The sequence below is a fragment of the Gigantopelta aegis genome, chromosome 15, assembly GCF_016097555.1.
Source record: "Gigantopelta aegis isolate Gae_Host chromosome 15, Gae_host_genome, whole genome shotgun sequence".
Lineage (NCBI taxonomy): Eukaryota > Metazoa > Mollusca > Gastropoda > Neomphalida > Peltospiridae > Gigantopelta > Gigantopelta aegis.
In genome coordinates this window covers 9,527,458-9,590,770 of record NC_054713.1, presented here as the reverse complement: position 1 = coordinate 9,590,770, position 63,313 = coordinate 9,527,458, and the positions used below count along the sequence as shown (strand labels likewise).

The 63,313-nt window shown below is 39.1% G+C and overlaps 1 protein-coding gene across 1 annotated transcript; it reads right to left on the bottom strand.

The window, feature by feature from the left end:
- Positions 1-27,191: 27,191 nt before the first annotated feature.
- Positions 27,192-40,770, bottom strand: LOC121390336 (dimethylaniline monooxygenase [N-oxide-forming] 2-like). Its single transcript, XM_041522129.1, has 5 exons — positions 40,653-40,770; positions 38,030-38,485; positions 36,715-36,770; positions 29,333-29,632; positions 27,192-27,797 (listed from the first exon to the last, which is right to left on the bottom strand). Exons 1-5 carry the CDS (start codon positions 40,768-40,770, stop codon positions 27,489-27,491), a joined length of 1,239 nt encoding a protein of 412 aa, XP_041378063.1. The 3' UTR covers positions 27,192-27,488.
- Positions 40,771-63,313: the final 22,543 nt, after the last annotated feature.

The window sequence follows — 63,313 nt, the reverse complement described above, 5'->3', positions numbered from 1 at the left end:
CTGAAGAAAATGGTACCTTCAATGGCTCATTTTCAGTATAACCAGATGTTTTTACATCACCCCTAGTTTCGCACAAAATTTGAGTAATTTTTATTACAGGTACCCCATACATGTTCCAAGCACAAGGCTACTTGACACAGTGGTACTAGATGAAATAACATTACACACATTTTTTACTATTGTTATGGTTTTTTTTTAAAACTAACAATAATAAAATGATAACAAAAATTAATAATAAGAAAACAATATATAAAGTATATATAATACGTTATGTGGGTATACAATAAAAAAACCCAAAACCCCCCAACGAAAAACAACAAAAAACCCCGAAAACAAACAACACAAAACCAAACACCCAAGATTGCCCAAATGGCAAAACTACCTCCACCAGAAGATGGTTTGAACACTATTTACTCCGTGATTTTTATGGCATTGAGATTGGTCGACAGCCTTAAGCCTATATTAGGACCTCTCCCCTCAAATTGAAAACTGATACATTCATATATTGCAAGATGATGGGCAGTAATAACATACACAAAACTGTAATAATAATAATAATAATAATAATAGTATAATAATAATAATAATAATAATAGTATAGTAGTAAGTAGTAGTAGTAATAATAATAAGTAGTAGTATAATAATAATAATAATAATAGTATAGTAGTATAGTAGTAGTAATAATAATAATAATAATAGTAATAGTAGTAACAATTATAATAATAACAATAATAATAATAATAATAATAATAATAGTAATAGTAAATAATAAAATAATAATAATAATAGTAGTAATAATAATAGAAATAATAATAATAAATAATAGTATAATAAGTAGTAGTAGTAGTAGTAGTAGTAGTAGTAGTAGTAGTAGTAGTAATAATAGAAATAATAATAAATAATAATAGTAATAAATAATAATAATAATAATGACACATGATAATGATAAATGTGGCAATTATTTTTCATGAAATAAACTTATGAAAAATGTAGTTAATTATGATGCAAAATTGAGTTGAGGACAAAAAAAAAAAACAAACAAACAAACAACCCTAAAAAAACCCCAACAAAAACAAAAACAATTAAAGAGAACAGGACATTACACATTCTGTGTACAATAATAAAGAATAGATACTGTAAATATACGATGTATTGCGTCATGAAAGTATTTCGTGTGATAAACACGGCCCAAAACAGTGTGTAAAACGTACAGTGACCCTAGCTAGCAAGCTGTAAACAGGTTTTGAATTTCTTTATTTTCGTTTTGCGTGCATGTCTCGTCAGCACACCAAAACACAAACAAATATACATTTAAAATGGAGTCGAATACACGCAGCCATTGGCGAAATATATAGATATTAATAATAATAGTAGTAAAAGAAAACACTGGAAACCGAGAAGTCAGTGGGCTGGGAAAATATGGCAAAAGCATGTGAAAAACATTGAGATAATACCCCGATTACATCCGTATTCGAGACCTCCCCCCAAAATACCCTTCATAGTACAGTTATCATATTTGGTTCTTAATTATTAAATATCCAGTATACAATATACAGTATACAGTTATGTGTTCTTCTTGTTTCGCTGTTCTTATCTGTATATAAATATTTATATTTTGACAGGTTAAATATACAATAGGTTTACCTTTTTCATCATTAAATACACATCTTGTACTTTCCAAAATGTCCACATTGACCAGCTAATATTTCAGTTGTGTAATGCAGGGAAAGGTCTTAATATAGGCTATGCCTGACAGTTGACCAATCCCATCTGTTAATATAAACAGAAATTAATATTGTTTAAACCAGTTATTTGTTTCCAGAAGTTTAAATTAAAGGGACATTCCTGTGTTTGCTCCATTGTAAGATGTTTCCGACTAATAATTATTTCTCGATTAAACTTGCATATTAAATATATTTTCTTGTTTAGAATATCAGTGTCTATATATTCAATGTATTTCTGGTCATTTAATATTTATAAGAAGCCCAAACTGGATTTTGTCTTCAAATAATTTCGTACGTACGAAAAAACAATATTTTAGGAAATAAAATGAAATTTAACCTAGTACAAATATTAGAACGATCAGAAACACGTTTGTTATACAGCCACTAATATTTTATGCAAAAAAATATACTTAATATGTAATTACATTCGTTGAAAAGTCTCTGTTAGATGATAACATCTTAAAGATTGCAACAAACTCAGGAATGTCCTTTTAAGTTGATATCATGTTAATCATAACATTTTATTATTTTGCGATCTACTCTCAACTAATCAGGAACATATAGTCGTTTTTAAACGTTTTGAATCTTCTTTTTTTTTCTTTTTCTTTTTTTTTTTTTAAATAAAGTTTATTGACCCCAGAAAACAAATATAGTAATGCCAGGGTTGGGGCCCTGGTATCGCTACTTTACAATCATATAATATGTTAAACATTGTACATATATATATAGCACATTAATCAAACAGTAATAATGGACATAGATACATGTAAAACATAGTTCATAGTTCTATGGGGTTAACAGAGAAGCTAGAAATAATAGAAATAAAGAGAAGGAAGGAGAGAAAGAAAGAAGATTGAAAGATTGAAAGAAAGGAAAATTAAATTAATTTAAAGAATAAATTGCAATAGAAAATAGTACGTATCATTATTATTATTACCATCACCACTACCGTCATTACTATTACCATTACTACTACTGTATTATTATTTCACACGTATAGGGATAATGTATAAGATGTAATTTAACTTAAAATCAAAACAGAATAGTAAAAGAGGATGGAAAAAAGAGTTTTGAATCTTAATAGCACTGTTACGTTTCTCTACCTGTGTTATTTCTATGTATGTACCTTTCCTTTCTGTAGCTCACTTTTATGTTATTCATCTACCATTATGTTTTATTATAGTTATTAATTGTACTTTGTCTCTCATCTTGTTAGTTTGTTTGTAAAAGAAATGTAGGGAAGGGTCCTAACATAGGCTTGTAGCCTGTCGACCTATCCCACCAGTAAATGGAACAAAATACTGTTTAAACTATTTTTAGATCCGTTCGTGACTTTATTGTAAGCACTAAACGCTTTGAAACTTAATAGCACACTTCACTGGTTCGCCATGTCTAAAAGATTTTCTGTCGTAAAAGAGTAGCCTATGTGGCGACAGCGGGTTTCCTCTACTGTGTATGTCTGACGCCATATAACGAAATAAAATGTGTTGAGTGCGTCGTTAATTGAAACCACTAAACGCTTTGAAACTTAATAGCACACTTCTCCGCCTGTCTTATTTCTCTGTACGTACTTTTCCTTTCTGTAGCTCACTTTTATGTTAATTATCTACTACTAATAATTATGTTTTATCATTGTTAGTTATTATATGTACTTAGTCTGTCATCTTGTCACAGCTTGTTTGTACAAAATGTAGGGAAAGGTCCTAATATAGGTTTGTAGCCTGTCGACCAATACCACCAGAAAACAAAATGGAATAACTATTGCTGAAACCAAGTTGATACCATGACATATTACACTTATAGAGAGAAAACAATACAATACAATACAATATTTATTACAATCACGGTATGTTTACACTCATTAAGGAGACATATTCCCATTCAAACAACCAAAACATTAACTAGTTATAACAGCAATAAACAACAGAAATCAATGGTGCCCATTATTACGATTTATATTATCAAATCATAATCTTATAATTGAAACAGGCAAATGGTAAAAAAGATCACTACAAAATAGCATATATCCATTGTTTAATAATTATGACATCGGAAATGTTAAAGTTTATTTTGTTTAACAACACCACTAGAGCAGATTGATTTATTAATCAGCGGCTATTGGATGTGAAACATTTGACATATAGTCTTAGAGTGAAAACCCGCTACATTTGTTTTCCATTAGCAGCAAGGGATCTTTTATATGCACTATACCACAGACTGCCCGCGCACCAAGCGAGCGCTTTACCACTGAGCTACGTCTCGCCACTACATCGGAACTGAGTTTCATTATAGATTTACATGTACTGTCCAAACCAAATTGTTAACATCTACCAAAATTTACTCTCCTATCTTTAATTACCGTTACATTTCCCCAAAATTTTGTCCACACACAAGATGTGAAAAAAACATTACAGTGACACAGCTTCCACATATGAGACTGTAACGATGTCGCCAGTATCGACTTTGCTGAGACAGCATAGGGCAAAACACATGCAGTTTTCAGCCGTCTGCCATTTTGCTTTTTTTATGGAATATTCTTCAAGAGGGGTGAAAGCCTCCAAAGTACGTGACATAATTAATATAAAATCAATGATCTTTAGTGGTATATTTAAACAAACAAAAAATAATTTAAAACATTAATATGACGTCATCACGTTTGCTTTTATATCATAACATGTTATGACGTTGTTAGATTAAGTCATATCCTTTCACCCCTCTTGGAAAATATTCCATAAAAAGTCAAAATGGCAGCCGGCGCAAAATGACATGCTTTTTGCCCTATGCGATCTCAGCGAAGTCGATATTGGTGACATGGTTATCATCTAGTACGTGGAATTTGTGTCATTGCAATGGTTTTTCCTAGATTTCTGTCTGGACAAAATGTGAGTAAAATCTAACGAAAAATAAAGGTAGGAGAGCAATTTTTGGTAGTTGTTAACATTTTGGTTCGGACAATAAGTTTTTTTTAAAGAATAAAATAAATCCACCATCTTGTTACAAGTATATTGATTATTGCATGTACATATCCTCATAAGCCGTAGGCTATGGTCTGGGATCCCTGTCCCGAGTCAGACCCCCGATCCTATCGGAGGCCGGACTCGGGATAGGCGTGTTCGAAACGTAGTACATCTCGACCCGATCTCGCCCAGTCGATCTATCGAGATAGCCGTAAACCCTATTTCCTACTGGGCGAAATCGGTATTTTATAAAGGCACTGTTTAGAAATATTATTAAAATTAATTAATGTATAGACCTTATTCAGTAGTGGTGTGGGGTTTTTAAAAATATTGATGATTGTGTTACACCTTGGCGAGATTGGGCGAGAACTCCGACATGTTTTTCTTCTGTGTAGAAGCTGGTTATGATGTAACTAGATTGTATTAATAATGTTTCGCGGGACATACCACTGTTACAAGTTCTATGCTGCCACAAGGAATAATCATCGCATAGAAATTTTCTAACGAACGAAATGCGTTTAACTGAAATATCTAGCAATATTCGAATGCGAATGAGGTCTGCCTATTTTGGGGCATTATTTTATACCCGTTTGATATCTCTAATGTGTTAACACATTTCATATTATAACAACAATGTGCATGGTAGCCAATTAGCTATTGGACTGTATTAACGGAATAACAGAAGAGTTGTTACAGGCGAATGACCGTTAACGTTAATCCGTAAATTATAAAAAACATTAACTGTTGTAATGACTATATTTGAATGCCAAAGGACCGTTAACTTTAATCAGTAAATTATAATTCAATCTGTATTTATCTTTGAGCTGTAAGCCCACCAGCAGTGCATTATAAAGGTGAACAGTATTAGGCCTAAATGACATGTGTATAATTGTACACAATAATAACGAAATTTATATTTGATTTATTAATATTATAATATGTACCATTCTATAGTTAAAATGTATGATAATCAACGATATTTGTTAAGCTATTTGTTGATTATCTATAACACTCAAAATCCTAACATAGTTAATTAATGTTTGACATAACATTAAGCGAACAAAAAAATTTCATTGCAAAATTAGACACATTCATATGGCCTAAGTGAAGATGGCATCTTTTCAACATAAGCTTACAATTATGTATGTTTTAAAACATTGACTGTTGTAATGTCTCTGGAATACAAAAAACACAAAAACAATTTAATGTAATGTAAATAATATTTTTATTAGCGTAAAATACGTAAAATATAACAACCAAAAATAATACAATCAATCAATCAATCAATAATTTATTTCTATATATGAATCACATAGAAATTTTTACATAATAGGAGACAAAATATGTATAAAGAACAATAATATTAAGTATAAAAGTATACTATCTGAAACAAATGAGGGCAATTTTTATGTATGGGCATAATCATACAAAGTGTAAACAAACAAAAAAAGTTTTTCCTGTTCCCCGAAACACAAATAAAAAAATATATTTGGCCTTTAATAAATGTTTTATCGACATCATATCCTGGTAGAGAATGTTAACAAAGCAGACTTTCTTTAAAATTAGTGGCTATTTTTGGAAGCGGACATTTTGGTATTAGTGAAAAGTGGTAAAATTCCAAGTTAATAATTCATTATGTTATTATTAAAATTTTTGTGGCATAGTTTATATCCTAATCGGTTCCTCAAAATAAAATGACATTTATCTTTTATTTTGACAGATGCAAATCTCGCGCAGCGCGTGAGCACGCTAAATATCATCATTTCCTGTTAGGGCACGACATGACATGACGCACGAATATTGAGTACACTAAATGAGAATAAGTCTATACATTAATTAATTTTAGTCATATAAACAGTTTAAGCATTGTTTATCCTTTCCATTTAAATATAACATGTACGGCGACTTCGCCCAATAGGAAATGGGATTTACGGCTATCTCGCCACGGGCGAGATCGACGTTGGGCGAGATCGACGGGCTCCTTCGAAACCCTAGTGGCCTGGTGCTTATAAAGCTTTTATAGTCCAGACTCGAGACTCTAATAGAGTCCGAGACACTAATGTCATGACAACGCCATACAAATTGTATGTGTGTGACGTCATTAGAGATTGAGTCTAGACTCGAGACTCTAATAGAGTCCGGGACACTAATGTCATGACAACGCCATACAAATTGTATGTGTGTGACGTCATTAGAGATTGAGTCTAGACTCGAGACTCTAATAGAGTCCGGGACGTCATTAGAGATTGAGTCTAGACTCGAGACTCTAATAGAGTCCGGGACACTAATGTCATGACAACGCCATACAAATTGTATGTGTGTGACGTCATTAGAGATTGAGTCTGGACTCTAACAGTTTTATAAGCACGGGCCCATGGTCTGGGTGTAAATAACGTTCATATCCGTCGTTTTAATTAATTGAGAAGCTGGGGTTCAGCGTTAAGTGAGCACACATCACCAGCAAACACTAAGACCACTGCCAGTTGACGCTGATAAACACAATGGATACATTAGTTCTGTACAAGAATTAAGAGAAAGTAAAGACATTCCTGTTGAGATTGTGATTATTGCTAGGCTCCTACTACCAACTGCCAGCAGAAAGGTGGTCAACTCGACGGTTGCGTTGTAATTTCCCCAACTCCCGACTTACGACGCGTGCGCTCAGATTAACAACTAATGGGTTGTACGGCGAGAATCTAGTTGTAAGAGCGCTCGGACTAGCAACTGGACAGTCGTAGAAGTCGTGAGAATAGTTAGTTGGCCACCTTTGTGTTGACAGTTGGTATCCTGATGCTAGTATAACTTTGACCAGACCCTAGATTCACTCTGCACATTGCCAAATTGGTCAACTGCTAATATTTACAAAGTGGCTACAACATTTAATAGTTGGAGTATACTTTTTAATAATTTCCAAACAAATACCCACATCTGAAAATTGGTTCACAAACATTTCTTCCAAGTGTGACCCCTAGAGACCAGAGTAAAAGGGGGCCATTAGGGCAGAAAGGTGTAACTAGTCATATAAAAAAAATATCACTTATTGGTTATTGGTTATTAACTAAAAAAATAATTATTACGACTGAATGACTTACGAGAGAGAGAGAGAGAGAGAGAGAGAGAGAGAGAGAGAGAGAGAGAGAGAGAGAGAGAGAGAGAGAGTGGAGAGTACGGGAAATTAAAAAAGATTTATTTTTACACTAGCCGCCCCTCCACATTTACACCCCACACATGCTGTTTCTCACTCATATTTAATAACAATATTTCAGTTGTCACAAACCTTGGCTTACTTCATGCCTAGCCCCTCTCTCTCCGTTTCACAAAAGCACGTGTCATTTCAGTGAACTAACACGCTATAAGTCATTGGTCTTACCTGGACACTACCTTCCGACGACGTCGAATTTCCCATTCCAACTGGCGTTTGATTTCACCAAGAACACACACACAAAAACACACGAACTAGCAGCACGTGTTTTCAACAGCCTTTTACACTGTCAATAAATTGATCGTATAGACGTAAACACGGGTAATACTATCTGGGCCTATACCCGATTAACCCCGTCCTGCAACAAGTCCCTGGTCAGAAGGTCACGGGTTTTTGATAAACAATAACCGCTTGGACGTTTTATCTTTATGTGGGTTTGCAAATATAGCCCACGAGCTCGAGAGAGCAATCATATGCATAGACATGTGTATTTATCTACACAGACTGAACACTCGTGATCAAGAAAAAGAAAAAAAAGCGGCGACGCATTAATTGTTGTTCTGGATGAAACAGCAATTTTCGTGTTGTGAGACGGGTGTATCACGTGACGCAAGTGTCACGTGGTATAGTTTAAAACGGTCGTGTTGGCTGTGTGTATTAATACATGTTCTAATGCCTTCCAGGGTCAAGGGTATCAACCTAGTTTAGCACGCACCAGTAGCTAGCTATATCAGTTTACAACATTGAAACACGCGTTCGTATTATGTTTTTAGGTCGCGTATTGATAAGTAATTGACCTTAAAGGGACCGACCCTAGTTTTTAAACACCAAGGCATATTTTTCACCACCAGAGCCGTTTATTATCATTGAAATAAAACGTTACTTGTATTTTATTGTTTAGATTATCCATTTCCGTACAATCGAAGTGTTTCTGGTCATCCTGGTGTTTCTAATACCACAAAATGCATTTTTATATTTTAAAAAAAACGTACGAGCGTCTGAGAAGTAACGGTTATGTAGTCGCGTTTTAGTCTATTCCTAAGGGTATTTCAACGTCACAGACTCTTGTTTCACTATGTTGTATCCAAATGTGTAACAGGTTTGTAAATTAACCAAACTTAGTGTCCATTTTTACGGGTTGAAACTAGGGTCTAGGTGAAAAATATGGCTTAGTGTTTAAAAACTAGGGCATGTCCCTTTAAGATTGGTTGGTACTGGGTTCACCCCCCGGGATCGGCTTCTCCCATGAGCAAGACTAATGACTCAATGGGCAGGTGTAAGGCCAGTACATCGACTTCTCCCTGACTAACCCACTGTCTTGGACAGACAGCCCAGATAGCTGAGGTGTGTGCCCAAAACAGCGTGCTTGGACCTTAATTGGATATAAGCACGAAAATAAATTGATATAAAGTTCATCGATATTAGACTGGCTATAGCATAGTTATTATGTCAGTCTATCCAAATGTTTTTGTTTTCTAGATTTGAGTCAGTTGAACAAGAAAGGGGAGGAGCTCCCACCCCCACCTCGAACCCAAGACATTTCATGTGGGGGTTTTGAAATGCATGTATAGATGGACGTTAGATATATGAACATCAATATATTGTATATATGTCGCTGGGTGACTGAGTACATACATAGACAGCTATAGTATCTGAACTTTTAATACTTTTATTCCAGCCAGTGGGCAGGACGTAGCCCAGTGGTAGAGCGCTCGCATGATGCGCGGTCGGTTTGTGATCGGTCCCCGTCAGTGGGCCCACTGGGCTATTTTTCGCTCTAGCCAGTGCACCACGGCTGGTACATCAAATACCGTGGTATGTGCAATCCTGTCTATGGGATGGTGCATATAAAAAAAATCCCTTGTTGTTAATCGAAAAGAGTAGCCCATGAAGTGACGACAGCGAGTTTCCTCCCTTAATATCCGCGTGGTCCTTAACCATATGTCCGACGACATATAACCGTAAATAAAATGTGTTGAGTGCGCCATTAAATAAACCATATCCTCCATTTCCTTTATTACAGCCACGATTTTCCTTCTATTGTTTTTTTAATTACTTTTTTCGAATATAAAGAAATCATTAAAATAAAAAATAAAATGTCGACCCACTGTCATAATGATGTTCCGACAAAGCAAGCTAGCATTCTTTGTAATGACCTTGAAGTAACGAGACAAAAAGTTCACAATATTATTTTAAAATAACAACAACAATAACAACAACAAAAATACGAAAAAGCCCCGACCCTACACTCAAACGTACAGCAACCACAAAGAAACTAAACAGATATGGAATTTGCTGATAACAGCCAAGTGGAGACACGATATGATGTTAATATGTGGACTATTTCTTTATCCTCCCATATCCAGTACAGCGCCGGTCGTTTTCTAACCATTGTTTTCGGAACAAGTAAATCTGATTACGATATAAGTGAAGAATGTGGTTTCCGTACTCTTAAATGAACAGGACGTGACTGAGTGTGAGTTACAATCTCCCGAGTTCACTTTTCCGCGTCAGTGAGTGAAATGAGAGACAAAAGGGGACATTGTTCTTATCACACGTGCGCACTATACCGGCTTTTTAAAATATAAAATTAAATGAAATTACAGACATTGTTTTTATAATCATACGTGCATAATAGACCGGCTTTTTGAAATATAAAATTAAGTGAAATAACAGACACGTGGAGACATTGTTTTTATAATCATACGTGCATAATAGACCGGCTTTTCGAAATATAAAATTAAGTGAAATAACAGACACGTGGAGATATTGTTTTTATCATCATACGAGTATACTCTGCCGGGTTTTCAAAATATAACTTGGAATGAAATAAGAGACACGTGGAGACATTGTTTTTAGTACACGTGCACAATAGACCGACTTTTTAAAAATATAAAATTAAATAGTAATAAGCAGTCTTGGTGGCGTGTCACGGGGATTCTATAATTCCCGTAACTGAATAAAACACGATTATCAAAATATCTCTCCTAACTGTATATCTATTAGATCTCTCTGTAACAGGCGGTTACCCTAGTATGGCTCGTCTCTAGGTATGATCAGAGATACGATCTTATATACAGTATATATTTATAGCACGTTTAGCTCACTAGAAACACAACAAAAACACAATACACTTTGGAATCTGTATTAATTTACGCTGACAAATGTACAGCCGTAGTAGTTAATTAATAACAACAATAATAACAACCCAGAACTGCTCACTTAATTAGTTAATCTCTAGGTGTCTAGTTACACAATATGCGAATCACTTTCCCGTTACACCACACCCACACGTGTGATAATTGAGAAACGCTTCCAGGAGAAGTTAATTAATAAAGGAATTACAACACCATTCCTAACTGGTTAATTTTTAGTTAACCCTTACTACTCGTTCAGTAACGTGTGATAATTGAGAAACGCTTCTTGGGGAACTTAATTAATAAAGGAATTACAGCTCTATTCCTAACGGGTTAATTTTTAATTACCCCTAACTACTCATTCAGTAACCTTGTAACACAGAATTAATACTGGAACCTATCACAATAAAGACAATAACCTACAGTGTACCTAGGTTTTCTAGGATGACTGGCTAAGCTTTATATTACCAAATACTCGTATAATGTTAGAACAAAAAGTCTACGATTTACTTCGTCAGATGACCGAAGACACTGTCTAAAGAATATTGGTATAATACAGTATTAAAATATTTAAAGTCACATCAATCACATCAAGGTTATACACAGAGCAGAAATGATATTTACCAAAGTCCAAACGGACTAACGTTCCCTCGGAGCCTTCCTAATTCGTTCTCCCGATATCTCTAAAAACTAGCTATTTATTATAAATCAGAATTCGCCTGGGGGTACAAGGCGGTACCTCCCCCTATCATCTGATATCTCACCTCTACTAGCGTAGGTATATTTCCCTCTGATCGTCAGACTTACTGACGCCAGTCGTCGCCAAATCACGGTTGTAAAAACCGCACTCGCAGAGGTATTACGTAACTACTCGCCACATGGCCTCCACAGCTGGACTAAGTGCATATTGGAATGCCCGATCGCGCGAAGTATTACGTAACAAGTTGCCCACCTGGGCTACGGGAAATGAAACTGCACACGGCCCTCTAACACAATTAAAATCGCCACAGGCGAAACAAATTTAAGAGCATGTACCGTCACACACCCCCACCTCAAAAAGGATATTTCCTCTACTCTAGGAATAGGGAAATATACTACATTAAAACAAAAAGGTGCGTTAACCGACGCATACGGACATTTATAACACATGTAATAATAAGGTGACTACCAGTAATCACACTGAGTCTCTGAGTCCCTGGTATACAAATAAAATATATATAAACAAAACAGAAATCAAAAATGTCAACACATTATCATAACGTTCAACTTCGGGACAGGGCATCAGCGGTTACATTGGATGTGCCCTGGATATGTCCAATGGTAAATAGGTATTCTTGCAGAGGAAGACTCCATCTCAAAACTCTCTGGTTGGAGGCTTTCATTAGGATGGTCCAGTCCGTCTTCGTCTTCTGGGAACAGCACAGCTCCAGCACCCACGTCACTGGCTCTCGCAGCTAGCTTGAAAGGCACTCGGTAGTCTGGTGCTGCCATCACGGGAGACGAGTAGCGCATCTGCTTGATACGGTTGAATGACTTCTCGCATTCACCTGACCAATGGAACTTCGTTTCCTTCTTTTTCAGCGTCGCACGTTTTCCCGGTTTTCTCCGATAGGCATGATGTCGAATCGGTGTAGCGTTGGGTTCCAAGCGCACATCTTGGCTTAAGGTATTGGCAACCGTTGGAAGGTTCTGACAAATGTAAACATTGTCTTGTTTCAACGTAGTCAACTTTGCTCGCTGGGGGTTCAAGTCTGCTAGAATCTGGCCGTTGGCCAACTTGACCTCTGCAGTCTTGACGTCATCACAGGAAATTGAGTGTCTCTCAATTTGGACCGGTCTCTCTGGAACTATCGGCAGTCTGTCAAAATAACCTTTTAGCAAATTGATGTGACAATACCTACTTTTCCTAACCCTATCAGGAGTGTTTATCACATATCCTGTCTCATTAACCCGTTTGTGCACAACATAGGGCCCGAAATACCGGTTCTGCACAGAACCCCGTTTAATGGGAAGGTACAGCAGCACCTTATCCCCTGGTTTAAATTCCCGACTCTTAGCCTTCCTATCAAACACTGATTTTATTTTGCTCTGAGCATGGCTCAGTTGCTTCATAGCTAGTTCGGTCGCCGGCAACCTCCTATCCCTAACTCTTTTATTCATCAATACTCTCTCAGTTAACAATGTAGTGCGAGCTGCCAACAAATTCGGATCAGCCCCCTGCTCTAGTACTAACTCTTGTCTATTACAAGGTAAATCCCCTCTATCAAACACAACTGGTTCAATTCCCCTCTGCGGGAGATCAACAGGTTCCACCACATTTAATTTGTCAGTTGACTTATCTACCATTTTACTGATAACCTCATCCACTCCAATTTCATGGCTCACACACGTATCAGACAAATCAGAAATATCCTCCGCGTCTTGTGCTAACCTACTGGCCATAGCCCTAGTCTTTACACACGCAGGATATTTAATCTCATCAACCTCACACTCTTCTATTGGTAACGTGCTGCCTTTAATTAACAGTTGGTCACATTTCGGCTGACAAGACTGACTAGTCAAATCATTTCCCAACAAAACTCCTATGTTTTCAACAGGCAAGTCCTTCACAACACCCATAATGACTGGTCCCGTCACAAACTTCGAACACAAGAAAACCTTATGTAACCGGACAACCATTTTTTCTCCAGTAACCGAGGTTAAGGCCAAACTACGTCCTATGTCTGAATTTTCAATACCAGCTAAACGCTCTTGCGTGATCAAACTCTGACTACACCCGGTATCTCTATAGACTGATATTGCCTTAGGACACAACTCTTGTTTCACATCACAAACCATACCAGTGGACACATACGGGTTTACTTTCTCTGCCATGGGACTAACCATTAACTCTCTCGCTAACGGAGCTGACCTCACTAAACCGACCACTTGCGCATTATCGCGTTTCCTTTTAAAACAGTCCCCGACAAGATGGTTATCCTTTTTACAGTAACTGCAATGTGGACGAAAAGTTCGTGCATTGGCTGATAATGCAGGCCTATCCTTACTTTGCCCACCAGGTACATTCCTTGCCTGACTAGCTGACCAACTAGATGACTCCCCCCGATAGTTACTTTCCCGGGAAAAACCTGGCTGAAATTTCTTCTTATCACCCTGTTGTAAAGAGCTACCCGGTACTGCCTGAGCTTTGTGTATTAACACGTAATCATCTGCCACTATGCCTGCCTCCTCTATCTTTTTGACTTCACGATCCTCTAAGTGAATACGTAAGCTAACTGGTAATCCATTTTTAATGTCCTGTAAGATCAACAACTCCCGTAACTCGGTATATGACTCTAACTGATGAGAAACAACCCATTTATCAAACATCCCTGCCTTCTTAGCCACAAACTCACTATAAGACTGACCCTGCGTTTTTCTCAACTCGCTATACCGTAAACGATAATCCTCAGGTCGTAATTCATAAGCCCTCAACACTGCAGTCTTAACTAGGTCGTACTGACTTGCTCGCTCATCACTCATTGAATTACAAGCTATACTAGCCTTCCCCTTAAACTTAGACACGGCTAACAATGTCCACTTAGACTGCGGCCAATTTAGCTGCTTAGCGGCCCGTTCAAAAAGTTGAAAGAACATGTCTACCTCCTGATCGTCAAATACAGGCACTGATCTATAAGCCTCCGACATGTTAAAACCATTTCCTGCCTCACATCTAACTTCTTCAGTATTCAACTTTAACTCATGTTCCACTTTTAATTTTTCTAACTGGAATTCTCTATTCCTTTCTTCTTTCTCTCTATCCCTATCGTCTCTTTCTCTCTCTTTCTCTCTATCCCTATCTTCTCTTTCTTTCTCTCTCTCTCTCTCTCTCTATCCCTCTCTTCTCTCTCTCTCCCTTTCTCTATCCCTCTCTCTATCTTCCCTATCTCTATCTCTCTCTTCTCTATCCCTCTCTTCTCTTTCTCTCTCTCTCTCTCTATCTAATGCATGTTCTTCTCTTTCTCTCTCTTTCTCTTCTGTTTCGTACTCAAGCTTTTTAAAAGCTAATTGTTGTTCCACACTTAACTCATTTATCTCTATCTCTGGAACAATCTCACTGTCTTCCATAACAGGCCTATCACCAAAAACTTCCTGGATAATAATTGTCTTTATATCACCTAAGGTTTTAGCTGATGTTAAATCAATTTCTCGCTCACCCGCGATTTCAACTAACTCGGCCTTACGTGCTCGCTTAATCTCCACTACACTGAGCGTAGGCCTATCTAGCAAATTCTTATCCATGTTTAGATATGACGCACTTAATATTAATTAATTTTCTAGTGAACAACGTGCTACTTCTGGTTAATTTGTAAAATTAATTTATAAAGCCCCCATTTACAAACAATACTTTTTTAAATATGCATGTCCCGTTTCAGATCCGGGACGAGCGCCCCAATTTTCTACTCCTGTCACGGGGATTCTATAATTCCCGTAACTGAATAAAACACGATTATCAAAATATCTCTCCTAACTGTATATCTATTAGATCTCTCTGTAACAGGCGGTTACCCTAGTATGGCTCGTCTCTAGGTATGATCAGAGATACGATCTTATATACAGTATATATTTATAGCACGTTTAGCTCACTAGAAACACAACAAAAACACAATACACTTTGGAATCTGTATTAATTTACGCTGACAAATGTACAGCCGTAGTAGTTAATTAATAACAACAATAATAACAACCCAGAACTGATCACTTAATTAGTTAATCTCTAGGTGTCTAGTTACACAATATGCGAATCACTTCCCCGTTACACCACACCCACACGTGTGATAATTGAGAAACGCTTCCAGGAGAAGTTAATTAATAAAGGAATTACAACACCATTCCTAACTGGTTAATTTTTAGTTAACCCTTACTACTCGTTCAGTAACGTGTGATAATTGAGAAACGCTTCTTGGGGAACTTAATTAATAAAGGAATTACAGCTCTATTCCTAACGGGTTAATTTTTAATTACCCCTAACTACTCATTCAGTAACCTTGTAACACAGAATTAATACTGGAACCTATCACAATAAAGACAATAACCTACAGTGTACCTAGGTTTTCTAGGATGACTGGCTAAGCTTTATATTACCAAATACTCGTATAATGTTAGAATAAAAAGTCTACGATTTACTTCGTCAGATGACCGAAGACACTGTCTAAAGAATATTGGTATAATACAGTATTAAAATATTTAAAGTCACATCAATCACATCAAGGTTATACACAGAGCAGAAATGATATTTACCAAAGTCCAAACGGACTAACGTTCCCTCGGAGCCTTCCTAATTCGTTCTCCCGATATCTCTAAAAACTAGCTATTTATTATAAATCAGAATTCGCCTAGGGGTACAAGGCGGTACCTCCCCCTATCATCTAATATCTCACCTCTACTAGCGTAGATATATTTCTCTCTGATCGTCAAACTTACTGACGCCAGTCGTCGCCAAATCACGGTTGTAAAAACCGCACTCGCAGAGGTATTACGTAACTACTCGCCACATGGCCTCCACAGCTGGACTAAGTGCATATTGGAATGCCCGATCGCGCGAAGTATTACGTAACAAGTTGCCCACCTGGGCTACGGGAAATGAAACTGCAACGGCCCTCTAACACAATTAAAATCGCCACAGGCGAAACAAATTTAAGAGCATGTACCGTCACATGGCGCTATAGGTAGTACTAAACCACATAACTTCCGGCTGGGTCAAAGTTCGAGGGGCACCGAACATTTAATAGATGTGTTAACACCACAAGTCCTGTGATTGGTAATAAGTGTGAGTGTGTTGGTTGTAAAAAAAAAAAGGTTTCATCTGGGCAAAAAATGTATGCAATTTTATTTTATCTAGTCCCACTGTGTCAAGTAGCCTTGTGCTTGAAACATGTATGGGGTACCTGTAAAAAAACCCAGTACTCGAATTTTGTGAAGAACTAGGGTAGTCATAGACACTACCCGTTATCTCAGAAATGAGCCGTTGACCTCAGTTTTTTTCAAATTCACTTTAATGGTGAGGAGTTGTAGTATTTATATCCGTGGTGTTTATATCCGTGGCGTTTATTTCAATTGATTCAGTAGAAGTTTTAGCCACATATATTACTATTGTCATCATTGGGATTTGATTTGTTAGTATACACCCTAATAGTAATGTGGTATTATAGGACCGGCTGCAACCAGGGCCGAACGCATTACGAAACAACTAGAAGGTGGGGGGAGTACTGGCAAAAAACAGAAAGAAAAACTGTTCACAAAAAAAGAAAAGAAAAAAAGAAAAGAAAAAAAGAAAAGAAACAAGTAGCAGTAATACAGGGTCTTCTTAGGCGCCTGTTTAGGAAATTATTCCGGGGTGGGGGGGGGGGAGTCTAGATAGTGACGAGCAAAGTGTCTAGCGTGTTCGAGTGACGAACCTCCAGAAAAATAGACAAAAAAGAGGTAAATTCGCTTTCATGTGTGTGGTTGTGGGGGGGGGGGGGGGGGGGGGGGGGGGGGGGGGGGGTAAGGTTCACTTGGTAGCGATAAAGATCACTCTTAAACTAAAAAAGAAAATTGTTCGTGTTTTATTCAGGCTGGGGTGGAGGGGAGGGGGTTGCCGTCAACACTCCCTGCTCAAATATTTTTTTTTATGTTTTACAAATATTTTTTTCCGGGAGAGCATGACCCAAATCCCTGTAAAACATTCGCTCGCCACAGCCTAGACCCCCCCCCCCCCCCCCCCCCCCCTCCACTGCACAAATTCATGCACACGCGACTGAAATTTCAAGAGCCTGTGCCCGCCATTTGGGATCTTTGACCTTCTACGTCGTAATCTGTGTTATCTGCGAGTTTCAAAGTGGTTACTATTGTAGTAGTTATTGTGGACAAAATATATTTGACACCACTTCCGGATTTTTCAGATAGCACAGGCTAGTAGGATTGACACGTTGTGTGTGAGAGAGAGAGAGAGAGAGAGAGAGAGAGAGAGAGAGAGAGAGAGAGAGAGAGAGAGAGAGAGAGAGAGAGAGAGAGGTCAGGCATTGTAGCAGATTTAGAGTGAATAGTGAATTGATTTTTAATACCACCCCAACACAAAAACTTACATGGGTATATACTACGCCACGTAATACGGTATTGGAGGTCAAAGAAAGATATATGCCGATCAACACCAATAGAAAAGTTTTTAAATTGTCAATCAAATGAAAATGTACATAGCTGTGAAAGAGATACAGTCGTGAAAGGCACAATGACACATACTAAACGAAACATGACATGTCAAAAAACACAACAAAATCTGTAACTAGAACAATGTTTATAGCTGTGATATATCTTGCACCATATTACCAACGCGAAACGAGAAAACACATTTGAAAACATTATCACTCATAACTATAGCACTAATTAAAACAAGAGAGGTATTAAATATTTATAGAGTTAAAGCCGCACACCCTAGTTCCATCCAGCGAAAATAAATTATAATTTGGTTAATCTACAAACCTGTAACACACTTAGATCACGTTTTTATCAAATGGAGTGAAAAAGCAGGTTTTATATCGATAAATACCATGGGAATACCCATGTCCCAATTGCTTGAAATAATTTTGAAAGTTTGTATTCTGATGTCACCGGTAGATGTCGCTCGAAGCACAACAATGCCTACGTCACGACAAATTTCACATACTTGGGGTGCGTTCTTTTCACCTCTCCTGGACATGTTCCAACTGTTCTGTCCTGGTTGTATCCCCTCTCCAGATATCGTAGGACTTATTGGTTTTAAGGGTTTGTAACGTTTTGTATTGAGATACTTACTTGTCTGAACTTTATTGTTACTGAAAATGTTCACGAACTGTGAAGAAAAAACTCAAAAATGAACAACAACAAATCGGATGTTGATTGCGCGAACCGTGCATGAGAAAACAAACCGAACCAAAATGATAAGGGTCACGTGGTATACCAACGTCTGTGACATTGAACTGGAAATATCCCCTCTAAAAATAGATTAGACCTTGTCTGCTCAACGGTTTTTTCTCAGACGCGCGTGAGTTTTTCAGAAATACGAAAAATGCATTTTGTGGTATTACAAACACCAGGATTACCAGGATTACCAAAAAACACTTCAGGTGAATGGAAATGTATATTCTAAATAATAAACGGTAAGTAAAGTGCAATTTTATTTGTGAAAAAAAATGGGTTTAATAGCGAAAAACTACGCCGTAATGGTAACAACTGGAGGTGGGATTCAGCTCAGTAGGTTGAGTGCTCGCTTGAGTGTATTTCTGTGGCGTAGCGACGGTGGGGGTGGGGACGGGGCAATGGCCTTCCATTTTTAAAAATCATACATACATACATTCATAATGTGGGTTGCCCAATGGTGTATTGTGTTTGTGTATGTGTGTAATGTATGGGTATGTATGTGGATTTGGTTGTAAGTGTACAAGTATCTCTCTCTCTCTCTCTCTCTCTCTCTCTCTCTCTCCCTCTCTCTCTCTCTCTCTCTCTCTCTCTCTCTCTATATATATATATATATATATATATATATATATATATATAATCTGCGCGTGTGTGTGTTTCACAATCTATTGTTGATGGGAAAGGAAGAAATGTTTTATTTAACGACGCACTCAACACATTGTATTTACGGTTATATGGCGTCAGACATATGGTTAAGGACCACACAGATATTGAGAGAGAAAACCCGCTGTCGCCACTTCATGGGCTACCCTTTTCGATTTGCAGCAAGGGATCTTTTATTTGCACCATCCCACCGAAAGCGTAGTACATAGCACGGCCTTTGATATACCAGTCGTGGTGCACTGGCTGGAACGAGCAATAGCCCAATGGGCCCACCGACGGGGGTCGATCCCACACCGACCGCGTATCGAACGAGCGCTGTATCACTGGCCTACGTCTCGCCCCCTCGTTGGTGGGGAACATGTATATTTTAAAACATTTATGTAGTATGAACAGAAAGAAAGAGTAAATGTTTTGGGTGTGAAGTGATGGCCCAAATTGTGCATCCGATCCCAGATTTCTATACGAATGTATTCAGAATTCCATGGGCATTAGGCCCGTAGCCAATGGGGGGTCGGGTCAATATTCATCAACGCATAATTGCAACTCGTGTGAAGCACCATAACCCTAAACGACCCCCCCCCCCCCCCCCCCCCGCCCGCTCTCAAAATCCTGGCTACGGGCCTGTATAATACTTCTTTGTATGTAAATATGAAAGCAGTAACAATAAAACAAAAAACAAAAACAAAACAAAGTTGTATATTTTAACTTTAACATTTATTTATTTCAAGTATTTTACTTACAAAACTGAACATTTAAAAGAAAGCATGCAAACAAAAACAATACACTTGCAATAATTTTAATTATATATATATATATATATATATATATATATATATATATATATATATATATATATGTATAGATATATATCTATATCTATATATATACGCCAATAATTTAAAAATTTATTATAAATATTTTTCCTTTCTCTGGGAAAGAGCATATAAAATGTTTGCTGCTATAATCGATAAGATTAACCACGAGGCAGAAACATGTTTGTTATGTCAATCTGTGAACAAAGAATTGCATACAAAACATATCATTGTAATTAAATATCAAATATAGCCCAGTGGTAAAGCATATTACATGGCTGATGCGCGGTCGGTCTAGGATCGATACCCGTACGGTGGGCCCACAGGGCAAATATTTCTCGTTCCAGTCACTGTATTCAAACAAGAATATATATATAACATATAAGTATCAAAGAAATATTTTATTAGGTAAACATCTGCTATCCAGGAATGTCTGTGGGAAGGTGCATATATACAGACACCCATATCGCTCCATAACACGTATTGAATCCTGGCTACGTCAATGACGGATTATAAATAATAAAAAAATTGATTATAAATATTTGTATATTTTCTGGAAAAGATATACAGACAACCACAATTATCGCTCCATAATACGACTCCCATAACAACGTGGCCCCCTCTCCGCATGGCATCCTGGCTACGCCAATGACAGAGTATAAATAATTTAAAAATCGATTATAAATAGTTGTCTTTTCTCAGGGAAAGAGCATACACAAGAATATTTGCTGCTATTTGATAATATTAACCACGAGGCAGCAACATGTTTTTTTCTGTCAATTTGTGAACACAGTATTGTATATAACACATATCACAATTATTGGCGTTGATTATTTGAACATTTTATCATTTCCTTTGCTAAATATATCTCAGTTAAATGTTTAACGGGATACCAAAAAAGTATAATACACTACACTATAATGATTCTATCTACGGAATAATATAATGATAGTAAAAATATACAACAGATATGAAAAACAAAACAATTGTATTGCCTCTGTACCCATCACAAACTTCCATGGTTTGAAGAACAGGCTTTAAACTAACACACAGGTTGTGAACTTGGATAACGGGTTCTTGGTATTTGTGTCTGTGTGTTATACAATAATATAATACTTTGAATCATTCAAACAAAAACAAAAATGTAAATATTTTAAATCGGATCCATTATTAACGTTCAGTGGTCGATACTCAACATACAATGGGCTCAGCAATGTGCACAAAACAAAACACAAATATCTATTTCTTTTTCTTTTTATTTATTTACATAATTCAGCGTGAATCCCATACCTTTTTTGTTTTTATTAATCTGATTAAAATCAGCTCTATTGATCTACCAGGGGAACTGATTTTAATCAGACTGATTATTTTTTGTGCTTATTGTGAACATTTCAGGTCCATTTCGACAGTCCATTCACCGAGTAGGCTGGTAGGTACTGGATTCGCAGCCCGGTACCGGCTCCCATCCAGAACGAGTTTTAACGACTCAATGGGTAAGTGTACGACCACTACACCCTCTTCTCTCTCACTAAATACTAACAAATAACCCACTGTCCTGGACAGACAGCCCAGATAGCTGAGGTGTGTGCCCAGGACAGCGTGCATGAACCTTAGTTGGATACAAGCACGAACATAAGTTCACCGAGTTAATTGTCTCATCTTCGCGTTTGTTTTGTTGATCAGTATATGCATATATATATATATATATATATATATATATATATATATATATATATATATATATATATATATACATAATCATATATTTACAACATTTATTGATGTAATTGAAGTATTATAACTCTCTACATTGGATATGAATACTAACATGTACAGCAACGGAGTTTGCCCCGGAACCCAAACCGCATGTGGGGGCTTTGACCTTTAGAAGTGGGTCCGAAATCCAATAGCTAAGTTTAACATTGACCCGTTTAAATAAAACTCATATCTCACATGTAGTATTCTAGCCCTGCATCCGAGTTAGCTTTCTATGGGCATTATTACAGGAATGATCGAACGGTAAGGCATGGTGACATGGTGACTAATGCATGGTCGTACTGCAACTAAGGCAGGCTCGTACAGTGATGAAGGTAGAATCACACTGAAATTAAGGCATGGTCGCACTGTAATCAAGGCATGGTCACACTGTAATTATGACCTGGTCTCACAAACATTAAGACATAGTCACACGAAATATTAAGGCATGATCGCACGGTAATGAAGGTAGAGTCACACGGCAGTTAAGGCATGGTCGCACTGTAATTAAGGCATGGTCACATGTAATTAAGGCATGGTCACATGTAATTAAGGCATGGTCGCACTGTAATTAAGGCATGGTCGCACTGTAATTAAGGCAAGTCACACTGTAATTAAGGCATGGTCGCACTGTAATTAAGGCATGGTCGCACTGTAATTAAGGCATGGTCCGTTCAAATTGCGCCAATTTCCTCAACAAAACTGCGCACGGCAATTAAGGCATGGTCGCACTGTAATTAAGGCATGGTCACACTGTAATTAAGGCATGGTCGCACTGTAATTAAGGCATGGTCGCATGGTAATTAAGGCATGGTTACACGGTAATTAAGACATGGTCTGACGAAAATTAAGGCATGGTCACCCAGTAATTAAGGCATGGTCTGACAATAATTAAGGCATGGTCTGACGATAATTAAGACATGGTCGCACTGTAATTAAGGCATGGTCTGACGATAATCAAGGTATGGTCACACGGTAATTAAGGCATGGTCTGACGTAATGAAGGCATGGTCACACGGTAATTAAGGCATAGTCTGACGAAAATTAAGGCATGGTCGCACTATAATTAAGGCATGGTCACACAGTAATTAAGGCATGGTACCACTGCATTAAGGCATGGTCACTGAAAATTAAGGCATGATCATGGTAAATGAAGGCATTTCGCACTGTAATAAAGGCATGGTCTGACTGTATATTAAGGCATGGTCGCACTGTAATTAAGGCATGGTTTGCAATAAATTTTAGACATGGTCGCATGGTAATTAAGGCATGGTTACACTCTAATTAAGGCATGGTCTGACGAGTAATTAAGGCATGATCTGACGACTAAGGCATCGTCACCCACTGTAATTAAGGCATGGTCTGACTGTAATTAAGGCATGGTCTCACTGTAAATAAGGCATGGTCGCACTGTAATTAAGGCAGGTCTGACGATAATTAAGGTATGATCACACGGGTAATTAAGGCATGGTCACCATAATTAAGGTATGGTTGCACTGTAATTAAGGCATTGGTCTTACGATAAATAACGCATGGTCGCACGGTAATATAAATTCATGTGATTGAGTCTTTAAGTTTTTACAACTTATCAGCATTATACAAACACATAAAATAAATAAAGACTGTACAGGATAATGGTGGAAGTGATTAACCTTATTGAATACATAATATATACTTATATAATACATACATTGACGCTACATTCATTCATTCATACATAACATACATACATACATAGCATTGTAGCACGGTAATAAAGACATATTTCCTTTTATTATTGATATTTATACAGTTCGGTCTTGGCAACGTAGTCATACCTCAAAAGAACATTTAGTTTTCATGTTTAGCTAACACAGGCGCGTGTGCAGACATTTACGCGGGCCCCGGTCCCCAGACAGTGGCGAGCAAAATGTCGAGTCATTCTGCCGTGGAAAATTGGAAACAAAAAGAGAAGATAATCTACTTTTGCACGGCGTAGACCCTACCACCCCCCCATCAACCTCGTTACGCTAATGTATTTGTTTACGTATATGAACGATTTTATAATGTTATTTTGACCTTCCTTTTACTTGTTCATTCCCCTTGGGATATAATTTTAATTTTATTCTATGCTAATAGTAGTAGCAGGAGCAGCAAACAACAATAATAAATAAATAAATAAATAAACAAAGTACATACCCCTTCTTAAACAAAGAACTAGCAATTGTCAGGGACGTACCTGTTGCAATTTTAGTCAGGCTCTGGGGGGGGGGGGGGGCAGATTTCGGGCTGAGATCCCGACTTTTGTGGGTATTTTAACTCCATATACATAGGAGACACGTCAGGGTTTAATTTGTATAATGTTTCATTTGTTTATAAAAAGTAGTTCCTCCCAACAAAGATGTTGATCTAAAGTCCGGCTATGATCAATCCGTTTTAGTTCGAGAAAGAAGGTTGTTTGCAATTTTAGTACATTGTACTGCTTATCGACCAAGTGTTGGCTCTATAGTTTCCTTTACCTGTGACGGGATATTAATGAATTAATATTTACTCGACTAATGGATAAATCACTTTGCCCGGGACCCGGTTACGCGACTGGGTACTCTATCAGCGACCCATATTATGTTTGTTAATCCCCCCAACTTAATCGAGCACACATTCAACAACCTTTCGATGAACATCAGACTTGAGATGAGAGAGAGATAGAGACGCGAGTATACTTGACGGACGAGAGGAATCTGATTAAGAACACAAGGTATTATGTCAACAATATTGAACGTTAAAGTTGCACCTACGTACAGTCTTTTGGATTTATTTTAACCCCCGAGTAAGGTCGAACTTTGGATTTAGCGTCTAGCTATGACGTCTATGAGCAGATTACTAAGGTGTACAATTTGGACATGTTTACTTGGTATGGTTTATAATATATTTAAAGATGGCGAAACTGTTTACAAAAGTTGCACTATTTGAGTTAAAGCTATTTCTTCCCTGTAGTTTCCTATTTATTTACCAAGACATTTCATTGTATTTATTATACATGTTAGTCAAACATATTTTTAAAATGTATAAGTGAACTAATTGTGTCATCAGTTACTAGAAGGAAATGTTTTATTTAACGACGCACTCAACACATTTTATTTTACGGTTATTTGGCGTCAGACATTTGGTTAAGGACCACATTACGGACGAGAGAGGAAACCCGCTATCGCCACTTCATGGGCTACTCTTTTCGATTAGCAACTAGAGATCTTTTATATGCACCATCCAACAGACAGTGTAGTACATACCACGGCCTTTGATATACCAGTCGTGATGCACTGGCTGGAACGAGAAATAGCCCAATGACGGAGGTCGATCCCAGATCGACCGCGCATCGAGCGGGCGCTTTACCACTGAGCCACTAGGAATTACGGGGTAGGGCGGTGGGGAGACGGCTGTGCCTCTCACTGGGAGAAGAAAAATGTACGTTTTTGTCCTACTTATATAAATAAAGAAAAATTCGGCTTTTGTGACCCCACCCAAGCTAATAGAGACTGTGGCCCCATTAACAGAGGTTATGCCCCACTCCCCACTCCAGATACGAGTCCCATCCGCTTGGTTTTAGAAGGGTACTTACGAAAATGCATTATATATTATGGCAATCTTCCACAGAAATACCAGTCCGATCAACATATCTCGTTTTAAACAAACCACAAATAAACTTCTTGTAGTATCGGAGCACTTCAAAAATCCGGGGTGTGATTAATTGAAAACATTTTATTGCATATATGTGTATGTATGCATGTATAACATGACCAGCTGTCTATGGCGGCCACTTCCAGGTCCACCCAACTCAATTTACAGTATATTTTACCTCTATATGACAACCACCTGCTCAACGCGGTCAGTGGCCATTTTTTTTTAAAACCAAAAAGGTAAATGGACCCGTCTATGGCGGCCAAAAAATATAATTGGAAACCTGGCCGCAAAATTTAGAGACAGATTTCTTTGCTCTTTCGGTCACTTTGTTTCTTCATTTTATTATATAGGTGTGCATAAACACGTACGTTAGATGTTTAGTGAATTAATCTTTATATGTGAGCAATATCTTAATCTTCTGAGTACCGAAGTTAACAAGTCGGAAAACATAAAGCAAGTGTTTGCTTAGATGTACTTAGCGGCAAACGGTAGATCAGTGAAGTTAGTGGTGTGTGCTATTACTCCTAATTACCCTTATCCAATAACATCGGTGGTATCACCAAACACAGTTGTTCAGACAGATTGTCGCCTAAAACAACTGGAGATAAACATGCCAACTCAGGCCGGACTCGGGGTAGGCGAGTTCGAAACCATAGAGGTATAGGAGCACGTTAAAACCGTATATAAGTCTAAGTAGCATGGTGGACATTATTGGGGGGAGGGGGCATTGTTTGTTTCGGTTATTATTATTATTATTATTATTAGTAGTAGTAGTAGTAGTAGTAGTATTAGTATGTTACATCTTATGCTACTTCTATATGACGGCCACCTGCCTATGACAGCCATTTTTCAGTGGTCCCGTGAGTGGCCGCCATAGACAGGTTGGACTGTATACACACACACACACACACACACACACACACACACACACACACAAAAGGATTGGGCACACGTTATCCAATGTTCGAGGCCCTCCCCTAATTACAAACATTAAATTGTACAATAATGGCGACTGCAATTTTCAATAAATAAATAAATAAATCATAATAATAGGTCAACTACCACGTTATCATACATTTAATAGGTCAACTAATGTGCATGCACGACTTTAATAGGTCAACAACTGTGCAACCATGCCTTTAAAGGGACATTCCTGAGTTTGCTGCATTGTAAGATGTTTCCGACTAATAAAATATTTATACGATTAAACTTACATGTTATATATATATATATTCTTGTTTAGAATATCAGTGTCTGTATATTCAATGTGTTTCTGATCGTCTTAATATTTGTAAGAAGCCCAATTCGGAACATTAAATTTAACCTAGTACAAATATTAGAACGATCAGAAACACGTTTAATATACAGCCACTAATATTTTATGCAGAAAAATATATTTGATATGTAATTACAACCGTTAAAAAGTCTCTGATAGTCAATAAGATCTTAAAAATTGCAGCAAACTCAGGAATGTCCCTTTAATATGTCAACTACCGCGCGACCAAGCCTTTAATAGATCAAGTATCGCGCGGCCATGCCTTTAATAGGTCAATTACCACACGACCATGCCTGTCTTGGGTGCACTGCCGCGCGACCATGCCTTCAATAGGACAACTACCGCGACACCATGCCTTTAATATACCAACTAACTACGGCAACCCATGCCCTTAAATCCAACGTAAAAACAAGACAGCGACTATCAAAGTTAAAACAAACAAAATAACGACAATGTGCGAACCGCTGACGTTATTGGATTTCAACTTTCTAAGTTGTTTCGCAAAGGTGTCTTTTCTCGCCAGATCACAAATACTCATGGCGTTTGTCAACGCCCCCGCCCCAACAAGTCTGTGGTGCACCGGAAATGCTGGGTCGACGTAGTAGGTCCACGCCATCTTTGGATTACGCAAGAAATCCGCAAAAGTTGGCTTTATGCCAAGTTCCTCTGCCAGTTGGTCTCGGTACTCGAGGTTCTGGAACTGAAAATAAGAATTACATAATGATACATAGAGAGCGAGCGAGCGAGAGAGAGAGAGAGAGAGAGAGAGAGAGAGAGAGAGAGAGAGAGAGAGAGAGAGAGAGAGAGAGAGAGAATTAGACAATGATACACTGATTTGGGTTCCATACAATATGCATCACATCGCAGACCGTCGCAGATCAACAGAGTCGCAAACAGTCCGATTCTGCGTCAATCTTCGTTCGTGTCCGTCGATCGACGACCAGCTTCATATTTTATGAAAACCAGACTTTAAAGATGAAATGTCGCGGAGACAGTACAGATAGCTGAAGTGTGTGTCCAAGACAGCGTGCTAGAACTTTAATTGAATATGGGGAGTGAACAGCCACTAAAACACTCGCCTGAGAGCATTTAGTCGCAGAGACGTACATGTACCTCCTTCGTGGAACCGTTCTGTTTTTTCCCCACCATAATAAATACCCTAAGACTGGTGTATCAAAGGTCATGGTATGTGCTGTCTTGGCTGTGGGGAATTTCTACTCTACCTAATAACTCACAATACATATAAATGCTAAAACAAAACAGTCTTTACAGGTACGTACCTTGGAAACTAAGGATGGTGACTTCAGGCCTCTAAGAATTAAAACTTTGCGTAATCCATTTATGAATTATTACACAAAAACAAATTCAGTTAACCCATTTCTTTTTTACGTAAACCCGCCATTACCATGTAAATGATGTCAAAAATTCAGAGCGTGATTGAAAAATGATTATGCAAAACTACTAAAACTATACAAAAATGGGTTATGCAAAACTATACTAAAACTATACAAAACTGGGTTATACAAAACTATACTAAAACTATACAAAACTGGGTTATGCAAAACTATACTAAAACTATACAAAAATGGGTTATGCAAAACTATACTAAAACTATACAAAAATGGGTTATACAAAACTATACTAAAACTATACAAAAATGGGTTATGCAAAACTATACTAAAACTATACAAAACTGGGTTATGCAAAACTATACTAAAACTATATAAAAATGGGTTATGCAAAACGAAACTGTAGCTCTCACAGTTTTTAGAACCATGTGACTTTAAATGTGCAAAAATACAACAACAACAACAACAGTAGTAGTAGTAGTAGTAGTAGTAGTAGTAGTAGTAGTAGTAGTAGTAGTAGTAGTAGTAGTAGTAGTAGTTGTTGTTGTTGTTGTAGTAGTAGCTGTAATTGTGGTGGTGGTGGTAGTAGTAGTAGTTGTAATAGTGGTGGTGGTGGTAGTAGTAGTGTTAGTAGTACTACTACTATTAGTACTAGTAGAAGTAGTAGTAGAAGTAGTAGTACTAGTAGAAGTAGTAGTAGTAAAATAAGTAGTAGTATTAGAAGAAGTAGTAACTGAAATAGTAGTAATAGAAGTAGTAGTACTAGTAGTACTAGTAGAAGTAGTAGCAGAAGTAGTAGTAGTAGAAGTAGCAGTACTAGTAGAAGTAGTAGTAGAAGTATTACCCTTTTTTAACCAACAAAAAGAAAACTCCCAAAACGATCTACCTTGTAATTGTATCGTCCAAACTTGCGAATAATCATGTCATTACATTCGTCAACTTCGTCAGCCATTTTGCTTCTGGCGGGAAGTTGGTGTTTTCCGGCAAACACCCGAGAGGCGAATCTAGCCTGCAGTTCGTAGACTGGTGGCGCAGGTCCTACCGTCTTCAAGATTGAGCCAATCAGAGCCAGCGTGTCATGAGAGTGTTCGAGAGGAAAAATCATCTTGTAGCAACGAAGTCGGCCATTGGCTAGAGGTAAAAACGTAAAACGTTTAAATGGCCACAAACAACAATTTTGCCCTAGTCAGTCCCTCCTGCCCCGAAATTGGTCACTGGCAAAGTCAGAGGCTAAATCCGAGGTGGGCGTGCATGAACCTCTGTGGATATGGGCACGTAAATAGAGTTCCCATCCCATCCTAGTCAGAAATCGTGCTCGCAACGAGCGTACTTGAACATTAAATTGATATAAGCACGTTAATTCTCGACATCTGACCTGACAGTCATTTGTGGGCATACGCTTTACGCTTTGTGATCCCCATTGAGGTGCAGAACGACACATTTACATGGTTACTCTCTCTCTCTCTCTCTCTCTCTCTCTCTCTCTCTCTCTCTCTCTCTCTCTCTCTCTCTCTCTCTCTCTGTGTTATTTTCACATTTATTTGTAAGAAATAACTACAAATTAATCGATCCCACGCATGATGTTTCCATGTTTATTTGAAGAAAAATAATTTCTAAAAGTCTTGTACTTGACGACAAAAGGGGTTTCCCGAATAGTTTGTGGCTAAATATAGGATCTTTGTTTCTTTGTCAGATTATGGAGAAAAAAAACCCCTTAGTATTTTGAATGTGTACGCATAAAACAGTGACGTCACAAGTTAATGTGTGTGGCACACTCTCACGATTCCACCCTAAAATACGTTTTTTTTCCTACTTGTAAATGGAATTATTTGGTTGTAATTTTTATAATCATATAGCTGAAGTTATAAACTTTATGTTTCAACGAAAGGAAGAAAGAAATGTTTTATTTAACGTCGCACTCAACACATTTTATTTTCGGTTATATGGCGTCAAACATATGGTTAAAGACCACACAGATAATGAGAGAGGAAACCCGCTGTCGCTACTTCATGGGCTACTCTTTTCGATTAGCAGCAAGGGATCTTTTATATGCACCATCCCACAGACAGGGTAGTACATACCATGGCCTTTTATATACCAGTCGTGGTGCATTGGCTGGAACGAGAAATAGTCCAATGGGCCCACCGACGGGGATCGATCCCAGACCGACCGCACAGCGAGCGAGCGCTGTACTACTGGCTACATCCCGCCCCATGTTTCCCCTTCTATCTGTCTCTCTCTATCACTCTACCTCCCTCCCTCTCTCTCTCTCTCTCTCTCTCTCTCTCTCTCTCTCTCTCTCTCTCTCTCTCTCCCTCCAATGTCGAAAAAACCCAACGCCCCCAAAAAACTACACAAAAACAACAACAACGTATTTGAATAACGTGCTCAGGTTATGATTAAACAAATATTCCTTTCCTTTCAATCGTAAATTGCTAAGTCACTATATCTATCTATCACGCCCCACCGCTCCTACCTTATTGACAGTGCAGAACACAGTGACCTTCGGCACCGTGCCACTAGACGACGCTTGTTATTATAATCTAACAAATATCTAGTACGCAAAGGTTACCTGATGCAATTTTCAGCTGTACCCAATTACTAGACAGAACGATGTATATATATATATATATATATATAATTATATAATATATATATATATTTACTATATATATATATATATATATATATATATATATATATAAGAAGCCGAAACTGGATATATATATATTTTACGGTTATATGGCGTCAGACATATGGTTAAAGGGACATTCCTGAGTCCCTTTAAGGATGCTGCATTGTAAGATGTTTCCAACTAATAAAATATTTCTACGATTAAACTTGCATATTAAATATATTTTCTTGTTTAGAATATCAGTGTCTGTATATTCAATGTGTTTCTGAAGCCGTCTTATAATATACGAAAAGAAAATTGTAAGAAGCCGAAAAACACTTTTAATATACAGCCACTAATATTTTATGTCTTCAAATAGGTTCGTACGTACGAAAAAATTTATATAATTTAGGATCAATAAAATAAAATTTAACCTAGTACAAATAGTATCTGGGCTACCAGGATGACCAAATTCAATTAAGGATCAAACACGTTTAATATACAGCCTCTAATATAAACATTATGCAGATTTTGAAATATATTTCCATATTGTAATTACAATCGTTAAAAAATTCCCATCGTCTCTGTACATAGTCGATAACATCTATAAAAATTGTACCAAACTCAGGAATGTCCCGTTAAGGATGAAGGACGGAATGCAACTCACTGTAGATCTAATTTAAAGGGACATTCCCGAGTTTGCTGCATTGTAAGATGTTTCCGACTAATAAAATATTTTGATACGATTAAACTTGCATATTAAATATAGTTTTAACAACAACAAATTGTTTAGACTATCAGTGTCTGTACGTGGTATACCAACGTCTGTGACATTGAAATGGAAATATCCCGTCTAAAAATAGATTAGACATTGTCTGCTCAACGGTTTTTTTTCTCAGAGGCCCGTGCCTTTTTATGAAATACGAAAAATGCATTTTGTGGTATTACAAACACCAGGATTACCAGGATTATCAAAAAACACTTCAGGTGAATGGAATTGTATATTCTAAATAATAAACGGTAAGTAAAGTGCAATTTTATTTGTGAAAAAAATGGGTTTAATAGTGAAAAACAACGCCGTAATGGTTAACAACTAGCCGTAACTAGGGTGTGTCCTGTCGCTCGTGTCCGTCTCGCCATACCCTTGCGGTTAGGAATGAAGAAAATGTTTTATTTAACGACGCACTCAGCAACTTTAATTTACGGTTATATGGCGTCGGACATATGGTTAAGGACCTCAGCTAGGGGTGTGTGTGTGTGTGTGTGTGGGGGGGGGGGGGGGTCAATGGGGAGCCCCCAGAGAAAATCGGAAAAAAATTATAGACACTTTAAGAAAATCCTCTTCTTAACCGTTTAAGGAGTTTTAGACTATTAACTACTCAGTTTCCCCCACAAAAAACCCCCGAAAAAACAACTAGCTACGGCCCTGGAGCTAAGAGATATTGAAAGAGGAAACCCGCTGTCGCCACTTTATGTGCTACTCTTTTCGATTAGCAGCAAAGGGATCTTTTATATGCACTATCTCACATACATGATAGTACATACCAAGACCTTTGTTACACCAGTTGTGGAGCACTGGCTGGAACGAGAAATAGCCCAACGACGGGAATCGATCCTAGATCGATCGCGCATCAGGCGAGCGCTGTACCACTGAGCTACGTCCCGCTCCCCGCGTTTGGCACCCAATAGCCGATGTATTTTTCGTGCTGGGGTGTCGTTAAACATTCATTCATTCATTCATTCATTCCCGCTCCCCGCGTGCGGCTAGGATGCAATTGAAATCAATGGTTTATAAACAAATCGCTCGGGTTGCCCGCGTCATTTTAGGATACGTGTTCAATTAGGAGGCAAAAACCTCTTACCATCTTCAATGTGAGGCTCTATAAAGGACACATCTCTGTCGTAACCAGTGGCAAAGACAACAGCATCCAACCCACCAATCACAGTCCCGTCATCACACCTAGCCTCGTTTTCGCCGAGAGAGACTACTCTTCCGGTTATGACGATTTTACCGCACACTACTCTCGTGGGTACGTCATCGTTGACCATGATAACGCCCTCTAGCGGGGACAGTCGGGTCGAATCCCATAATCCGTATGGTTGATATTGTTGTTACAGCACATCTCCATAAACCTGTTCAGTAAAAAGGGTGGCAGGGAATGGATTATTCGTCTACGGGTGTGGTAGTCGAATCCGGTCCGCGGGGCTAACCAGCAGCCAACACCGATACTTAAATAAACCTGAATTAAAACACTATTGAGAATAATATCTGTGAACGAGAGAGAGAGAGAGAGAGAGAGAGAGAGAGAGAGAGAGAGAGAGAGAGAGAGAGAGAGAGAGAGAGAATAAAATATTAGTGGCTGTATAGTAAACGTCTTTCTGGTCGTTCTAAAATTTGTACTAGGTTAAATTTCATTTTATTTCCTAAAATATATTTTTTTCGTACGTACGAAATTATTTGAAGACAAAATCCGGATTGGGCTTCTTACAAATATTAAGACAACCAGAAACACATTGAATATACAGACACTGATATTCTAAACAAGAAAATATATTTAATATGTAAGTTTAATCGTAGAAATATCGTATTAGTCGGAATGCAGCAAACTCGTCGTAACGAATCCTCTATGTATGTGTGTTTTAACTAAATACAGTGTATCCAGGCGCTTGTGCATACATTTTAGAAGAGTGTGGGGGCTAAACATTGGCTAGCGAAATGTATGAGGGGTTAAGACATGCTTCCCCGGAAAATATTGAAAACAAGAGAACATTTGCTTGATCAAAGGGAGCGTTCGACTGCCGTAATTTTTCTGTTACAACAGCATTTACAGAAATGAATATTTTGAGCGTGAAATCCGGACCACAAAACTGTAATACATGACGATCCGTATATCTGCACAATGCTGAGCTGAATGGGTATTTGGTAAAATAGTGGATGATTCCACGAATCTCTATCTAGTGCTTCATCTATAAGAGGACAGCCACTCCCGAGGAGATCCTTTACTGGAGATTTTCACCACTATTGCATAGCCGCAAAGAGGACTGCCACTCGCAGGCTCGGTTTACTAAATCAAAATTAGCACCGGATAGAACTCATTAGAATACGTACAGCTGTGATGACTGATGAAGGAAGGAAGAAAATGATTTATTTAACGACGCACTCAACACATTTAATTACGGTTATATGGTGTCGGACATATGGTTAAGGATCACACAGATATTAAGAGAAGAAACCCGCTGTCGCCACTTCATGCGCTACTCTTTCCGGTTAGCAGCAAGTGATGTTTTATATGCACCATCCCAAAGACAGGGTGGTAGATACCACGGCCTTTGATACACCAGTCGGTGTACACTGGCTGGAACGAGAAATAGCCCAATGAGAGCACCGACGGGGATCGATCCCACACTTACGCGCGTGAAGCGAGCGCTTTACCACTGGGTTACGTCCTGTCCTTAACAGTGATGATGTCAGGTGTTGGCTTTGTTCCCGTTATCATTTTGCAACGAGAGTTACCGTACAATATTAACAGTTGAAAATTTAAATTTCCCAAAGCGAGAACCAAACGATTTAAAAAATAATGTTTACCTTTCAATAACAGTCCTTTAAACAAACAATGCCATAATCACAGTGTTTTTACTATCATTATTGTTTTGGTTAACTTCCTCCTTTCCTAGAACTTGCCCTATGATAGTGTCTGACTGTTCTTAAAATTATCCATTATTCATTAAAAAGGAGGATTTACCTATTGTTGTGTGTATGCGTGATCCTGTATGTAGTGTTTTTATATATTACGGTGTATACGAGTATCGTGTGCATTTGTTGAAGTATGACAATGGGGACTTTTTTTTAAGGTAATATAGTATGTATGTGTATTTTATTTCATTACATATCCATTGAATCTTACTATATTTTAGAAGAGACATTTTGAAACCGTGTGATAAATTTATGTATGTGTATCACAACATATTACGGTGTATCGATCTTGGACCATTTTAAAGAGGAGGATGGGGACTGCATTTAGCGAAATTTTTGACTTACTGACGTCATATATGATTTACAAATGACGTCACATCGTATTTTAGAAACATTACACAAGGCTGCCGCAGAGTATGATTCTTAACGTAATATCCAAGAAAGGAGTTTTGATCATAGATTAAACAAAGTGTTGTTATGACGTTAAATTAAAATACGTGTGATGACTGTAAAACAAGGAAAAAATGAAGGTAACGCAATAAACACATTTAATTACACATATTGGTGTCGGATATTTATTAAGGACCATATGGTCTACAGATAAACGGTTACATAATTCACGGATTTTCCCCTGATTAGCACTATCTTTCATATGCAAAACTGTTTGTACACGTCTAACGTACCACGAGCTGCTACAGCTGCTGCATGCTTGCAACAGTCGCAATAAGTGAAATTGATATAATTCCGCGTCATTGTAACTGGCATCTCTGAATGTTATTGATATCGATTGTGAAGCTATTACAATCATATTTAATGTTTGTTATAAATCACAGTTTGTGGATCATAAATACATTATAACATTCGCGGAAGTTTTCGCTCGGGGAATAAAAAAATTCCCAAACTCGTTTCATAAATTCTGTATGTTACCTCCGCTTATGTAATAATCTATATTGTATTGCATTGTATTGTATTGTACCTTTAATGTTTGAGTATGTAAATACTGACTTTTGCACAGATAGCACAGTGGTAAAGCGTTCGCTTGATACACGGTCATTCTGGGATCGACCCCCGTCAGTGGGACTATCAGCAGACTATTTCTCGACACAGCCAGTGAACCACGACTGGTATATCAAAAGCATTGGTATGTTCTATCCTGTCTGTGGGATTGTGCATATAAATATCCCTTTCTACTTATGTAAACATGAAGCAGGTTTCCTCTCTAAGACTGACTACATGTCAAAATTACCAAATGTTTGACACCCAATAGTCGATGATTAATGTATCAATGTGCTCTAGTGGTATCGTTAAACAAAATGAACTTTATTCGCGGATTATACAAAAGTGTGGGCAATCTGATTAAAATTAGCTCTACTGGTCTCACCAGTAGATCCAACAGCAATGCATGGACTCCCATGTCCAGGTGACATTTCATCTATAAATAGAAATTTAAATATCGACCAATTACACGTCGCCTTTAATAACGTTATTCGGGAGCATACAAATTCTAAAAATATCGGTCGAGACTATTTATGCAATAGGCGAACTTGGTATATTTCAACATTGAAAAAACAGGGGGGAAAGTGCAGTAATAAACTCTGGATTGTATACTAGTATAAACAGATTTTATGGCTATATCATCACATTTGTTTGCTCGTCTTGAAACGAATTTTATATAAAATTTTATATTGAAATTAGTTTCCGGCATACTTCGTAATTCACCCGAATCATTTCGTATACCCTCTGCATAATCCCGAATGTTTTCAAATTCTTTTCAAATCACTGGCATGATTTTGCAAGTAAGGTTTTGGTTGGTCGAATGAAAGGTCAACTGGACATGAGCTCCAACGGGCTGCTGTTAGATCCACATGTAATAGTGGAGCTAATTTTAATTAGATTGAAGTGTGAGTTGTGTTGTAGGGCAAAGGTTATCATTGCTTTGCTTGAGAAAATATATACATACCTGCTTTGCTACATGACTAATGTCTGCGGCGATATCTCCTGCTGAATTCCCATTGCCTAAAACGTAAGATAAACAACATAAACGACAGGTGTTGCTAGAAGGCCAACATAAATAGATATTGTAAAGGGAAACAACTCTGAATGTTCTGAATGCTAAAAAATTAAAGGCCAGGGATGTTCGCCTTATGAAAGAAAGAAAGAAATGTTTTGTTTAACGACGCACTCAACACATTTTATTTACGGTTATCTGGCGTTGAACATATGGTTAAGGACCACACATATAATGAGGGAGCAAACCCGCTGTCACCACTTCATGGGCTACAGTTTTTCGATTAGCAGCAAGGAATCTTTTATATGCATCATCCTATAGACAGGATAGCACATACCACGGGCTTTGATGTACCAATCATGGTGCACTGGCTGGACCGAGAAATAGCCCAATGGGCCCACCGACGGGTATCGATCCCAAAGCGACCGCGCATCAAGCGAGCGCTTTACCACTGGGCTACGTCCCGCCCCCCAAAAAGAAAGGCGATGCTTGGTTTATTTGACGACACCACTAGAGCACATTGATTAATTAATCATCAACTGTTGGATGTCAAACATTTGGTAATTTTCACATATAGTCATCAGAATGAATGAATGAATGCATGGTTAACGACACCCCAGCACGAAAAATACATCGGCTATTGGGTGTCAAACTATGGTAAATGCAAACAAATAAGGTGATGATCAACATCAATATAAAAGTTCAAGATTTAAATAAAAACAGTGTAAAGAACTGTGCAAAAATACAAATATCACAGATAGATACTGACTTTTACTCAAAATTTCAATTTTGTGCTGTATTGGCCATACAGCATGTTAGAGAATGTTAGACCCCTGCACCACGGTGAGGTTACAGCACGCGCAGGGGTCTCAGAGAGAATGTTAGACCCCTGCACCACGGTGAGGTTACAGCAAGCGCAGGGGTGGCAATGTCAGAGACTAAGCCCGCAGGGGTATAGTCATCAGAGAAAACCAACTACATTTAATTTTGTTTAATGCAGAAAGGGATCTTTTATATGCACTTTCGCACAGACAGGATAGCACATACCACGGCCTTTGATATACCGGTCGTGAGCATGCAATACTGGATTAATGTTAATGGCACGGAATTTGGCGTAGGAAGCGGGGGGGGGGGGGGGTGCATGTGCCTCCACTTTTTAGCAGCAGGGATTATATATATGTATATGTATATGTATATGTATATGTATATGTATATGTATGTATGTATGTATTGGTCGGATAATGACGGAAATGTGATGTTGTCTCACCTATTATAAGAACGCTTTTATTTTTGTACTTCAGGTTACTTCTGTACGTCTGCGAATGTTCCGAGCTCCCGCCAAATTTCTCCACTCCATTTATCTTGGGCATGCGCGCAGTCTTGCAGAATCCGGAACACACCATGACGTAATCGAATACGTCCGATCGAACAGACTCATGATTTTCAGTTTCGACAATCCATCTTCCGGTGACGTCATAGTCGGTCGCCATGGATACAGAGAGTACTTTTGTGTCGAACTGAATGTGTTTTGTCACGTCGAAGTGGTTGGCGTAATTTCTGAGGTAACTAAAGAACACGCCGTACGAAAACAGGGGCGGACAATCTTCCGGAAAGGGGAAGTCGCTGAAAGGGGTGGTCCATTTACTGGTGTTGGTGATCAGACATTCGTAGGGACGGGCCCCGTCGTCAGGGTAACAGTGGTCAGAATAGTTCCACAACCCACCTAAAGTAAAGACATATTCAATCAACCATTTCAATTAACTAAATATCGAATAAATACACACAGAAAGCATGCAAACAAAAGAAAACAAAAATAATAATCAAATCAAATCAAATCTAAATCTGTAGACTAAACACTACAAAACACACACACACGCACGCACGCACGCACGCACGCACACAAACACACGCGCATATATATATATATATATATATATATATATATATATATATATATATATTGACATAAACATAAAATAAAAGATAAAATAATAAAATAAAACAATAAATAAACACAAATAGTAATAAAACTAAATAAATCAATAAAGAAAACGAGAGCGAAAACAATAATTAAAACAATAAAAAACAATAAATAAATGAAATAAATAAAATAAATAAAGAACTAATTTATATAACTATTATCAGTTATAAAAATTTGCTATGGACTTTTATTTACTTCACTGGCGTTGGATCAGCAGAGATTTTAATTAATTAATTTTAGTTCAAACAAAATTAAACATTAGTAGAAACAGTAGCAAATAATCAAATTAGAGCAAGTCACCACGATGACTCAGCCTTGTCCATATATGTGTAATGTTGTTTAGGAAAGAAATACAATAACTGAGAGAGAGAGAGAGAGAGAGAGAGAGAGAGAGAGAGAGAGAGAGAGAGAGAGAGAGAGAGAGAGAGAGAGAGAGAGAGAGAGAGAGAGAGAGAGAGACAGACAGACAGACAGACAGCAGAGGAAGAAAGACAGAGGAAGAGAGATAGAGAGAGATTTTGAGGTAAGGCGATGTAGCAGGGTTAGAATGAATAGTGAATGTTTAATACCACCCCAGCACAACCATGTACATGGTTATAATACGCCGCGTAATACGGCATACTATTGCGTGTCAAAGAATGATATATGCCGATCAACATCAATAGAAAAGTTATTTAATTATCAATAAAATGACAATTTCACAGCTGTGTAAGACACAATGGCGCATATTGAACGACACATGACATGTTCAAAAACATGACATGTTCAAAAACACAACAACATTTGTGGCAAGATCATGAAAAAGTGTTTAGAGCTGTAGTATATATTGCTCAAAATTAACAACGCGAAACGAGAAAAGACATTTGAAAAAATTATCACCCATAACTATAGAACTAATTAAAACAAGATAGATCGAAAGTATTAAATATTTACAGAGTTAAAGAGACATTCCTGAGTTTGCTACATTGCAATAAAATATTTCTACGATTAAACTTACATATTAAATATATTTTCTTGTTTAGAATGTGAATGTCTGTATATTCAATATGTTTCTGGTCGTCTTAATATTTCTAAGAAGCCCAAACTGGATTTTGTCTTCAAATAATTTCGTACGTACGAAAAACCCCAACATATTTTAGGAAATAAAATGAAATTTAACCTAGTACAAGTATTAGAACGATCAGAAACACGTTTAATATACAGCTACTAATATATTATGCAGAAAAATATATTTGATATGTAATTACAATCGTTAAAATGTCTCTGTTAGTCGATAACATCTTACAAATTGCAGCAAACTCAGGAATGTCCCTTTAAGGCCAAATGCCGTTTGACTTTCATGAGAAGTGGAGGCGAGATTTAGATTAGTCGGTTGAGTTCTCGCTTGAAGTGCTTGCGTCGCAGGATCGAATCACATCGGTGGATCCATTCAGCTGATTCCAACCAGTGATTCTTTTGTCTAACTAATATATATATATATATATATATATATATATATATATATATATATATATATATATATATATATATATATAGTCGTCTTTTACCACCATTGAAAGAGGACACATAGGCTCCCATTTGTGTATGTGGGACAGGCTGAGGTTTGCCCACCTTAAACGAAAATGCCCTAATCTGAATAACATTTATTTATATTAGCATTGCTATCAAACAGCTATATAGTGTTGCAAACAAATCGCCATGCATATTCATGTGGATTACAACCAATTTTGAGGGTAGAATGATGAAAAATTCATGGTAAAAAGGTCCATCGCACATTTTTCCCGAATATCTGTATCATTTTTGCCCGAATTGGAGGTCAAGCTCTCCCCGTCTCGTACGCTTATAACAGGGCGTGTGTAGTTCCCAGCCAACTCTGCATCAACCTCTGACTTACTTTTAAGTTACTAACCTATATCGCTACGAAGCTCAAAGCACACGGGTTCGAGTCCCTCATCCAGACATGACTTGATCGCCGTTAGTCCCGCCACTCCGGCGCCTACCACGGCAACGCGACGGTTTGACGTCATTACCTGCAACATACACGTAGAATACTGTAGTGAAAACGAATGTGATATTTTATTTATTACCCACCTTCAAATATTTTAAAATCTAACAATTACTTCATAATATAACATAACTCAACGAGACGTTTCTTGTGCGCAAAATTTATATTACTCGACCGCTATGCGATCTCGTGGTGTAATTATCTTGCGCACTATAAATGACTGAATGAATTACTCTTTAACGACACCCCAGCACGAAAAACATTTCAGCTATTGGGTGTCAAACTATGGTAAATGCAAAAATAATGTGATGAGAAACATCAATATAAAAATTCAACAGTAAAATTAAAGAACTGTGCAAAAAATACAAAAATCACAGATAAGTAATATTAAAATTAGGAATAAAAGTCAGTATCACGTACAAATTGTAATAACAGTTATGAATGGAATCGATAAGCGCACTATAAACGAATACAATAAATAACATGACAAACAACTCGTATGTGGTTTTGTCTGTACCACACACCCAGATGTTCACCAGGTGGGTAATAAAACAGTTTAAGAGTCATAGCTGTTGTCCGTAGATGTCGGGGGGAAGGGTGGGAGGGGAGGGTTGTTGGGTCACACAACCGGGGTGCGGTAGGTTACTTGCTAAATAATAATTTTCGGCTAAAGCAACATCACTAGTACTATACAGAGGATAATAAATGCTACATAGATAATACTACATGAGTGGTTGTTAGATATCATTTATCTCTAGCCCCCCTACAACATATCAACAAGGGGGGGGGGGGGGGGGGGGGGGGCTAGAGGTGACACGAGTTAGTTCGTGACACACTTCCTTGGCCACAGTGACACTGACAGCCAAAGTTCATCGCTATCATTCAGATGTTTAAAGGGAACATATACACATATAACTCGCATATTTATAACCAGTTTAGTCAATAATCAACTACGTTAAATATAATGCACATGAGATGACTTACATATCGACGCTGACATTGATCACCTGCAAGCAGATCGTAATAGTAGGTTAGTTCTGACCCTACCACTGTAGCCTCGGTTTGGAAACGGCAAGGGTGACTGACCGGGCGTTTAGTTACGAATATCTCCATATGTGTAGTGATAGTAAACCAGTGCTCTACGACTACCATATTATGTCGACTTGTTGGGAAATACATTAAGAAATCCTCTTGCTGTTATTTGTAGTGAAAACGTGTTGCGGTACCAGATTTCTTCTCTAAATTGACCAAATATCGCAATAATCATTTGTTAGATATTAATACAGACCACTCAGACACGTAGGAACGATATCTGGTTTTTGTGTGTGTGTGTTTGAGAGAGAGAGAGAGAGAGAGAGAGAGAGAGAGAGAGAGGGAGAGAGAGAGAGAGAGAGAGAGAGAGAGAGAGAGAGAGAGAGAGAGAGAGAGAGAGAGAGAGTGTATGTGTGTGTGTCAGTGTGTGTGTATATGTGTGTATGTGTGTGTGTTTGTGTGTTTGTGTATGTGTTATGTGTGTGTGTTATGTGTGTGTATGTGTGTTTGTGTGTGTGTGCGTATGCGAGTGTGTGTATATGTGTGTTTGTGTTTGTGTGTGTGTGAGTATGTGTGTGTGTGTGTTTCTGTGTGTATGTGTCTGTGTGTGTGTGTGTGTGCGCGTTTGTGTGTGCGTTTGTGTGTGTGAGTGTGTCTGTGTGTGTCTGTGTGCATGTGTGTGTGTGTGTGTGTATGTTTGTGTGTGTGTGTGCGGAGGGTATCACAATTTCTAGGGTGGGGTGGGGCACAAGCCGTATTTTACTTTTATTTATATAGTGTAGGATAGACAACCGTACATTTTCCTCCCCCCCCCACCCCCCTCGGTTTCTACGGACCAGCCACTTGATATTATACGAGAAATAAACTGATACATACAAAATAACACTGACATTTCATTCTAACATACGTAACACTTAATGCCGATTAAACGAAAGGAAATAAATAGCCCGTATGGCCATTTTGAATTCCGTGGAAATATTTTAATTGATGGAATTTGTTCGTTGACATTTTATTATTGCATTATTTTGATTTATCCCTTAAAATGTCTCTGAAACCTTTAAAGTCTAATATTACGACAAATATGAGCAAACTGATGCATTTGAAATGAAAATACCGTTTATTTCCAGCATAAATAACACTTAATGTTGATTATTCGAAAGTCTGGTATTTTAATTTTTGTAATTTGTTGATATTTTAGGGGCGGGACGTAGCCCAGTGGTAAAGCGCTCGCTTGATGCGCGGTCGGTCTGGGATAGATGCCGTTCGGTTGGCCCTTTTGGCTATTTCTCGCTCCAACCAGTGCACCACGACTGGTATATCAAAGGCCGTGGTATGTACTATCCTGTGTGGGATGGTGCATATAAAAAAATCACTTGCTGCTAATCGACAAGAGTAGCCCATGAAGTGGCGACAGCGGGTTTCCTCTCTCAATATCTGTGTGTTCCATAACCATATGTCCGACACCATGTAACCGTAAATAAAATGTGTTGAGTGCGTCGTTAAATAAAACATTTTCTTCTTTTAATATCCGTATGGTCCTTAACCATATGTCCGACGCCATGTAACCGTAAACAAAATGTGTTGAGTGCGTCGTTAAATGAAACATGTCCTTCCTTCCTTCCGTTGTCAATTTATTATGAACATAAGCATATTTCATTATTTGGATTTATTTTCATGTTTCAATCTAGTCTGGGCACCCATGCTAGCTTCAAACCTTTAACAACCACACATTGTCATCGTCATCTGAACGACAAACTGGCCTCGGTGGCGTCGTGGTTAGGCCATCGGTATACAGGCTGGTAGGTACTGGGTTCGGATCCCAGTCGAGGCATGGGATTTTTAATCCAGATACCGACTCCAAACCCTGAGTGAGTGCTCCGCAAGGCTCAATGGGTAGGTGTAAACCACTTGCACCGACCAGTGATCCATAACTGGTTCAACAAAGGCCATGGTTTGTGCTTTCCTGCCTGTGGGAAGCGCAAATAAAAGATCCCTTGCTGCTAATTGGAAAGAGTAGCCCATGTAGTGGCGACAGCGGGTTTCCTCTCAAAATCTGTGTGGTCCTTATCCATATGTCTGACGCCATATAACCGTAAATAAAATGTGTTGAGTGCGTCGTTAAATAAAACATTTCTTTCTTTTTCTTTCTGAACGACAAAACCGTTATCCATGATTGAAACCGTATCTCTGCACAATAATGAGCATTTGACAAAATAGTGGTTGATTCCATGAATCTTTATCTAGTGCCTCGTCTATAGGAGGACAGCCACTCCCGAGGACCCTGCCCCTCCCCCATCTTGTCCCAAACCGGCCCCTGGCGATGTCAGATGTCGGCTCCGGGATGGGCGTGCCTGAACCTACTTCTGGATAGAGACATGTAAAACGAGTTTCCATGCCCATACACTCCCGAGGACTCCGCCCCTCCACCATCTTGTCCCAAACCCTCTCCTGGCGATGTCAGATGTCGGATCCAGGATGGGCGTGCCTGAACCTACTTCTGGCTAGAGACATGTAAAACGAGTTTCCATGCCCATACACTCCCGAGGAGATCCTTTACTGGGCCCCGTTCCACAAAGCGATCTTAGCATTACTATCGCCGTAAATACCTACTATCGCCTCCTTAACTTAGTTCTACGATCGCCAGCCTGTACGTTCCACGAAGCGATCTTAGCACTACTATCGCCGTAAATACCTACTATCGCCTCCTTAACTTTGTTCTACGATCGCCAGCCCGTTCCACGAAGCGATCTTAGCACTACTATCGCCGTAAATACCTACTATCGCCTCCTTAACTTTGTTCTACGATCGCCAGCCTGTACATTCTACGAAGCGATCTTAGCACTACTTTAGCCGTAAATACCTACTATCGCCTCCTTAACTTTGTTCTACGATCGCCAGTCCGTTCCACGAAGCGATCTTAGCACTACTATCGCCGTACATATCTACTATCGCCTCCTTAACTTAGTTCTACAATCGCCAGCCTGTACGTTCCACGAAGCGATCTTAGCACTACTATCGCCGTAAATACCTACTATCGCCTCCTTAACTTTGTTCTACGATCGCCAGCCTGTACGTTCCACGAAGCGATCTTAGCACTACTATCGCCGTAAATACCTACTATCGCCTCCTTAACTTTGTTCTACGATCGCCAGTCCGTTCCACGAAGCGATCTTAGCACTACTATCGCCGTAAATATCTACTATCGCCTCCTTAACTTTGTTCTACGATCGCCAGCCTGTACGTTCTACGAAGCGATCTTAGCACTACTATCGCCGTAAATACCTACTATCTCCTCCTTAACTTTGTTCTACGATCGCCAGCCCGTTCCGCGAAGCGATATTAGCACTACTATCGCCGTAAATACCTACTATCGCCTCCTTATATTTGTTCTACGATCGCCAGTCCGTTCCACGAAGCGATCTTAGCACTACTATCGCCGTAAATATCTACTATCGCCTCCTTAACTTTGTTCTACGATCGCCAGCCCGTTCCACGAAGCGATCTTAGCACTACTATCGCCGTAAATACCTACTATCTCCTCCTTAACTTTGTTCTACGATCGCCAGCCCGTTCCACGAAGCGATCTTAGCACTACTATCGCCGTAAATACCTACTATCGCCTTCTTAACTTTGTTCTACGATCGTCAGCCCGTTCCACAACACAGTGTAGCTTACTATCGTCGTAAATTACTGTGAAAATTTACAATAGGTACGAGACAGTTGTAAGCCACTAACGTAGCAGTCAAATGGCAGTTAAATGATGATTTGGTCATTTTCTAAGAAGGATTCTAACTTTTTGTATAAAACTGGATCTAATATATACCAAATACCTTTTATAAAACTCAGCGTTGGATGAAAAACATTCTAAGCCATACAACCTTCACACGAAAATACGGGAGATAACTCTCATGCCTTATACAATCGGCAATTATGGCCTCAGATCACAGTTATCTTCCCATTTGGTTGTCCGGAAGTTTGTCCGGAAATTTCACCGCGCAAGTAGTCTGCTGTTTGACTGTGATTATTTCATGGCAGACAGCTATGAAGTGGCAACTGTTTGACTGAAGTGACAGGGGATAGCATGTAGTTTGTAAACATGTGTAACTTGCTGACATTGAAGACTTGTTTGTGGTAATTCCGGCCCATGCAAAAGTAGTGCTTTTTGTGTAAAATGGGTGTACTCCGGCCTGGTGTAGAGGGTGTGTCTGTTTAAACCAATATGCTGGGAGAAAGAGCTGGACAACAGGGGTTGTCCTTTTCAGGGTATGTGTCCCCCATGCAGGCAAAGGTACATACAAAACTTCACGGGCCTGCTGATATTAATAAAAATGTTATAGCCACTAAGGCTATATAGAAACATATAGCGAAATTAATTGTGGTCTGAGGCCTTATCGCTTAGCAAATAAACTGACAAAGTTACTTCAGTGTAAAGAATATTTTAATCATTAAAGGGGCACTTACGACTACCGTAAGGTTGCTTTGTGGAACGGCTGTAAACTTTACGGTGCCAGTTGTAAAATTCATCGTAAGTCACTACCACTTCGGAACTTATTCACGATGAGAACAGACGTGTCGTCTTGTACTCTCGAGTTGCCCCCCCCCCCCCCCCACACACACACACACCTGGGGAGACTCTTATGCAGTTATGGAAAACTTTTGGAGTATCGCGTCTCGTACACGTCTCGTACACGTCTCGTACCGACGAAGAAGAGTCGATGGAGGAAGAGGAAAAGCGCGCCAGGAACGGCACGGGGGGGGGGGGGGGGACCAAAGCTGGCGGCTCAACCTGAGTTGACGAGACCAGCCCTGCGGGAACCGTCGACCACCGAGAGGGACCGACTCAACACCGCGGTGTGTGAGACACCCCACGACGACCCTCCATCGCCGACCGTCACGTGGCCCAGGCAGAACTGCCGGTATCGCCGGTACAGCCAGTCGCCACGCCACAGGCCCGATCAGCCGCCGTTGGCAAGAGGAAGTCAACATCACCGACCAACCAGCCAGCCAAGACCGAGAGACCAGCGCCGGTAGTCGCCCCCCCCCCCCCCCCCGAAGAGTCCGAGTGGACCGTCGCAGTGAGCGGACTGAAGAAACACCTTCATCAGTACATGCAGGGGGACACGACAGACCCGACCAAGCTCCGCGGCAGTTACCTCAACGCGGACTGGAGACCCCTGGAGGACGGCAGCGAGTACGAACTTCACAGCAAGATGTTCGGTACTCACCACACCGTAGTCGTGACGCACCGGAGGGAGCAGACCTATAGACAGGCCATACTTTCGAACAAGTTGGATAACCGGAATCTACATAAGATGATCCGAGCGGTCTGCGGCCCCGACTACGGTACGGTAGTCAGTACCCTGTTACGACGCCGACATCTGCTGCCGAACCTCCGGGACACTCCAGCCTCGCCGACGTAACAACCAAACGGCCTTAACGAGGCCACTCACGTGGACGTATAGATCGGACTTTAAAAACTTTTAGACCTTCGTTCAAAAGTTCATGTCGAAATTACTTCTTTTTTTTTTTTTTAATATTATTAAATAGTTCGATCCTCTCTTCTTTCTCTTATTTATTTTTGGACTGTCCTTCCAAAATGCTCCAAATTATATAAATATTCGACCGAGCAGTCAATTCTTTTTATTTTAATCCTACTAATTTCTTTTACTAATTGCTATTTTCAAAATTCTGTCCATTTTCACCCCCCCCCCCCATCCCAAATCATGCGTGTTATCTATCTAATTTCATTTTGACCCCCCAATCTAATCTAGCGACCAAATTTAATGAGTAGAATTTTCTTTATTAATTATATTAATTAGAGATGCGCATCAAAATTTTAAAGGCCCACTATTTAATTTTTGGATCTAAATTTCAAAATTGTCCCCTTAATTTTGTCCTGTCCCGGAGCAAGTCACTGGCTATCCAAAGACAGGCCCCGGGACGGACATGCTCGAAACTCTAGTGGTATATGAGCATGTTAAAATTATTCACTACAATTAACCTTAGCTACAATTCTTTCGTGGAACGGGGTCCAGGGCAATACATCTTCCTGCACCGCTGAAAGAGGACTGCCACTTAAGGACGATTTTCTAAATTGGAAGAATTGCATTTGATTTTACCAACCTCCAACCCCCCAACCCCCCCCCCCCCCCCAAAAAAAAAAAAAAAAAAAACCCCACACAAAACAAAACAAAAAACAAAAAACCCACACAAAACAAACCCAACCCAACATTTTGTAGGAATGCATACATATTTTTAAATAAAATAATATAATGTGCACATTGCGGGTAATGGTAAGTAGCAACGAGTTACAATCGATAAAAGTCAATAGTAAATGGCTAATGCATGCGTAGTTTTAATAGACAATATAATAACACATGTCATGTATCAATGTTGTTTGTTCTATGCGTGGTAGCAGTTTTCAAATACTTACACAATTTAGTTAGCTGTTTTGAATTGTCGCTGGCCAGCAGTTGCGTTAATTTAAATGTTGATAGTTTATTATAATAATAAGGTTTAATACATTTATATCATACGGGACTGTAGACAGGACACACTAGAACAAAGAGATATTCGTTTTCTACAACATTCATATTAAAGAGACCACAAATTCTATCATTTCTGTCAATATTGTGGTATCTTCCCATTTCTATAAAGAGAACCTGGGAACATGGTCTATATTTACTCAAAATATTTTTGCATTTCAGGGCAATATGTTTCTGAATGTTAGGTTGTAGACAATAATTATTGACAACGAATTTGTATAAAAGACATTTTGGAGAATTGTTGAATACAGCAAACATAGATTGGATAAATTGATCAGTCATTCTCTGTTTGAATAGTGATATAAATGTATTGCAGTTATCTACATTTTGATTATACCACATGTGATAAAGAAGGTTGTTTTGTTTAAAGTTTATTTTGTTTAACGACACCACTGGAGCACATCGATTAATTAATCATCGGCATTTTTTTCTAATACAGCTAGATATCTTTTATATGCACTTTCGCACAGACAGGAGAACACATACCACGGCCTTTGTCTAGTTGTGGTGCTCTGGTTGGAACGAGTGATGCGCTGTCGGTCTAGGATCGATCCCTGTCGGCGGGTCCTTTGAGATATATCTCGTTCCTGCCAGTGCACCACGACTGGTATATCAAAGGCCGTGGTATGTATTATATTGCCTGTGGGTTGATGTATATACAAGATCCCTTGCTACTAATAGAAAAATGTAGCGGGTTTCCTCTCTATGACTTTCTTTCTATGGCTACTCTATCTCTCCCTGCACCTACACACAACTTCTCGTAATTTGCTATATATCACTAACAAATACCTAACAATTTTCATAAATACTTACTTCCTAAAATCAACTTCAATGTTTCACAACATTACGTCTTCTCTGTTTACCACAGATATAAACCAGGGGACGGTAAATGACAGAACAGTTTTCCTAAAGGTTAGGTGTTTATATATATAATTGAATGTCATTAACGCGGAACAAATTGCTCTTTCGCATTCTCGTAGCCGATAAACATGTATCTGCATATAACGAGCTACACCATCGTGTGGTCAACTAACTACATACCTAGACGCGGATCCAGGGGATGACGTATTGGTGGAGATGCGCACCCATCCCCCCACCCACCCCTCGAGGTAGCAAGTGCCCGAACAATACAACAAGTAAACAGAACAAATACACTGAATGTATTTTGGTTTTAATGGGAACATGCAATATGTCGATCGGTTTGATGTTTCTGGGGAAGATAAAGTTAAAATTTGTTTTGTTTAACGATATCACTAGAGCACATTGATTTAATAACCATCGGCTATTGGATGTCAAACATTTGGTGATTTTGACATATCTTCTTAGAGAGGAAATCCGCTACAGTTTTCTATTAGTAGCATTATATCTTTTATATGCACCATCCCACATACAGGATGACACATACCACGGCCTTTGATATACCAGTCGTGGTGCACTGGGTGGAACGAGAAATAGCTCAATGGGCCCTCCGACGGGGATCGACCCTAGACCCACCGCGCATCAAGCGCGCTTTACCACTGGGTTACGTCCCGCCACAGCATTATTACAGGCGAAATGTGATCGGTCGACACTTTTATTACACAGTACTATCTGCAATCGAAATGAAAGAAAAGAAGGAAGGAAGGAAGGAAATGTTTTATTTAACGACGCACTCAACACATTTTATTTACGGTTATATGGCTTCGGACATATGGTTAAGGACCACACAGATATTGAGAGAGGAAAACCCGCTATCGCCACTTCATGGGCTACTCTTTTCGATTAGCGGCAAGGGATCTTTTATATGCACCAACCCACATACAGGATAGTACATACCACGGCCTTTGAAATACCAGTCGTGGTGCACTGGCTGAAACGAGAAATAGCCCAATGGGCCCACTGACGGGGATCGATCCCAGACCAACCGCGCATCGAGCGAGCGCTTTACCACTGGACTACATCCCGCCCCTACAATCGAAATGGCACACGGATGTAAAGGGATTGTCCTACGTTATCGTCCATTGCAAGATATTTCCGACCAACAGAGCCTTTTTGTTAACTAAAATTACATAATAAATATATTTTATTGTTTAGAATATCAGCGTTTGCACAAACAACGTGTTTTGTTGTTGTTTTAAAGGGACAGATTCCAGTTGCTAAACGCTACAGTACATGTTTCACTATTAGAGCCGTTTATGATCAATTAAATCAAACATTACTTATATTTTATTCTTTAGATTATCCATTTTCGTAGAACCGAAGTGTTTCTGGTCATCCTGGTGTTTGTAGCAACAAAAAATGATTTTTTTCATATTTTAAAAAACGCACGTGCGTCTGAGAAGTAGCTGTTTATTAATTCGAGTTCTAGTCTATTTTTTAAAGGATATTTCATGTTTTAACGTCACATACTCGTCTTTCACTCTGTAGTTACAGGTTTGTAAATTAACTGAGCTTCGTGTCCATTTTTGTTACGGGTTAAAACTAAGGTTTTCGCCTTTAATGTTTGGGGTATCCCAAAACGGATTTTACCTCACAATAATTTCAAATTTACAAAAAAATATTTGTTACAAACTGAAATGAAAAATCACTGCTGCAAACATTAACACACGGCCGCAAACATCTTGCATCTAAAGACACTGGTATTCTAAACAAGAAAATGTTTTTCATATAAATTATAATTTTAATTTTTAAAATTAAAAGTTTCGGAAATGTCTTAGAACTAGGAAGGACGGACCCAGAAAGTATTTCAGAGAGAGTACCAAGGGCAAAAGGGCACAAAGACGGACTCCAACAAAAAGGGCACTTCAACAAAAAGGGCACTTCAATAAAAAGGGCACTTCAATAAAAATTGTAATCAAATTTTTCAAAAGAATGGGCATTTTAAATTTTCAGTTTTATTAGTACACGTTAACATTATCGGAAATAAGAATTAATTTGGTCCGTTGGAATCTTAACGCAATGCTCTCAGATCTACCGGTTTAGACCAACTAAGCTAATTGCGACCACAGTGACCGTGTTCCCATCCCGTTATAATCCAAAGATTTAGCGATAAGTCTATCACGAACGATAATTAAAAAATCATCTATATTTACATGAAACAGAGAACTCGTGATTACCAGCATATATAGAACAAAGACTGCGTGGAATTGTCTTGTTTCGCAGTATACCCACGGGGATTCTTAACACGATAACGGCATTGACATTGTGTACCGTAGTCTCCCTAGGCTAAATTAATTCGGCGGTAGTTACTCGAGATTTTAATGGACACTGTTTTGAATGCTCGTGTCCATAATATGACGCTAAAAGTGTTCCATTAAAATCACCAACAATAGGAAGCCATTGAAAATTAGTTAGGGATTTGCGATGAATAGCAATGGCATGCACGGCATATTAGCTACCAAAGACCGACGAGGCGGGACGTAGCCCAGTGGTAAATTGTTCGCTTGATGCGCGGTTGGTCTAGGATCGATTCCCGTCAGTGGACCTATTGGGCTATTTCTCGTTCCAGCCAGTGCTCCACAACTGGTGTAATAAAGACCGTGGTATGTACATATCCTGTCTGTGGGATAATGCATAAAAATATCCCTTGCTGCTAATCGAAAAGAGTAGCCCATGAAGTAGAGAAGGCGGGTTTCCTCTCTCAATATCTGTGTGACCCTTAAGTATATGTCTGACGCCATATAACCGTAAATAAAATGTGTTGAGTGCGTCGTTAAATAAAACATTTCCTTCCTTCCAAAGACCGGCCTCGGTGACGTCGTGGTTAAGCCATCGGACATAAGGCTGGTACGTACTGGGTTCGCAGCCCGGTACCGACTCCCACTCAGAGCAAGTTTTAACGACTCAGTGGGTAGGTGTAAGGTCACTAGTAGCATTACACTCTCTTCTCTCTCACTAGTAATTAACAACTAACCCACTGTACACTAGGTACAGGGTTCGCAGCCTGATACCGACTCCCACCCAGAACGAGTTTTAACGACTCAGTGGGTAGGTGTAAGGTCACTAGTAGCATTACACTCTCTTCTCTCTCACTAGTAATTAACAACTAACCCACTGTACACTAGGTACAGGGTTCGCAGCCCGGTACCGACTCCCACCCAGAACGAGTTTTAACGACTCAGTGGGTAGGTGTAAGGCCACTAGTAGCGCTACACCCTCTTCTCTCTCACTAGTAATTAACAACTAATCCACTGTACACTAGGTACAGGTTTCGCAGCCCGGTACCGACTCCCACCCAGAACGAGTTTTAACGACTCAGTGGGTAGGTGTAAGGTCACTAGTAGCATTACACCCTCTTCTCTCTCACTAGTAATTAACAACTAACCCACTGTACACTAGGTACAGGGTTCGCAGCCCGGTACCGACTCCCACCCAGAACGAGTTTTAACGACTCAGTGGGTAGGTGTAAGGTCACTAGTAGCGCTACACCCTCTTCTCTCTCACTAGTAATTAACAACTAACCCACTGTACACTAGGTACAGGGTTCGCAGCCTGATACCGACTCCCACCCAGAACGAGTTTTAACGACTCAGTGGGTAGGTGTAAGGTCACTAGTAGCATTACACTCTCTTCTCTCTCACTAGTAATTAACAACTAACCCACTGTACACTAGGTACAGGGTTCGCAGCCCGGTACCGACTCCCACCCAGAACGAGTTTTAACGACTCAGTGGGTAGGTGTAAGGCCACTAGTAGCGCTACACCCTCTTCTCTCTCACTAGTAATTAACAACTAATCCACTGTACACTAGGTACAGGGTTCGCAGCCCGGTACCGACTCCCACCCAGAACGAGTTTTAACGACTCAGTGGGTAGGTGTAAGGTCACTAGTAGCATTACACCCTCTTCTCTCTCACTAGTAATTAACAACTAACCCACTGTACACTAGGTACAGGGTTCGCAGCCCGGTACCGACTCCCACCAAGAGCGTGTTCTTAAGGGCTCAGTGGGTAGGTGTAAGGCCACTACACCCTCTTCTCTCTCACTAAGCACTAACCAACTAACAACTAACCCACTCTCCTGGACAGACAGCCCAGATAGCTGAGGTGTGTGCCCAAGACAGCGTGCTTGAACCTTAATTGAATATAAGCACGAAAATAAGTTGAAATGAAACGAAAGCTACCAAAAATGGCAATAGAAGATAACCTTGTAAATGGCAACAGAAGATAACCTTGTAAACGGCAATAGAAGATAACCTCTTAAATGGCAATAGAAGATAACCTTGTAAATGACAACAGAAGATAACCTTGTAAATGACAACAGAAGATAACCTTGTAAATGACAACAGAAGATAACCTTGTAAATGGCAATAGAAGATAACCTTTTAAATGGCAATAGAAGATAACTTCTTAAATGGCAATAGAAGATAACCTTGTAAATGGCAACAGAAGATAACCTTGTAAACGACAACAGAAGATAACCTTGTAAACGGCAATAGAAGATAACCTTGTAAACGGCAATAGAAGATAACCTTGTAAACGGCAATAGAAGATAACCTTGTAAATGGCAATAGAAGATAACCTCTTAAATGGCAATAGAAGATAACCTTGTAAATGACAACAGAAGATAACCTTGTAAATGACAACAGAAGATAACCTTGTAAATGACAACAGAAGATAACCTTGTAAATGGCAATAGAAGATAACCTTTTAAATGGCAATAGAAGATAACCTCTTAAATGGCAATAGAAGATAACCTTGTAAATGACAACAGAAGATAACCTTGTAAATGACAACAGAAGATAACCTTGTAAATGACAATAGAAAATAACCTTGTAAATGACAATGTTGTTTCATCAGATTACAGAATCAGCACTTCTGCACTGACTCTGGAACGATGAGGTTGTGTTCCGAGAACCTGGTGATTTCTACTTGACTGAGGCACTCGCCAAGAGCGGCCTCGTGGGGGGGGGGGGGGGCAAATCTGTCAGCTCCACTGACTGTGGCGGCCCCTCCTGTAGACGTACCAACGCAGATGGAGACGGGACATGTGGTCATTACTGACCCCCCAGCCAGCCCATCAGCGCCTCCGGCAATTGTTCCTGTTCCAGCGGCGGTTCAGCGGGAGTCCAAGAGGAGGAAGGTGCCGGCGGCCACCATACCAAAGACATCCGACCAACCCGATTGGATTCTCGTCTGTGACCAGCTGTCATCAAGGTACCGGGGAGCTGACATCGGCGACTTCACCGACTGCACGCACCTTAAGGGTCCTTGGAAAGACGACCATTGGCACCAGTTACAGGCAGCCTTACACTCGGACCAACTTTATGTGACGGCACAGCAGGACAGACTGTACAGGCAGGGACTCCTGATGCCATCGATGTCCAACGCGACCATTCACCGCATCCTGAAGATGGTACTGCGGGACATATATCCAGGAGCCATCAACAGAAACATCGCGATGTTGACTGAAGGACCCCCCCAACTTCAGGCCTGAGCAGCCTGCGACGCCAACCTTACCTAGGACAGGTAACCTCCTTTTTGGGGCTTAGTTGGACTTTATATTTTTTGGCCGTGGCTGAAAATTCTCATGTTAATTTTTTTATAAATAGTCCAACGCAGTTTACTTTGGCGCCCGTTCAATTGCTCAAATCACCTTAAAACTATTTAGGCCGAGCAGTCAAATACATTTTTGGATTTAATTTTTTTAGTCCGGACATGATTGGGGTGCAGGTTATTCTCCGTAGACTTAGGCTTTTTAGACGTTATTAAAAAGAGTTATTCCAAATTCCGCCAACTTCAAACTTACCCCCCCCCCCCCTCCCCCTCCTGTCCCGGACGTAGTCACTGGTCAGAGATTAAGCCCGTGATAGGCGTGCGTGAAGCCTTCGTGGCATATATGCACGTAAATACTTTACCTACCTACCTACAGAATCAGATAAAGTTAAAGTTAAAGGCCTCGGTGGCGTCGTGGTTAGACCATCGGTCTACAGGCTGGTAGGTACTGGGCTCGGTTCCCAGTCGAGGCATGGGATTTTTAATACAGATACCGACTCCAAACCCTGAGTGAGTGTTCCGTAAGGCTCAATGGGTAGGTGTAAACCACTTGCACCGACCAGTGATCCATAACTGGTTCAACAAAGGCCATGGTTTGTGCTATCCTGCCTGTGGGAAGCGCAAATAAAAGATCCCTTGCTGCTAATCGGAAAGAGTAGCCCATGTAGTGGCGACAGCGGGTTTCCTCTCAAAATCTGTGTGGTCCTTAACCATATGTCTGACGCCATATAACCGTAAATAAAATGTGTTGAGTGCGTCGTTAAATAAACCATTTCTTTCTGTTTAACGACACCACTAAAACGCAGTTATTCAGTCTCTTTGTTTCAATATGCCATGATAAGTAATGCTGAAAACCCCCCACAAAAAAGTCGTGACATGACACATCTATAAGAAATTATCAATAAAATACCCACTGCATTAATTATGCCTTTCAATAATTATATTGTTGAAACCAGCATCATAAATGAAAAGTCAATCCCGCTGTCGCTATTGTGTACGGCGGCGTGATAAGACTGCGCAGCTTGTCATTATATTGTGGTTACCTTCACCGTAACGCTTAGCTGTGGTCAACGTGGCTGGCACGTTGTAGTTATCGAGATTATAAATTTGTGGCTATTGCGACTGTCTATTTGTGGCTATTGCGACTGTCTATTTGTGGCTATTGCGACTTGTCTATTTGTGGCTATTGAGACTGTCTATTTGTGGCTATTGCGACTGTCTATTTGTGGTTATTGCGACTATTTGTGGCTATTGCGACTGTCTATTTGTGGCTATTGAGACTATTTGTGGCTATTGAGACTGTCTATTTGTAGCTATTGAGACTGTCTAATTGTGGTTATTGAGACTGTCTGTTTGTGGTTATTGAGACTGTCTGTTTGTGGTTATCGAGATTGTCTATTTGTGGCTATAGAGACTGTCCATTTGTGGTTATTGATACTGTCTATTTGTGGTTATCGAGGCTGTCTATTTGTGGTTATCGAGACTTTGCGTGGTTATTGAGACTGTATTTGTGGTTATCTAGACTGTTTATTTGTAGTTATAAAGGCTATCCATTTGTGGTTATCGAGACTGCCACATTGTGGTTGACGATGTCGCGAATATTAAAACTAGTAAGACGTCGTACAGAACTATGGAGCACATTCCAATACAGGTGAGCACACACATACTTATTTATTTATTTATTTATTTAATTAATTAATTAATTAATTTTATTTTTAAAATTATGAAATGTAAAGATTATACCATGAATTTCTTTTGTTTGTTTTGTTTAACGACACCACTAGAGCACATTGATTTATTAATCATCGGCTATTGGATGCCAAACATTTGGTAATTTTGACATATAATCTTAGAGAGGAAACCAGCTACATTGGGTTTTTTCATTAGTAGCCAGGGATCTTTAATATGCACCATCCCACAGACATGATTGCACATACCACGGCCTTTGATATGCCAGTCGTGGTGCATTGGCCTGAACGAGAAATAGCCCAATGGGCCCACCGATGTGGATCGATCCTAAATCGACCGCGCATCAAGAAAGCGCTTTACCAGTGGGCTACGTCCCGCCCTTTCCATGAATTACATATCCAGAATTAGATATTTTCTTTATAGTGGGGACACCATATTCTTAAGTTAATTATGCACATATTATGTACAGACATAATTATGTCAATTGAAATGTCGAGAACGCAACTTTAATTCATGGCTCAAACTATTAACTGCCAATTCGACGGTAGCGTTGTAATTCCTTTAACACCCAACTTAAACTCAGGTTAACAACTAATCGGTCGTAGGAGTCGTATACGACAAGAATCGAGTTGTAAGAGCGCTCAGACAGCAACTGGCGAGTTGGCCAACTTCGTCGTCACAGTTGGTAGTGTGAGCCTAGCATTACAAACCCGTTGGTCAGAAAAGCATTCGTTAATTTTGATAACTTATACTAATAACACACATTAAAATGTATTTTATACTTGTTCGCTTGGATTTTTTTTGTGTGGTTTGAAAAGATAAAGAAAAAGAAATAGCTATCGCTCGTTAGATACGTTTTAAAACAACACGTTGTAAGATAAATGATAATCGCAATTATGTAAGTATTCTCTGTCAGGTCAGGTTAGGTCAGGTCAGGTAACAGTGTTTAACGTGCACATTCAGAACAAGCTGTTGTAGCGCACACCTGTCCTGGGCACAGGTGCTGGCCTCGGTCGGCTCCTCTGGGGGGGGGGGGGGGGGGGGGAGGACGCCTGAGAGCAAGAGATCACCAGCAGCCCGACCTGAGTTGGTAACATGCGAAGGGTGGTTTTGGGTGCTATGGAATTTAGAATGTCTCGTAGGATTAATGCCAAATGTAAAGGGGTGCACAGGTTTTATGTAGGAAATTAGGCGCAATTTTAAACGGTCCGTCGCAAAATAAAGAGGGTACTACATATGTTTTTGAATTTAATATTCCAAGAGTAGCTGGCTACTGGGACCTAGTTCTCTATGTAATCTTATTAATGCTTATACAGCCTTTTAAGGTTCAATCACGCTGTCCTGGGCAAACACATCAGCTATGTAGCCTGTCCAATAAGCAACATTTTATATTGGGAGGATATTGGGGGGGGGGGGGGCAACCCACACTGTGTATGTATGTATGATTTTATAAAATATAATACAGTAAAAAAGAAAACCGGTTTGATTGTGGGGAGATGGACCACAGACCGGATAGCACATGCCACGGCCTTTGACCAGTTGTGGTTTATTGGTTGGAACGAACAAAACGTCAATCAGTTGAGCGGATGCACCGAGGTGGTTCGATCCTGCGGTGCATGCACCTCCAGTGAGCACTCAACCGTGCCAGTCTTAAGACCGATGGCTTGAGGCAGGACGTAGCCCAGTGGTAAGGTACTTACCTGATGCTCGGTCGGTTTGAGATCAATTCTCGTCAGTGGGACCATTGTCCATATGTTAAAATTACCAAATGTTTGGCATCCAATAGCTGATGCTTAACAAATCAATATGCTCTAAACAAAAAACAAACAACACAAAAGAAAACCTTTAACGTTTTAAAAACTTATCCTGTATGCATTGGATGAGGTATTATGTAATACAACATATGCGATTTCACGCGTGAGAAATCGCACTCAATAAAATAGTATCAATATTCAGTTTGATCATTATGCTTCTTTAGCCGACTTTTATATCGAACCACAAATGGTTGCATTTAATTACAATTCCATAACCTTGAGCATTCACTATATTAGGAAGCTGACCATGTATGCTTGAAACGAGGTATTATTATATATAATATAGCAGATGTGATTTCACGCGTGACAAATTGCTTAATGGACTTGATTGCTGTGTCATGTCATTGTATTGATCTATTTATTTACACACATGCTATTAGGGTGTATACTACCAAAACAACTCCCATAGACGACAATAGTAACATATGTGGCTAAAGGTAGTACTAAACCAAATAACTTCCGGCTGGGTCAAAGTTCGAGGTGCACCCAACTTTTGATAGAGAAGTGAACACCACAAGTCCTGTGTTTGGTTATAAATGTGAGTGTGTTGGTTGTAAAAAAATAATAGTTTCATCTGGGTAAACAAAATGTGCAATTTTATTTCATCTAGTACCAATGTGTCAAGTTGCCTTGTGCTTGAAACATGTATGGGGTACCTGTAAAAAAAAAGTACTAGAATTTTGTGCGAAACTAGGGTAGTCATAGACGCTACCCGTTATCTCAGAAACGAGCAGCTTGACCCCCATTTTTTCTGATTCACTTTAAGTGTAAGGGGAGGTAGTATTTATATCCGTGGCGTTTATGTCGGTTGATACGTTGCAGGTAGGAGTTTTAGCCACATATGTTACTATTGTCGTCTATGGGATTTGATTTGGTAGTATACACCCTACAACTCCTACCTGCAGCGTATCAATCGACATAAACGCCACGGATATAAATACTACCACCCCTTACACTTAAAGTGAATCAGAAAAAATTGGGGGTCAATCTGCTCGTTTCTGAGATAACAGGTAGCGTCTATGACTACCCTAGTTCCGCACACAATTCGAGTACTTTTTTTTACAGGTACCCCATACATGTTTCAAGTACAAGGCTACTTGACACATTGCATATTTATTTTACCCAGATGAAACTATTATTTTTTACAACCAACACACTCACATTTATAACCAATCACAGGACATGTGGTGTTCACTTCTCTATCAAAAGTTGGGTGCACCTCGAACTTTTACCCAGCCGGAAGTTATTTGGTTTAGTACTACCATTAGGAATTAATTAATTCCGTAGAGGTAGTGCTAAACCAAATAACGTCCGGCTGGGTCAAAGTTCGAGGTGCACCCAACGTTTGATAGAGAAGTGAACATCATAAGCCATGTAATTGGTGATAAATGTGTGTGTGTGTGTGTGTGTGTGTGTGTGTGTGTGTGTGTGTGTGTGTATATATATGTGTGTGTGTGTGTGTATCTTGGTTGTAAAAACGAATATTTTCATCTGGTCAAAAAGTCTAGTACCACTGTGTCAAGTAGCCTTGTGCTTGAAACATGTATGGGGTACCTGTAAAAAAGGTATTCGAATTGTATGCGGAATTAGGGTAGTCATAGACGCTACCCGTTATCTCAGAAATGAGCAGCTTGACCCCCAATCTTTTCTGATTCACTTTAAGGGTGTGAGGTGATAGTATTTATATCTGTGGCGTTTATGTCGATTGCTACGCTGCAGGTAGGAGTTTTAGCCGCATATGCTACTATTGTCGTCTATGGGATTTGATTTGGTAGTATACACCCTAGAGGGCATCCGTACTTAATAATAATAATAAAAAACCCCGAAATATAATCTCCACGAGTTCATAAAAACAAATGCATAAACCTTGTCATATTCAATTATTTAAAGCCTAAGGGCCGAATTAAGGAAACGACAGCAGTTCAACGAATCCGTGGCTATCACCGTCCAGATGAGATATTTGTAGATGTCAACTTCAAATGGGATCAGATATGGCGGTGGAACATTGAAGGTTTGGGCAACCTATCAGTGCACTACCTAACTCCTCAGTACACTATCCATGGACACTTGACAGATATCAGATATAGGAAGGAGATTTTGCAGCCTTTGGTCCTTCCGTCACGTGGCTAATTTTGATCCTGGTCCTCTTTTGAAAGACGACAATGCCAAAACCCTACACTGGTGATTTGGGTGGAATATCCGTGCACTACCTGACTCGTTTGTACACCATCCATGGAAACTTGACAGATATCAGATATAGGAAGGAAATTTTGCAGCCTTTGGCCATTCATTTACTTAGCTAATTTGGTCCTGGTTCAACGACAATGCCAGATCCTACCATGCCAGGGTTGTAACAGGATATTATCACACAAATTGGTGTCTAACGCATGAATTTGCCAGCATTCCCACCAGAACTGTCACCTACTGAACACGTCTCGGACGAGTTGGTCGCACGATTGAGAGACAATCATAGGTAGCATATGTTCCGGAATTGGGATACATTCTTCGAGTCAGAGTAGCAGGCTATAACCCAGTTCTTTCGACGTCTGATCGAAGAGTTGGTCTCACGATTGAGAGACAATCATAGGTAGCATATGTTCCGGAATTGGGATAAATTCTTCGAGTCAGAGTAGCAGGCTATAACCCAGTTCTTTCGACGTCTGATCGAAGAGTTGGTCTCACGATTGAGAGACAATCATAGACAACGTGCAAATGTTTCGGATTTCGGACAATTACCTTGAGGCAGAGTAGCAGGCTATACCCCATAAGTTCTTTCAACTTCTGATCGAAGATTTTGTCACACGATTGAGAGACAATCATTGACAGCAGATGTTACAGAATTGGGATAAGTTCCTCCAGAGAGAGAGAGAGAGAGAGAGAGAGAGAGAGAGAGAGAGAGAGAGAGAGAGAGAGAGAGAGAGAGAGAGAGAGAGAGAGAGAGAGAGAGTGTGAGAGAGTAGCAGGGTATGCCTCATGAGTTCTTTCAACTTCTGATTGAAGAGTTGGTTACACAATTGACAGACAATCATTGACAGCAGATGTTCCAGAATTGGGATAAATTCCTACAGACAGAGTAGCAGGCTATAGCCCAGTTCTTTCGACGTATGATCAAAGAGGTGGTCACACGACTGAGAGACAATCATAGACAGTATTGACCGGATACTCGTGAGCGGGAGGTGGTGTCACTGTCACTGAAATGGTTGTGTTGTGTGTGACTGTGGTGTTTGACCCCTGACTACTTGCAAGCGGTTTAACCTGTTCCCCACGAGTCTCCAGGTTTGTTTGTTTGTTTGTTTTCGTATTTGTTGTTTTGTTGTTGGGTTATTTTTTGTTGTTGGTTTTTTGTTTGGGTGGGTGTGGGGGGGGGGGGGGGGGGTTAAATGTAAATAATCTTCATTGTCCCAGAAGGATACGTAGTGTTAGGGTTGGGGCCCTAATTCACGACAATACACAGAACATATATTATTTGTTACGTGTACAGGTAATTACAGACATGTCTAGTACGAAGGGATATTACATAAAACTATTCTAGGGCATTGGTTTATATTAAAAAAGCTGCAGTAGAACAAACAGGTTGGGAGCGGGGGAAAACGTGTCTCTAATTCTGGTTTACATGCCTGATACACTTGACCAAACATTATTGCAACAAATTTATACTAATGAACATACTATTATGGTAAAACTGAAAGACGTTAATTTGTTTTGAGTTTTATAATTTTAGTTCAGTATTAACATGTCGTATAATATGACCAATAGTATCAGTCAAATTGTGATAAAGTTTCTTACAATAGAAGCATAACTGTTATTCCTTAGGTCCCAAAATTTAAATATTCAGAATTCTGAAAACAAATTATATATTGTTGTACATCAGTTGTGTAATTACATTAAGTGGCTGAAATATTTAATCACTTGACAATTCAAAATGAAAATCTACCAAGTGACTATACAGATATATTCTTACAGATAACAGGCGACTATACAGATATATTCTTACAGATAACAGGCGACTATACAGATATATTCTTACATATAACAGGTGACTATACAGATATATTCTTACAGATAACAGGCGACTATACAGATATATTCTTACAGATAACAGGTGACTATACAGATATATTCTTACAGATAACAGGCGACTATACAGATATATTCTTACAGATAACAGGTGACTATACAGATATATTCTTACAGATAACAGGTGACTATACAGATATATTCTTACAGATAACAGGTGACTTTACAGTCATCTTGCAGTGAAGATGCAATGGGTAAGGATGAGAAATCCGCACATACTTCTAATTTTGTTTTTTTAATATTTGGAAGTCAATGAAGGAAAGAAATGTTTTATTTAACGACGCACTCAACACATTTTATTTACGGTTATGTGGCATCGGATGGAAGTCAAGGAATTATAAGTTATATGTTTATGATATAAATGAAACGGATATTAGTACAGATTGAGTGAAATATTGATAATAATAATTATTTTATCGCGGGTAGAATTTAACATTTTGCCATTTTCCGTACTGATCTGCACACAACATTGACTCAGTCGCTATACGTCATCACACTTTCCACAAACTATACAGTTCCGTTCGTACACTGTGTATATGGTCAATTTAAAAAAAATAAAAAATTGTTTTTTAAAATGTTATTTACAAACATTCTGAAATAGCACACACTTTATAATATATTCAGAAATACCACACCACACTATTAGAATATTGTCTGTAGCAATTAATATATAATCTGTTATCGAGACCAAACGAAATACTAACCCGACCGAACGCTCTTCGAACAACACAATAGCTCTACACTTGTATTTGAGACGACCAAAAAAAAAAGTTCGTTTTAAAAGTTTGTATTGTTTTGACAGCAGTGGAGCTACCGGTTTTGGTTCCCTCCTCCCGAACCGCCCCTGTAGAAACAGGATCATTCCCTTGGTGGGGGGAGGGGCAAAGAAAAAGGGACCGTCCCCGGCAGGTTTAACTGCCCGCTTTAGTTCCCCACT

Excerpts from the sequence above, each read along its gene's own strand:
- LOC121390336 (XM_041522129.1), bottom strand. The coding sequence starts at position 40,770 with ATGACGTCAAACCGTCGCGTTGCCGTGGTAGGCGCCGGAGTGGCGGGA. Across the intron at positions 38,486-40,652 it reads TGAGCTTCGTAGCGATATAG|GTGGGTTGTGGAACTATTCT; the intron begins GTTAGTAACTTA and ends TCTTTACTTTAG. Across the intron at positions 36,771-38,029 it reads TAAAAGCGTTCTTATAATAG|GCAATGGGAATTCAGCAGGA; the intron begins GTGAGACAACAT and ends CTTACGTTTTAG.